Source organism: Ceratotherium simum, chromosome 6 (genome assembly GCF_057802395.1).
Source record: "Ceratotherium simum simum isolate JZ-2026a chromosome 6, ASM5780239v1, whole genome shotgun sequence".
In the NCBI taxonomy this organism is placed as follows: Eukaryota; Metazoa; Chordata; class Mammalia; order Perissodactyla; family Rhinocerotidae; genus Ceratotherium; species Ceratotherium simum.
In genome coordinates this window covers 10594294-10666382 of record NC_141905.1, presented here as the reverse complement: position 1 = coordinate 10666382, position 72089 = coordinate 10594294, and the positions used below count along the sequence as shown (strand labels likewise).

The window sequence follows — 72089 nt, the reverse complement described above, 5'->3', positions numbered from 1 at the left end:
GACCTACACCACTCGTCTCAGTAGCCATGCTGTGGTGGCGGCTCACATACAAAATAGAAGAATATTGGCAATAGATGTTAGCTCAGGGCTAATCTTCCTCAGCAAAAAAAAAATAAAATACATATATTCTACTTTATTAGCCATCAAGAAAATGCAATTAAAACCACAAGGCAGTACTACACATCCACCATAATGGCTAGAATGAAAAGGCAGACAATACCTGCATTAGTGAGGATGTGGAGAGACTGCAACTCTCACACACCGCTGCTGAGAATATAAATTGAAGCAACCATTTTGGAAAATACTGACATAATCTACTAAAGCTGAACATACGCATACCAAATAACCCAGCAATTTTATTCTTGGTATATGTCCAACAAAAATGGGTTCATACGTTCATCTAAAGGCATGCACTGGAATGTTAATAGCAGCACCATTTGTCAGAGTCAAGAACTGAAAATTCTCCAATGCTCATCAACAGCAGAATGGGTAGTGTGGTATATTGACACAGAGGAATAGTAGGCTGCATTAATAATAAGCAGCCCACAATTACATGCAACTATAGGGATGAATCTCACAAACAAAATGTGAAATGAAAGAAGCTAGACATGAAAGAAGATGTATATTGTGATTTTATTTATATCAAATGAGTCCAAGATTGAAAGTAAAAAACTCAGCCCTGTTACTTGTGATATCCATTATCTGATACCAGACATAGGTAAAACGAGCAGCAAAGTTAACAGAAAATATTTCTCCCAGGGTCACGCTGCAGATGTAAGTGTCATAATGACCCCCTTCTTCAAGTTACTACTGCCTTCTTACTAATGATGCCCCAGTCCTGCCTTGCTGTTCCCACCTGCTGAACAAACATTACTGAGATACCTAATTGCTATGCTGCCTTCACCTCATGACAGCTACCAAACTAGAGCTGATGCCCACTCCCCCCAGCTTCTCAGAATTATTCAACCCAAGTCCAGCTTTTTCCTCCTCCCTCTTCTTACCAAGATGTACTCCAGTTGCTGAGGTGCCCTCCCTTGTTGCAGTAAGCTAATAAGCCTACATGTGTTGGACTAAAGTGTTGTTCTTGGTGGCATTTGGCTGTTGGGCATTAAAAATATATTAAAAATAGGAAAAAATAATGCATGGGGTTAGAAGTCAGGTTAACACTGGAGGGGTAAGCAATGGGAGGCAGCATGAGGGTGACACTGGAAGTATTTGTAATATTGAACTTCTTAAACCAAGTGGTGGTTATGTTACCAAACCAAAGTGGGTCTGCTGCTTGGTGAGTTGAAATCAGAGCCTTCACCAAAAGTAGTTGTCACACAAAGTAAAATTTATTTGCAGTAAATAAGGAGACCATGTGGAATCATTTCCAAAGCTGTGGCTCCCCAAGCAAGGGAAAGCAGAGGCCTTTTATTTCAGATGGGGAATGAATATTCAAAAGAGAAGTTTCATTATCAGGCACAGGCATACTTCCTTATACAGGATGTATGTTTGAAAGCATACTTCCACGTACATAACATGTTATGGTAATAAGGCCTAAGCTCCCCCGGGGCAGAGATCTTAACATTAAAATGAAGCACAGGTGTGGCTGGCCTCATGGCGTAGTGGTTAAGTTCAGCACACTGCACTTAGGCAGCCCAGGGTTTGTGGATTCGGATCCCAGGCGCGGACCTACACCACTCATCAAAGCCATGCTGTGGCAGTGACCCACATACAAAATAGGGGAAGACTGACACAGATGTCAGCTCAGGGCCAGTCTTCCTGAAGCAAAAAGAGGAGGATTGGCAACAGGTGTTAGGTCAGAGCCAATCTTCCTCACCAAAAAAAAGAAGCAGCAAAGATAATCTCTTGAGCACTTCTCGGCCTGTCTGTGCAGGCATCGCTCTTGAGGTGGGGTTTGGACCAGTTCACCGTGGGTTGGTGATTGCATCTCTTAACATAACTAAAAAAATAATTTGTAAAAACAGTTAAGTGCTTCTGAAAACTCCTTTAGTTACTTGAGGCAATTAATCAGTGAAAGTTATACAGGTGTATTCACTTGTGAATATTATTTGAGCTGTATACTTATAATTGGGCACTTTTTTCTGTTATACTTCAATAAAAAATTTAATTTAAAAAAAAAAAAACAATCTCTCCATTTCTGTGTCCATCAAGTCTGTTCAGAGGCTGTCCAGTCACAGTCGGCCCTTTACTTCCTTGCACCTATTTATCATCTAATTATAGTTAGTTGGGTCACTAGAGGCTTCATCTCCTATGATCTAGGGGGTCTAGTTTTTGCAGTACACTCCCCTCTTGGAACTTTTGGGAACATACTGTCTGGAAACACATGGTTGGACTTTATTTTATGCCTGGTATTGTGTGTCCACTTGTGCTAACAATTCTTCTGCTTTTGGTACTAACGGATCTTAATTTTTCTAGAGCAGTTTAAGTTAGCTTCCAGTGCCTACCCTTCCTGACTTACACAAACAGAAATTTATCAATAATTTTAAGCAACTATATTTAATAGAAGAAAGAGAACACAAAGAAATATACATATTCCATAGACTTGTAATATCCAATATAAGAAACAGAACCCTCATATATATCCATAGCTGAAAATAGGTTCTATGGGTTTCAACTAAGAAAATGAGTCATTAGGCTTAGTGTTTTTAGAGGACAAAGATAACCCCAGCTGAAGGGAAGTCATGAGCAAAGGCATGGATGAAGAATAGTGACAGCTCTGCTCAAGACTGAGCCATCAGATCATTACATCATTAGCTGAATGTAAAGAAAGGGAGACAAGTCTTGGAAAGTAAGTTGGCGAGGGGGAAGAGGGCCCCCAACGACAAGCTGAAGAGGGCCTGGTTCTGAAACCTAATATGGTGGAGGACATGGAGCAGCAGGGAATGCAGTGACGCAGAAAAAGAACACATGACAATTCTATTGATCCGTTAGAAAAAACAAAAGCTGCAATGTAACTCACATCCTCCCCCTCGGCTAACCCCTCAGCATAGACTATGGTTCTTAAGAACTTGGTCTCCTCAATAGTCATGGTTAACTTTTATCAATGATTGCTCCTGGAAATAAGATTTAAAATCATGCTTTTTGTGGCAGTCACCTTTCCTGGCCTTGCTTACCACCCTGGGATGGAGGACGATGAGTTTGCAGCCTCCCAGGACTGCTGGCCTTCTGAGCTAAGCTGCTCAAATGTGGGCATATAGGCCTGCAGCATCTGTGGCTGCTGCCCGTCCGATTCAAGCTGCTGCTGCTGCTGCTCCTGTGACAGACCAGGCTGCTGGCCCCGGCGCTGCTGCTGCTTCTGGGACGTGGGCAGACCGGCCTATAGCATCTGCCTCTGTTCTCTCTGGCCAGGCTGCTGGCCCAGCAGCTGCTGTGATACTGGAATGTGGGCAGATAGGGCTGCGACATCTGCCTCTGCTGTTCTTTCTGGCCAGGATGCCGGCCCAGCAGCTGCTGCTGATACTGGGCCGTGGGCACATAGGGCTGTAGCAGCTGCCCCTGCTGTTCTCCCAGCCAGCCTGCTGGCCCTGGGATGAAAGATATTGCTGAAGTAGCCTCTTGAGGCTCTGATCTAAGAGCAACTGCCAAGAAGGAAAATCCTGAAGCATGACCTGGAGCAGCCTTCTCATGTCTGATTGTGGATCTCTCAGATCAAGAAATATCTTCTGGGGGAGCTGGCCCCATGGCCTAGTGGTTAAGTTCAGCACGCTCTGCTTCAGCAGCCCAGGTTCAGCTCCCAGGCGCAGACATACACCACTCGTCGGCAGTCATGCTGTGGTGGCGACCTACATACAGGGCAAATCTTCCTCAAGCAAAGAAGAGGAAGATTGGCAACAGATGTTAGCTCAGGGTAAATCTTCCTCAGCAAAAAAAACAAAGAAAGAAATAACTCCTGGGGATTCTTTGGGTGCTGGGATTTTAGAAAAGTCTGTGGAAGCACCTCGAGCATTGGACTCAACAGTTCTTCCCATTCAGGGCATTCCTGCAACAGTTGCTGCAGGAGTTTGTGGTCAAGTTGCTGAGATAGCCCCCGGTCTTCCCTATAGGAGGCAGTCAGTGCTCTAAGAGGGGCCTGGCCTGGGGTGGGGTTTTGTGTCTGACTCCCTCATTCTCTAGACTTTTCACTGGGAGAATATGTAAAAGGTGAGAGAGTGGTTTGAGGCCAGATTATTGGCTGTCTGTGGAAGAGGGGGAACTGTGCAGTGCCCTAGAAGGTCTTGAGCTTGCCCTGAACATCACAGGGTGATCTGGGGCCACACCCGAGCTTGTCCTGAACATCATAGGGAGATCTGGGGCCACACCTGTGCTCCTGCCTCCAAGGTTCCTGGAGCTGGACTCTTGTCCAGGAACATGTTCTGTCTCCTTAGCATTGCTAGGGGCAACAAGCTTGTCACCAGGCCCCTCTTGTTGCCTGGGGTCTGGTTCTGTCCCCAGGAGGCCATTGCTTCTCTCCTTGCTGTGTCTAGCTCTTCAATCTAAGGCCAAAATCAAGTGGAATAACAGAAAGCGAGAGTGTTAATTTACTTACCCACTTCAGTTTCATCAATGCCTTATCATGAAATAAGGAGTATTTTCTTACTGAGCTCAGTCTTAGCGTCATGGTCACCTCGCCTGTCACCTGTACTGCTAAGGAGTACAAACACAGCCCAGATCCTTAGCCCAACATTCAGGGATCTTGGTGGTCAGGCCCCATTCCGGCTTTCTATGATCTTGTCTTGGTATTCTCTTCCTTTCAGGCTCCTGGAATCCTACCCTGCTTACCATATTCTCACACCTACATGCCCTGGCCAAGCCCTTCCATGGCATAGAGAGCCCTTCGTGCACTATCTTCCCTATCTTGAAAACCCTTTTCATCTCCCAGGACACATGGGAAGGACAATCTTGTGTTTGCTGAAATAATGACTTCTCTGATGACATGACTGCCTTCATCAAGACTTGATCCGTGGGAGCTAAGAGATAAGGTTGTGGGCAAAGGCTGAATCTACAGCAGGGCTTCTCAAACTTGGCTTCTTATCAGAGTCACCGGAAGGCCGAGGCTCCCTGACATCAGAGGGGACCTGGGCTCTGCGTTTTTACTAAGCTCCCCAGGTGACTCGGATGAAAATCGAAGTTGGAGAACAGCCCATCTAAAGGCTCAAGAGAGAGCTTAAAGTCCTGCTTTAACATTTGTCAGCTGTGTGGCCCTGGAGATGTCTAGAATCTCCCTGAACTGCACTTTCCTTGAGGAAAAAGTGGGGATAGCAAAACCTGTCCTACATTTCTTACAGGCTTTCAAAGTTGAACTGAGGGGCTTTCTGGCCTGAATGATACTGTGCAAACGTGTCCTCATCCTGGTCTGAGAGGTTGGCAAGCGTGACAGCTGCAGTTGAGCCTGATGACAATGCTCTCACCCCACATCAGCAATGTTCTCCTCTTCCCCCTCCCAATACGTGATGTTCAGAAGGACTTTGCTAGGACAGCTTTTAGGACCAGAAAGAATTTGATCCACATACATTGGTAAAGCTTCTAAAATGGCATTTAAGCCAGATGTACGATATGCCACATAATTTCAAGCTTAAATTCTTATAATAATCCAGAGATGGAGCGTATCTTGCTAAGTATCTGATAGGTTAATTCACGTGTCCAAGTCCCACAGCAGTGGAAAAATGGAGAAAATAGCCCCTCATAATCTGAGAGCTGAGTGAATATCTAGTGTCCCTAGAGAGAAGGACAAGGAAGCTACAGAACAGGCTACGTGACGAAAGAAATAAATACACAAAACAGTACTCCCATGATGTGTCCCTTCCTCCTCTCAAGGAGAACAGAGCAGTGTGAACCTTACACATCAATCCCACATGGGAACCAGCACTCTGCGATTCTGATCTCCGGGAATCCCAGCCTAGGAATTATCTGTAACTAGGCAACCAAGATGCCATGCTTTCTGGGGTTTTCACACCTCTTTCAAAGCTGCTAAGATCAACCATTGTGTCTGGCAGCCTCCTTCCTAGATACTTCATGAATCACTATGTCTGCTTTCCTTCTTGTAAATTTTGTGGATTTTATTTATAGAGCACACGTGTTTAAGCCCAATCATCTTTGCATCAAATAGAAGCCCTACATTCTCGATGCCTGCCACAGACCCACCCAGGGCTGGACCAGGGCCATGCTGTGGAACTCGTCTGGCTTGGAGATGCCACCACAGACCCAGCAACACCTCGTAGGGCCTTCATCTCTTCACCAGCCAGGGCTCCTCATTCCTGCTTCCTACTAGAATCACCTGAAGAACTCTTTAAAAACTGAATCTGAACTTCTAGAGATGAGTCTGATGTAACGTAAAGATTAAGGACACTAGATGGCAATTACCCACTCTAACCGCACCCTTCCTGCAGGTGCCAAATGAAGCAGGGCAGAAATGTTTCCCAGGAAACACTGATCTTCAACAAGAGAGCGTCTTCTTTCCTCCCTACCACCAACTCCTATCTCCATGGCAGAGCCCTAGTGTTTTATAGCTTGAGCTTTAACAATTAACTAAATCACCTGATACTGACCCTGGTGCATGAGGTGAAACTCCAAATTAAACTGTTTTCCAAATAACGTTTCCCATCTATAAAATCAGAAAAACTAAAACGGCAACTATAATAAAAATAATTAGTGGTAAAAGTGAAAGCTAGTATAGCTATCCATTGCTAATGGAATTATAAATTGGTGCACCTTATCCCAAAAACAATTTGATTAAGGTCATTTGTGAGAAAAACAGACATTTATTACTCTCTGCCTTTTAAATCTCTTCCAGGCAGTCTATCTTAAAGGAATCATTCTCTACAATGCAGTGGTTCTCAAAGTAGGGTCCCCAGAACACCAGCACCAGCCTCACCTGCAAACTTGCTAAAAATGCACCTCCTCGAGCCCACTCCAGACCTCCAGAATCAGAAGCTCTGGGGCTGGACGCCAGCCTTTGCTTTAACAAGCCCTCCAAATGACTCCAATGCCCATTCAAGTTTGAGAAGCACCACTATAAAGCGATAGTTCCCATACTTGGCTGCGCTTTGGGATCACAGCTTAAGAAAATCCCACCTGAGAGATTTTGATTTAATTGGTCTAAGGCGGGGCCTGGGCAAAGCTCCTAAGTGATTCTAATGTGCAGTCATGTTTAAGAAGTAACCCAATAAATAAACCCATTACAAGCCTTCGATGCTATATTTTTGTTTCATTTTGTCAAGTGGGGAAAATTTGGATGTGACCTAAATGTTCATATTTTTAAATCCCATGTATACTCAAAGTGGAAATTACAAAAATTATATATTTTTTAAAAGGATAGTGGCTGGCCCGGTGGTGTAGTGGTTAAGTTCACACGCTCCGCTTCGGCAGCCCAGGGTTCAAAGGTTCTGATCCTAGGCACAGACCTATGCACCGCTCATCAAGCCATGCTGTGGTGGCATCCCACATACAAAATGGAGGAAGATGGGCACAATGGTAGCTCAGGGCCAATCTTCCTCAGCAAAAAGAGGAAGACTGGCAACGGATGTTAGCTCGTGGTCAATCTCCCTTATCAAAAAGCAAACAAAAAAAAGGCTAATTCCTGGGATATAATTTACATAGCAATTAATTATGCACATTAAATATTACCTATAGAGTATTACCTATAAATAATACCTATAAAGAGAGAAAAACAGACTGAAAGGAAATATATGAAAACGTTAAATGTGTTTCTGTGTTGTGAATGAATTTTTTCTATTGATCACCACTTCTCAAATTCATTTACATGTGAAAGTGTTTTATAGAAGATCTTTTTATAATTTTTTAAATAGTACTTTTTTAAAAAGTATTTGATCAGTGTTTTGTTGAAGTAGCATGCCCTAAAATATAGGCAATAAATGAATGAGCGAAGAGATTTAAGGACAATGAAACTCCATTAATTTTTTAAGATGTAATTTCAAGAGAGTAAACTGATATCAATATATCATAGCACACAACTTAATTAAGCTTTTTCCTAATTGGGTATATTAATCTCAATGAACTGAAACCTACATAACTATTAGTTCTCAAAGAGAACAGAGATGATCTGATTGAGAAGAAAATATAAAGAACAGTTATTTGATAAGGTAAGAACCTCTGAATCAAGAAGGAGAGTCTTTCAGACCTGGGAGAAGAAAGGGAAGAAGGAGAAAAGAGAGCAACAGAGATAGAGGTGGAGATTTTTTATTTAACTTTTGGAAAACTTCCATTGACCATTCTCTTTCAAATTCTTACCCAGAACCACAAACTGACTTTAAGCTGTATTTTGATATCTGTAACTCAGCCTACAAAATGTGATCAAAACAGGCAACTTCTTGAATGCTTTCAAAGAATCAACTAACAGAGGCAGATAGGTAGGATTAAATTAAAAATATATTTTGAACACTTAAAAGGATTGTGTCAGCAATGGAAGCACATAACCACTTTGAGACAGAAGACTCCCACTTACATGGGAGGGAATTTCATTTCTCCAATTATTTCAGAGCCTAATAATGTGACAAACACATGAAGTTATTTTACTTTACTCTTATACATACAGTGGAATAGTATTAAGTCATGAAAAGATACTCTATATCTCTTGCAACCTAAACTCAGGTTTTCTGTATTTCTACTACTCAAGGATCAGTTTCAGCAAACTGTACAGAGCCTCTGCATTCAAGCAGTCTTATGTCAGAATTCTCTCCAAATACTCAGATTTTTAAAATAACAGCCTTATTGAGCTACAATTCACATATCATAAAATTCACCCTTTGAAAGTGTACAAATTAGTGGGTTTTAGTATATTCACACAGTTGTACAACCACCACCACTATCTAATTTTAGAACATTTTCATCACCCCAAAAAGAAGCCTGATACCCATTAGCAATCACTCCCCATTGTCCTCTCCTCCATACCCTGACAACCGCTAATCTACTTTCTGTCTCTATAGATTTGCCTATTCTGGACATTTCACATAAATGGAATCATACAACATGTGGCTTTCGGTGTAGCTTTCGTCACTTAGTATAATGTTTGCAAGGTTCATCCATGTTGTAGCACACATCAGTACTTCATTCCTTTCACGACTTAATAATATTCCACTGTATGTATATACCACACTTTGTTTATCCAGTCATCAGTTGATGGACATTTAGGTTGTTTCCACTTTTGGGCTATTATAACATATGTTTTTGTCCAACATATGGACATATAGTGGCATATTTTATCAATTCTCTTGGGTATATACCTAGGAGTGGAATTGCTGGGCCATGTGGTTACTCTATGTTTAACTTTTGAGGAACTGCCAGACTGTTTCCAAAGCATTTTGTATTCCCACTAGCAGTGTATGAGGGTTCCAATTTCTCCACATCCTCGCCCACATTTATTGTCCACCTTTTTCTTATAGCCATCCTCAAGCGTATCAAGTGGTATCCTAGAGATTTCATTCTTTCTGGGGTACTAATAGTTCATTAGACTTCAACATAACTGGTATGGGAAAAAATATCCTACCCTACCAATTCCCCCAAGTGAATACTAAATCAAAAAATAAAACCCTGCCAAGAATACAGACCTCCTTTTAATAGTAGATTTCTGCTCACCAAACAACTATGGCACCCCAACTACATTAAACAAGGAAAACGAGAAAGAGTGTCTGTGACTAGCAGTCAGGTAGAGACCTAGTATTCAGGTCTCTGGAGAAGTATATTCTCTCAGAAGAAATCAATAAATAGAACATATCAACACTAGGATAGCCTGATTATCCTAAATGAGACTACACATATGAGTTTGATGAACTCTGGGAGTAGTGGAAAATCTGTTGTTGATCTGTTTGTTTTAGTGGGGTAATTAGTGTCATTTAACTTAATTTTTATTGTTCACGGATATGTGGGGGACAGGGAGAGAAGCTGCCAGCAGCTACTTTAACAAGATGGACACAGAAAGTCACTTTGGAGAAGAAATTCACTGACCCTTCCCTGAACATCTCATGATTCTTCTCAGATGTCCATTCTAGAGTGAAAGGGGGAGGTGCATGTGTGTGTTGTGTGTGCATGAATGTGCATGTGTGTTTTCTGATAGGGTTGACTTTCTCAGGAGTTTTCTTTGATCCCTAAGGACATAGGGCTGGGCAAACTTGCATAACGGCCAAGGGTCCTCACAGAATTTTGGTATTATACAGTAGAGATGAGATTAGATTAGTGGTCAAGCAGGAGAAAATACACCTACATTCCAAAGCAGGCATGGGGGGGATTAGCATCAGATCGATATGTCATTACCTCCCAGCATTTCTAAAGTCATGGCACCCATGAAAAATAGTAATATTTTTATGGTGTTTGTTGGAAGGGATTTGAAGCTGTCTATATTGGACTTGGTGAAAAAAATTATCCTTTTTCCTATACATAATAAAGTACCAATATAATAATAAAATACAAAGTATTAGGGAAGAAAATAGATATTGAATTTATATAAAATTTCTAAATAAAATATTTAGACATTTTTAATAAGACACTGAAGCTTGATTCCACGAATATACATTTTTAAGTATTAGGTTTAACTCCTGAAACTAGCTACCCGCAATTTTTTTTTTTTTTGGGTGAGGAAGATTAGCCCTGAGCTAACATCCATTGCCAATCCTCCTCTCCTTGCCGAGAAAGATTGGCCATGGGACAACATCTGTGCCCATCTTCCTCCACTTTATATGTGGGACGCCTGCCACAGCATGGCTTGATAAATGGTGAATATGTCCATGCCCAGGATCCGAACCCATGAACCCTGGGCCACCAAAGCGGAGCGCACAAACCCAACCACTACTCCACCGGGCCGCCCCATAGCTACCTGCAATTTTTGATCAAAATTTTTAAATTATTTTTAATGATGCTCTCTTCAAATTACAGATAGTCACCACAGTGAACTTTAAACATTTTACAACTGTCTTAAGATTGTAGCAGTTAAGTTTTATATCTTGCATATCGTACTTTTATTCACAAATATAGCATTAAAATTTCATGTCATGATGCAAATGGACTTCAAATACAATCAAACTTTTTATCAGATATTAAAAAATAATGATGTTCTAATTTGTAGAACATGCAAAGCAGTGTAGTATAATGGGTAAGAGCATAGACGATGGAGACAAACTTCCTGTGTACAAATCCTGGTTCCACCATTTACTAACTGGAATTTGGAAAAATCCATCAAAAAAAGCACGGGGTCAAGAAGCTTTCACAGAGGTTTCTATTAAACCTTTAAATAACACATAAATTCAACACCATTTAAACTGTTTCAGAGCGTAAAGAAAAACTTTCTAATTATTTTAAAGAAATTATTTTATTTTGTATCAATACTGTTGATATAAAAACATGACAAATATTGCATCACAAAGGAAAACTGAAATTCAATATTACTAGTAAATATTCATTTTAAAAAGTCTTTAATAAATGAAATATTAACAAACAGAATCCAAGAACAAATTAAAAGAAAAACAAGACATCCAACGGGAGTTTACCTCAGGAAAGAAAGGATGGTTCAACATTAGGAGAAATGTAATTATCTTCTTCACAGACACTGAAAATGCATTTGCAAAAAACTTGTCTTTTCTTGACTTCGATGTAAACATTTCTAGTATTTTCCTGTTAATCATAACATTGTCTTTTGGGCTTATCATGTTAAGGAAGTATGCATCTCAATATTTTACAAAGGTTTTTATAAATCAAGTTTCTAGCATGGAAAAGTGTATGAAAACTTACAGAAATGTTACATAAGCAGGACACAACACAATGTTCTTTTAGATCAGATATGCCTTCCAAAGTCTCTCAGGTGACTTTGCTTCTCAGGCTACATCCTACTGAATCAACAAGAGATTTTAAAATTCGGGAATTTTGAACTAAAACTGTTTTTCACTTAAGCCAAACCACGTGGAAGGAGACAGAGAGTGGAAATCCTCTGTTGAAACAAATCTTTCCCCATTTTCCAATTGCAAAAGTTATATGGTCCTATGTCAAGGATAGTCTGTCCACCATCTTGGAATTCTGGAATAATCTCCTTCACCTTCACTTTATCCACCTCCCTGAAATCATCAGGGCCTACCAGGATCTGGGGACTTTGCATCAATACCATTTCTGACTCCAATCTGCATTGTCATGTCAGTGCAGTGATGTTATCAAGAAGGTCACGAGATTTACAGAAATATACCAAGTTACAGAGAATGTAAAGATTCTTTATTGGCAATGTATATGGTAACTTATAAAGATAGTTATACAAATCAGGAAATAACAAAGCATTCCTTTAGAAGAATTTCCTAAAACCCCCAAGGTTCCAGTGGGAGAAGAGTATGAAGCTGTGAATGATACCACCTGTGTGAAGCAAGAATTCTTTCCAGTGCAGAAGCTCCCCTTGACATTCTTATTGGGTTTTACACCACCTTGTCCTTCCAGCCCACTCCTGACTGTTTTGCAGATTTGGCTACATGTAAACATATCAGGAGCAAATAACAAGTGTAAAGCAACTACAACTCATTTCTAAATATTTACTGTAAAATTGATTAAAATGAGGCTCAATTTCCCAGTAGCATCCCAGAGCAGGCATAGGCCTAGAACTTTGTCCAAGGTCTTGGCCTGCAGGAGAGTTTTGTGAAATTTGACAAGATGATTCTAAAATTCACGTATAAGAGAAAAGGGCAAGAGTAGTTAGTTGGATTTGAAAAACAAGAATAATTAAAGATAGCTGTGTTATACTGACATTTATTTAAAAGTTATAGTCATAAAATGGTCTGGTATTAGCACTGGGATAGAGAAGACAAATAAACCAGCAGAAAGAAATACAGAACCTAAAAGCAAACCATCAAATAAATGGGAATTTGGAATATAACAAAGATGGCATTAAAATAACTAGAGAAAAGATAAGTAATTTAATAAATGCTGTCGGGGCAACTGGCTCTCCATTTGGAAGAAAAATAACATTTCCTTCCATAAGCGAAACAGAAAAAATAAGTTTTACATGAATTTAAGACCTAAATATGAAATGCAAAATATACTTTTAGGGGAAAATATGGAATTGTTTATAACAAGCATTGGAAAGAATTTTATTTTTTATAAAAAGATTGAAGAGGCAACAACTCTAAGAAAAAAAATACACATTTTAATACTTTACAATTAAAATTCTTTCAGTGACAAAATAACCCATAAATGAAATTAAATAGATTAGGCACAGATTGGAAAAGTGTATTTGCAAAGCATATAGCAAACAAAAGATTTTTATTCAGAACATTCCTGAAGAACTCCTACAATTCTTAAAGAGAAAGCAATTTACGGAAGAAGAAAACAAAGTGGCCTATAAACATCCAATAAGATGCACAACATCAGTACTAGTCAGAAGAAGGCAAATTAAAACAGCAAAAGTGAGATTTTCTTTCACGAACATCATGTTCGTGAAAATCATAAGCCCAATAATTTCAAGTTTTGGCCCTGATGCATGAAAACGAGAATTCTCATATACTGCTGCTAGGAATGTAAAATGTGTACAACCCCTTTAGAAAGCGTTTTGGCATTATCCCGGCAATCTAGCTATTCCATTCCTAAGTGTGCTCCCTGGAGAAACTGTCCACCATAGGCAAACAGAACATGCACAAGGATGTTCATTACAGCCCTTTCTGAAATGGAGAAACATTGGAAAACAACATAAATCTTCATCAATCTTGAACTGGATAAAATATTATGGTATATACATACATCGAAATATCACAAATGAACTATATCTGCATGTATCAATGTGGATGAATCATAAAACACAATTTTAAGTTTAAAAAAACAAACTGCTTAAAGGTAGATACAGTTTAACAGCATTTATATAAACTTTTAAAACAGAAAATCTATGTATTATTTGACACATATCATTTTCCGGAGTGAACTTTTTATCAATATAAAATGTCCCTCTTTGTCTCTAGTAACATTTTTGTCTTAAAATCTATTTTGTCTAAGATTAGTATAGCCACTCCAGCCCTCTTACGATTATTGTTTGTATGGTATACACACTTCCATCTGTTTACTTTCAAGCTATTTGTGTCTTTGATTCTAAAGTTTGTTTTTTGTAGACAATGTCTAGTTGGATATTGTTGGGGTTTTTTAAACCCTTTTAAAAATTATTTTTAAAATTTAAAAGTTTTGGCCTTTTAAAAACTATTACATAGATACTTTCTAGTGTACCATTTTAATTCTGAAGATTTTTTACTGTGTTTTTTCTTAATGGTTGCTCTAGGGATTACAATATGCATCATAATTTATCACAATCTACTTCAGATTATGCTAATTTAATTCCAGTAAAATATAGGAACTCCTTTACTCCTCTGTGCTATTATTGTCATACATATTACATCTATTTGCGCTATAAACTGACTGATACAGTGTTATAATTATTGCTTTATACAATCTTAGGACTTTTAAAGAAGTCAAGGAAAGAAAAGAAAAATATATTTATAGACTCACATTAGATTACATGTGATAAACCCAACAATACAATTGTATTTTAAATCATTTAAGAAAATAGAAAAAATATTTATACTGTCTTTTATATGTACCTATGTAATGACCTTCACTGGTGCTCCTAATTTTGGGGGCTGGATTTAAGTTATCATCTGATGTCACTTGCTTTCAATCTGAAGGACTTCCTTTAGTATTTTTTGTAACACAGATCCGCTAGCAACAAGTTCTCTCAGTTTTTGTTCATCTAGGAATGTTATCTTGCCTTCATTTTTTTAAATACACTTTATTTTTTAGATAAGCTTTAGGTTCACGGCAAAATTGAGCAGAAAGTACAGAAAGTTCCCATATACCCCCTGCCCCCCAACACATGCACAGCCTCCCCCACTATCAACATCCTGCACTAGAGTAGTACGTTTGTTACAACTGAACCTACATTGACATATCATTATCACCCAAAGTCCATTTGGGTTTATATTAGGGTTCACTCTTGGTGTTATACATTCTATGCATTTTGACAAATGTATAATGACATGTATCCACCACTATACTATCATACAGGATAGTTTCACTGCTCTAAAAATCCTCTGTGCCCCATCTATTCATCCCTCCCCACCCCCCAACCCCTGGCAACCACTGAACTTGTTATGTCTCCATAGTTTTGCCTTTTCTAGAATGTCGTGAAATTGGAATCATATCCTATTTAGCCTTATCAGATTGGCTTCTTTCAGTCAGTAATATGCACCTAAGTAAGGTACCTCCATGTCTTTTCATGGTGTGAAATGCCCATGATTTCTTTTTAGCACTGAGTAATATTCCATTGACTAGATGCACCACAGTTTATTTATCCTACCAAAAGACATCATGGTTGCTTCCAAGTTTTTGCAATTATGGATAAAGCCACTATAAACATCCATATGCAGATTTTTGTGCGGACATAGTCTTCAACTCCTTTGGGTAAACACCTAAGGAATGCAATTGCTGCATTGCATACTAAGAGTATGTTTAGTGTTTTTTCCCAGTTTTACTGAGATATAATTGACATATATTGCTGTGTGAGTTTCAGGTGTACAGCATAAAGGTTTGACCTACGTATTGTGAAATGATTACTACAATAAGTTTAGTTAACATCCATCATCTAATATAGATACAATAAAATGAAATGAAAAAAAGAAAAAAATTTTCTCCTTGTAATGAGAACTCTTAGAATTTACTGTCTTAACAACTTTCATATATACCACACAGCAGTGGTAACTATAGTCATCATGTTATGTATTACATCCCTTGTATTTATTTATCTTGTACCTGGAAGTTTGTACCTTTTGACCGCCTTCCTCCAATTCCCCGTCCCTCCACCCCCTGCCTCTGGTAAGCACAAATCTGATCTCTCTTTCCATGAGTTTGTTATTTTTGTTACTGTTGTTTTTTCGATTCCACATATAAGTGAGATCATATAGTATTTGTCTTCCTTTGTCTGACTTACTTCACTTAGCATAATGCCCTCAAGGTCCATCTCTGTTGTTGCAAATGGCAAGATTTCCTCATTTTTTATAAGTATGTTTAGTTTTGCAAGAAACTGACAAACTGTCATCCAAACTGGTTGTACCGTTTTGCATTCTACCAGCTATGAATGCGAGTTCCTGTTGCTCCACAAGCTTGCCAGCATTTGGTGTTGTAGTGATTTGGATTTTCACTATTCTAATAGGCGTGTAGTGGAATCTTATTTTATCACCTTCATTTTTTTAACAATAATTTTACTAGCTAGAGAATTCTTGGTTTACAGGGTGGGGTTTTTTCTGCTTTCAGCACTCTATTATTTTTTTTCTTTTTCTTCTTGAGATATAATTGACAAATAACATTGTGTAAGTTTAAGGTGTATAATGTGTTGATTTGATACATTTATATATTGCAATATGATTACCACCATAGTGTAGGCTTTCTTTGCTCTTTTTCATTCTTTTTTCTTTGCTCTGCTCTGACTGGGTTATTTCAAAATCCCTGTCCTCTACCTCACTTATTCTGCCTTCCATTTGCTCTACTCTGATGCAGGCGCTCTCTATTGCATTTCTCATTTCACTCATTGAATTCTTCTGCTTTGGAGTTTCTGTTTGGTTCTTTTTTATTATTTCTGTCTCTTTGATAAATATCGCATCTTGTTCAGGTATTTTTTTCCTGATTTTGTTGAACTGTCTTTTTGAGTTTCCTTGTAGCTTGTTGAGTTTCTTCAAAACAGCTATTTTGAAGTCTTTACCAGCTAGATCACTAAATTCCATGCCTTTAAGTTCAGTTATTAGAGGACTGTTGTTATTGATTCTTTCATGTTCCTTGTAGTTTTGTATTGCTGCTTTCACATTTGAAGGAGCAGACACCTCAAATCATTACTAGTTGCCTTCAGATGGGGTATATTATTCATTAGTCCTGCTATATGTGGGGTTTTCTCTACCTTTGTATGGAAATGCCTGCTCCACACTTCTTGCTCCCTCTTGTGGCAGAATTCTTAAACTTTTATGTCTTCTCTGGTTCTTATGATTCACCAAAGTGGCTGCTGGCAACCTCTCTTGTTTTCCAGAAGGTGGTGCTATAGCTCAAGTACCAGGATTCTCTCATGCTCACAGATCCTGGTCTGTTTTTCTGATAGCACTCTGTTTACTGTTTACTGGACTCACTCTCATGCCATACTCAGGAGTGTGCACAATGGGAGGAGAGGTGGGTTTAGCACTTGAGGCATTCAGGGTGCCCTCAGACCTGGTGAAAGATGTTTGGGTGAGGTTGTCCCACAGGCTCATGGACAGACTTCCTGCTAAAGTCCTGAGGGTAGTCAGCAGGAACTGTGTCCCTTTAACACCCTTTGGTATTCTTATCTGCCTCTTTCCCAGTCTTCTCCCTCCCCCCAGTCATGGAGGTTGTATCTCATGGAGGTTGTGCTGGGAGATAAACAGGTTTCTCCAGAAGCATCTTGCACAACTGGGGTAGTTGGGCACTCACTGCTCTCCTTTTCCCCTGTGGGAGAGGTCACCAGCAGATAGTTCAGGCCCACTACATTGCCTTAGGGGATGGGCAGCACTAGCAAAGCTACTCTTACCCTCTCCTCTGTGTTCAATCTCATAATTCTTTTTCTCCAATGGCATGCTAGAATTTCTCCTTAGGAAAGCCGGACTTCTACAAAGTTTCTCTTGTCCATGGGTATCTGCCCAGATCAGCACTCTCCATGTTTTCCCCAACCACAGCTGAGAGGGGTTGAGGCAGGTTTTCTGGCTTTGCTAGTTCCATAGCCCCTACCAAGATGCGTCCACCTATCACCAGATGCATGGGGGGGTGAGACTCCTCCCAGCTTCCTTGGCATATGGTCCTGGATCTCACAGCTCCCACAGAGGCACTTTTATTCATGGATGGATGCTTGATTAAGTGTTAAAGGAGACAAAAAGGAGGGATGTCTTACACCACCATGATGCAGACTCTCCCTTCAGCACCTGTAATACATCATTCTACTACCTTTGGCTTCCACTGTTTCTGATGAGAAATCAGCTGTTAATATTATTGTATATGGTGAATTGTTTTTCTCTTGCTGCTTTCAAAATTTTCTTTGTTTCTGGCTTGACTATGATGTATCTAGCAGTGAATCTGTTTATACTATTTTGTGTTTGTTGAGCTTCATAAACGTGTAGATTAACATTTTTCATCAAATTTGGGAAGTTTTAGGACATTATTTATTATATTTTATGTGTTTTTCTCTCTTCTCCTTCTGGGACTCCCATTATTATTGTGTTGGTATGTCTAGTGTTCCACAGGTCTCTGAGGCTCTGTTCACTTTTCTTCATTCTTTTTGCTCTTTCTGTTCTCTAGATTGGAAAATCCCTATTGATTTATCTTCAAGTTCACCAATTCTTTCCCTTTCCAGCTCAACTCTGATGTTAAAAATCCTTCTACTGATTTTTTTCATTTCATTTACTGTACTTTGCAAGTCCATTTCCATTTGCACAATTTCCACTTGGTTCTTTTAACAATTTCTATCTCTTTATTGACATTCTCTATTTGATGAGCCAGTGTCATCAAACTTTCCTTTAAATCTTTAAGCATTGTTTCCTTTACTTCTTTGAACATATTTATAATAGCTTCTTTGAACACTTTTCCTGTGAAGTCCAGAATCTGGACCCCCTGGGAGTTAATTTCTATTGACTTAATAGATCTCTATTGATCTATCTTCAAACTCACTGGTTCTTACTTATGCTAGATCAATCCTTTTAAATATACTTAGACTTGTTTTATGGCCCAGAATATGATCTATCTTGGTGACTATCCCATGTGTACAGATTCAATTTACTTAATAGATATAGAGATCTTCTGCCTTTTCTATTTATTTTTGTGTTGGATTTAGTATGTCATGTTTTTCAATATATTTGTCCACTTCCTCTAAGTTATGAAATTTACTAGCATAAAGTTTTTCATAATATCCTCTTCTCTATAATATCTGTAGAGCTTGTAGTGGCATCTCCTTTCATACTTAACATTGGTTATTTATGTATACCTTTTTTTTTTCCTTTATTGGTCTTCAAAAGAAACTTCCAGCTTTGATTTTATTTTTGTACAAATCCTTCATATTTAATAGATTTCAACTCTGATCTTCATTTTCTTCCTTCTATGTTTATTTATACGGCAGCTAGGTAACTGATTTTAGTCTTTCTTTTCTAACCTATTTAGAATTATAAATATCTCTATAAGCACTATTTTATGCTCATCTCATAAGTTTTAGTACATAAAACTCATTATCATTTAGTGCAAAACAGGTCTTCAATTTCAAGTGTGATTAATTCTTTGGGCCATCAGTTAATTAGAAGTTTGTAGCTCAACTTGCAAACATTTGGTCATTTTTTACTTAACTTTATGTTTATTTCTAGCTCAATTTTACCTTGGTTTGATAATATACTCTATATGTGTTCACTCCTTTGAAATTTATTAGGACTTGTTTGGTGCAGCCTATGACCTATATTGGTAAATTTTCTATGTTCACCTGAGAAGATTCTGTATTCTTCATTTGTTGCGTATAGCGTTTTATGCTTATCAATTGGATCAATTTGCTTAATATTGTTCACATCTTCTGTACTCTTACTGAATTTCTGCTACTGTTCTTTCACTTACTGAGTCAGGTATATCACAATCTACAACTACAGGTGTCAACTTACCTATATTTCTCCTTTCAGATCTATCAATTTTTGCTTGACATATTTTGAGGCTTTTTATGCAAACAAATTTAGTATTATGATATCTTCCTATTGAATGAACTTTATTCATTAAGACAAGGCTTGGGGGGGTGCAATGGGAGGGAAGGAAAGAAAGGAAGAGAGTGGTCCTGTCTGGCCGGTGGGCCAAGGTCACGTGACAGGGCACTGGGGCAGAGGGAGTTGGGTTGGGAGTTGACATTTTTGACCTCAGTCTTGGCAATGATTTCTTGGATTTGACACTAAAAGCAAAAGTAACAAAAGCAAAACTAAATAAGTGGGACTACATCCAACTAAAAAGCTTCTGTACAACAAAGGAAACCACCAACAAAATGAAAAGGCAACCCATGGGAGAAAATATTTGCAAATCATATATATGATAAAGGTTAATATCAAAAATATATAAAGAACTCATACAATTCAATAGCAAAAATACAATCTGATTAAAAAATGGGCAGAGGATCTGAATAAACATTATTCTAAAGAAGACATACAGATGGCCAACAGGTACATGAACAGGTGCTCAGCATTACTAATCGTCAGAGAAATGCAAATCAAAACCACAATAAGCTATCACCTCACACCTGTTAGAATGGCTATTATCAAAAAGACAAGAAATAACAAGCGTTGGTGAGGATGTGGAGAAAAGGGAACCCTTGTGCACTGTTGGGAATGTAAATTGGTGCAGTCACTATGGAAAACAGTATGGAGGTTCCTCAAAAAATTAAAAATAGAACTACCATATTATCCAGCAATTCTACTTCTGGATATTTATGTGAAGGAAATGAAAACACTAACTCAAAAAGATATCTGCACCTCCACATTCACTGCAGCATTATTTACAATACCCAACACATGGAAGCAACCTAAGTGTCCATCAATAGATGAACAGATAAAGAAATATGGTGTGTTTATGTACATATACATATCTATATGAATGAATATTATTCAGCCATAAAAAAGAAGGAAATCCTGCCATTTGCAACAACATGAGAGGACCCAGAAGGCATTATGCTAAGAGAAATAAGTCAGATAGAGAAAGACAAATACCATATGATCTCACTTATATGCGCAATCTAAAAACAAGAAGACCAAACTCTTAGATTCAGAGAACAGATTAGTGGTTGCCAGATGCAGGGGATGGAGGTGGGCAAAATTGGTGAAGGTCATCAAAAGATACAAACTTCCAGTTATAAAATGAGTAAGTCATGGAAATGTAATGTACAGCATGGTGACTATAGTTAATAATACTGTATTGCATATGTGAATATTAAAAAAAGAGTAAATCTTAAAACTTCTCATCACAAGAAAAAAATCTGTAACCGTGTGGTGATGGATGTTAACTGGACTTCTTGTGGTGATCACTTCACAATACATTCATATGTCAAATCATTATGTTGTATGCCTGAAACTAATACAATATTATATCAATTATATCTCAATAAAAAATCTCAATAAAAAATAAATGCGAATTCAAAAAAAGAGGACTGACAACACCAAATATGAGTGACAATATAGAGCAAGCAGTGCTCTCATACACTGATGGTATGAGTATAAAATGCTAAACCACTTTAGAAAAAGATCTGGCAGTTTCTTACAAAAATAAACATATACCCTACAACCCAGAAATTCCACTCCTAAGTATTTACCCAAGAGACATGAAAATATATATCTACAAGAAGACTTGGAGGGACTAGCCTGGTAGCATAGTGGTTAAGTTCACATGCTCTGCTTCAGCAGCCCAAGGTTTGCAGGTTCAGATCCCAGGCACAGACTTACACACCACTCATCAAGGCATGCTGTGGCAGCTTCCCACATACAAAATAGAGGAAGATTGGCACAGATGTTAGCTCAGGGCCAATCTTCCTCACCAAAAAAACAAAGACTTGGAGCACAAGGTTCACAGCTTTATTCATAATAGCCAAAAACTAGAAACAACTCAGGTATCCATCAATAAGAGAATGGATGTATTCGTCTTTTATTGTTGCTGTATCAAATTACCACAAACTTAGAGACTTAAAAACAACACTCCTTTATTATCTCACATTTTCCATGGGTTAGAAATACAGACACAGCATGGCTCATCTTGGTTCTCTTCTTTGGGTCTCACAAGGCTGAAATCAAGCTGCTGCCTGGACATCAGGTCTCATCTGAGGCTCGGGGTCCTCTTCCAAGCTAACTGGTTGTTGGCAGAATTCGTGTTTTGCAGGTGGCCTCCTATCATCTTCAAGCCAGCAACAGAAGGTCAAATCTTTGTCACACTTTGAATCTCTCTGCCTCCTTCTTCTGCTTTTAAGGGTTCATGTGATTATACTGGACCCACCTGGATAATTCAGGATAATCTCCCTATTTTAAGGTTAACTGCTTAGTAACCTTAATCACATCTGCAAGGTCCCTTTTACCATGTAATGTAACATATTCATGGGTGTAACATCAGGGGCAAGAGTCATAGGGGCCAAAATTCTGTCTACCATAATGGATAAAGACTATGGTATATTTGTACAGTAGAATATTACTCAGCAAATGGAAGGAAGGAAACATACTACAATATAGATGAATATCAAGCATTATGCTAAGTGAAAGAAACCTTACACAAAATAGTATATATAATGTGATTCCATTTATGTCAAGTTCTAGAACAGGCAAAATTATCTTATGTGGATAAAAATCAGAATTGTGGTTGCTAATAGGGGGATAGGGAGTATTCTAAGGCAATGGTAATTTCTTGAAAAGTACAAAACAAAAGTAACCTAATATGAAATAAATAACCTGAACAGACCTATAACTATTAATGAAATTGAATTTGTAGTTACAAATATCCCTAGAAAGAAAATTCTATGCCCAGATATTTTCACTGGAGAATTCTACCAAATGTTTGAAGAATTTATATCAACATTTACATCAATTCTACACAATCACTTCCAGAAAGCAGAAGATGAGGGAATACTTCCCAACTCATTTTACGCCAGTGTTATCCTAATACCAAAACTGATAAAGATAGTACAAAGAAAGAAAACTAAAGACTAATATCTTTCATGAACATAGACATACACACAAAAATAATCCTCAAAAAATATTAAATCCAGAAATATATAAACGGAGTCATGCACAATTACCAAGTGAAGCTTATTCCAGGAATACAAGGCCGGTTCAATATAGTAATCCACCATATCCATAGGCTAACGAAGAAAAAAATCACATGATTGTATCAAATAATGCAGAAAAAGCATTTAACAAAATTCAATACCCATTTATAATAAACTCTCAGCAAGCTAGGAATAGAGGGGAACCTCCTCAACTTGACAAAAGAGCACCCAAAAATACCTACAGTTACTACCATCCTTAATGGTGAAAGACTGAGTGCTTTCTTCATAAGACTGGGAACGAGGCAAAGATTTCACTCTTACAACTCTTATTCAATATAGAACAGGAAGTCCTAGTCAGTGCAATAACACAATAAATAGGAAATCAAATACGCACAGATTGAAAAAAAACTGGCTCCATTTACAAATGACGTGATTGTCTACATAGAAAATTCAAAGGAATACACACAAACACACACAAAATAAAACTGCTAAAATAAGTGAGTTTACCAAGGTCACAGGATACAAGATCAATATACCAATATCAACTGCATTTCTATATACTAGCAATGATTGTGTAAAAACTGAAGATGCACTACCATTTACAATCACTCAACAACAACCAGAAAAGAAATACTTAGATATAAATCTAACAAAACACATACAGGACTTGTATGCTGAAAATTACAAAACACTAATAAAAGAAACCAAAGAACATCTAGATAAATGGAGACACTACCATATTCGTGTATATTAAAGATGTCAATTCTCCTCAAATTGATATATAGGATTAACACAATAAATATCAAAATCTCAGCACAATTTTGTTGTAGGTATAGACAAGCTTATTCTAAAAATTCATAGAAAGGCAAAGGCACTAAAACAGCTAAATCAGTTTTGAAAAAGAATAAAGAGGGAGAAATCACTCCAACCAACTTTAAGACTTTCTTATAGTTACAGCAATCAAAACAGTGTAGAATTGGCAAAGAGAAGACACATAGTTCAGTGGAAGAGGAGAATCTAGAAATAGACTCATACAAGTACAGACAGCTAATTTTTGAAAAAGGTACAAAAGCAAATCAATGAAAGCAGAATAATTTTTTAAATAAGTAGTACTCGGGCAACTAGATATCCACAGGCAAAAAAATTAACTTCAACCTAAACCCCACATCTTATACAAAAATCAATTCAAAATAGATCATGGTTTTAAATGTAAAACTATAAAATTTGTAGAAGAAAGCACTGGAGAAAATCTTCAGTACTGAGGCTAGGCAAAAAGTTCTTAGACATGATACCAAAAGCATTATGCATAAAAAAATAAATGGAAAAACTGAATTTTATTGAAATTTAAAACTTTTACATTGTGAAAGACTCCGTTAAGAAGATGAAAAGACAAGCTACATACTTGGAGAAAATATTTGTAAACCACATATCTGACAAAAGGGTTTGTATCATAAGAACTCTCAAAACTCAAGAAAACAAACAATCCAATTAGAGAATGAGCAAAAGATGCAAAGAGACAGTTCACCAAAGTGGAGATGGGGATGGTGAGTAAGCATATGGAGAGATGTTCAACATCATTAGCCATTAGAGAAATATAAATTCAATCCAGAATGAGATATCACTACACACATATTAAAACAGTTATAATAAATAATAGTGAAAATAACAAATGCTGGCAAGGATATGGAGAAAATGCTTCTCTCACACATTGCTAGTGGGACTATAGAATGGAAATTAGTTTAACATTTTCTTTAAAAACTAAACATACACTTAGCAGCAATGGTACTCTTATGCATTTATCCCAGATAAATTAAAATTAAAACTTATGTTCACAGAAAAACCTATGCATAAATGTTCATAGCACCTTTATTCATAATCATCCCAAATGGAGACCACCCAAATGTCCTTCAACAAGTATATGGTTAAATAAACTGTGGTACATCCATAAACAGACTACATAGGTGAATCTTAAAAGCATTATAGTAACTGAAAGAAGCCATATGGAAAAGAATGCATACTTCATGATTATAATTCCATTTTTATGAAACCATAGAAAAGGCAGAACTATAGTGACTGCCAGAGAATGTGAAAAAGGGACTGATTGCAAAGTGGCATGAGGACATTTTTGGGGTGATGGAAATGTTCCATATCAAATGTTGGCAAACTACAGTCCATGGACCAAATCCAACCTGCCACACCTGTTTTATAAATAAAACTTTACTGGAACACAGCCTTGTCCATTCGTTTACATACTGTCTGTGGCCACTCCTGCACTGTAATGGCAGAGCTAAGTAGTTGCAACAAAGACCACAGGTCCTGCAAAGCTTAAAGTATTTACTGTCTGGCCCTTTATAGAAAAAGTGTGCCAACCCCTGTAATATATCATGTTTATGGTGGTAGTTACACAAATGTATATATTTGTCCAAAACTCCTAAAATTGTACACTTAAAATTGATAAGTAATATTGTACATAAATTTTAATTCAATAAAGCTGATTTTTTAAATGCCTGGTACTTACATGACACTTTTATTTTTTATTCTTTTAGCCTGAATAAAACTTTGCAGAGAAAAAAATCAGCCTATGTTTAACAAACTATACATTTTTGTCAAAATCTTTTTAGGTATCAGATTTTTGTTCATACTATTAGACTTTTTTTAATCTTTAAATAAATAAAAACTGAACTGAAAAAATGGACCAGCTCTGCTGAGGAGGTAACACCCTTCATCCCATCCTTGCAAGCAACCTCAATAGATTTGTCTGGTAAAGAAATACTTTGGAAATTTGCTTGTTAAAGCCCTTTGGACCAATATTCTCCCCTAAGAATGCCCATTCAGAATTACCTTTCTAATTGCTCTTGAGGGTTCACAGATGAGCTTGGATTATTCAACTATACAACGCTTCACATTTTGGACCTTAGACACAGATAGCCTCTCTCAGAAACACACAATTTCCTTTAATCTCTGCATGCATTATGTCTGGATGTAGTACTAGTTTATCTCTACTACTAGAACTTTGCTGAATGCAGAAAAACAAAAACACAGTGCATGTCAATATTCACAATGTTTCCTACCATTTCTCAGTGGCAAATTTGTCCAAATTTTCTAGAACGCACTATCTGTATCCTTCCTGCCCAAAGTTCCAACTCCAACAATAAGCCAATTATTTGGAAGACCTCATTTCTTAGAACAAAATTTATTTTCAGGGACTGCACCTAATAAAAATCCACAAGGGACCTGCTGGTAAATACGAAAGTTCTTTGCAACAAGGATTGAAACTGGCATGTTCACTTGTTTCGCTTGAGGCTAATGAAGTTCCTGGAATGAAGAAAGCATACAATAATTCTGCTGAATAAATAAAAACAAAACCTCTTATGAGTCCAACTCCAGACACACCTTCACATCCTCATTGAATCTTCTCAGTAGAAAGAAAATGGAAAACATGAAAGAACCAGATACATACTAGTTGACGAACAGGGTCTGCAGTGATAATTCTCAAAGGAAAAAATAAATATTTGCAGAAGGATGGGGCAGAGTTGCTGCATGTAATAACATCCTGATGACCTTTAACATATCACACCTCATCTATGTGATTTACAATTCCCCACTGCCATTAGTGTCTACTCTGAGATGGAACTTGGATATCCTGCCTAGGAAATATTCTTGCAAACACTCACTCATTGATGATTCTTTTACTCCAAAAACAAACCGCAGTTATTTGCAATTTTTAGAAGCTCTGTTTATGTAAATGTTTATAAAAATAAAAGGATAGCAATCATTAAACTATTCCTTCAGAGATTCACTTAAAGAATACATAGCATATTGCAAAAATCGTTCTTTGTGCTGTGAAAACTATGGTGAGCAAAACACATCACTCCTGCTTTTACAGTATAGTAAAATAAACAGATTAATCAAATAATAAATAATCCAGCAACGGAATTATAAATGGACATAGGATCCATGAAGATCATTTGACGTCTCTCTTGTGACACTGCCATTTAGATTCAAGGATGACTGAAACATTTAGAAATGCAAACATTGTCATTAGAATTACACCAACACTGATGAATTTGCTTTGAGAGAGGATTTTCTGCAGCAAATCAGTGAAGCCTCTTTTATTAAGCAAATTTTCTATTTGCACAATATTAATTTCTAATATTGGAAAATTTTCCAATTTTCCCGTATTACCTTTGCAGAAATTATGGTAATCTAGTCAATTCCTTAATATACATTTCACAAACACAATGTGACCCATCGATCAATTGTTTATTTTTATTTTAATGCAACAAATTTAAGATATTCTAGGTATTTTGTGTATCCAGATAAATTCTGCTGGTATATAGCCTGTCAAAAATTATGTCTTTAAGGGCCAGCCCAGCGGTGTAGTGGTCGGGTTTGTGCATTCCCCGCTTCGGCGGCCCGGGGTTCGCTGGCTCGGATCCTGGGCGCAGACCTACTCACCGCTCGTCAAGCCATGCTGAGGCAGCATCCCATACAGAAGAGCTACAACTCTACAACTATGATGTACAGCTATGTACTGGGACTTTGGGGAGAAAAAAAGAAAAAAAGCAAGATTGGCAACAGATGTTAGCCAAGGGCCAATCTTTCTCAAAAAAAAATTATGTCTTTAATTTCTAATAAATGATCATTTTGCAGTTTTATCTTTCATTGATTTTCTTCATCTTGTCAAATTGAAACTGAGGATGAAGAAGTTAAAATTTCTCTGGATTAGGGTGAAACTATGCCTTGTACCCACAACATTAACATGGGAAACAAAATAACCAGTTTCTGAGCTCGCCTTGCAGAAGCGAGGAGGACCCCCGATAAGAGAGGAACTTGCTGACAGCCCCCTGCCTGACTAAGCATCTGTTGCAGGAACATTGAGAAGATAAAATGACTGATCCTAAACTTTAGACGTCAAAAACTAAAAGTCCACAGCACGCAACACATAGAACAGACAGTCACGCCTGTGTGGAGGACTCTTAGAACTTCAGCCCCTAAGGCCACATGCTCCCCCTCCCCTACCTAAAAACCCTTGCTTGTAGCTTTTCCAGGAGTTTGAGATTACAGCGTTAGCTGCCCGTTCTCCTTGCTCAGCGCTTTGCAATAAAATTCCTAGTTTCTTCCACTACACCCAGTGTCAGAGATTGGCTTGCTGCATGACTGGTGAGCGAACTCACTTCAGGTTTGATATCAAAATTACTTCCATGAAGCCTAATTTCTTCCAGATAATGCAAGTTAAAAATTTATCAAAAAGATAAAATTCTTTGCTTATACCTTTTATTGTGAAATACATATACAGTACCGAGTACTACCTGAAACATAAATATACACTCAGGTAAAAATTAGAATATTGCCAGCACCCAGAAGTTCTCCAAGTAACTGTCCCCAATCACACATACTCCTTTGAATGTAACCAATATCCTAAGTTTTATGGTAAGTGTTTCTATGATTTTCTTTATGTACCAGAATGATCACCTTTATGACTGGCTTCCTGTGCTCAACTTGTGTGTCAGGCTCATCCAAGTTTTCACGTATCAGTATAGTTCATTCATCTTTGTTGCTATCCACTATTACACTGCATGAATATATATATATAGACCACATTCACTGCAGTCATTCCTTCCTTAACCTAGGTCATTCCATCTGGGACTTTGTTTCCTTTTTTTCCTTGAGGATTTTATCTATGTGTGTTTTTAAAGTAATGGTGCAATTCTCCCAACAACGATGAGCAAGAAGCTGCTGGATTAAGACAGCGCGAAAACTGAACTGTGTCGACCTAAAAGAAGCAAATACAAAGAAATGCTTTTGACTCCAAAGTCCAATGCTAAACAAAATGGTGAAAAAAAATATGAGGAGAGGGGAAACTTACAAGAGAGTTTAAAAAGACAGACTACCCTCCTATTGCCATTGAATTAAACAAAATGGGGCAAGAATGCCTCTTTTCTTTGAAGAATACCCTTTTGATATTCTTTGAGCCCAAATCTTCAGAGAGAAAACTCTCATTTTGTCTTCTTAAAATATCTTTATTTGGTTCCCATTCTTAAAAGTCATTTTTGCTTGAAATATAATTCTATTGCCTTGTAATTGAAAAAGTATTTTTAAAAATATACTGAACCCTAAGATGAAGTTTTTTCCTCCAGTGGAATTTTTCTTGCTTCTGACAGGAAACTTGAGGATACAAACACTCCTTGAAATCTCTAATAGAATTTCAGGTCTAAGAATGTTCTAGACCTCCGAAACATCTTGAAGTCTGGCTACAATTTGTGGGATTTACTTCCTGGTCATCCTACATGTACAAAAGTCCTCCATGGACCCAGTCAAGGCAGAGGTATTTTATCACAGTCTGTCTCACTCACGAGCCACAAATGTCTCTTTTTGTCACATCATCCTACAACATTCTTTTATAAAGGAAACCTCAGCCTGTCACCTCTCTCAGACCAACCTGTGTCTCCAGGGCTAAAGCAGCCTCATATGTTGAGCTGACATCTTAGGAATTACTGTTCTCTCCATACCACATCCCAGTAACCACTGTCTTATTGGTTATTTGTAGCATATAGGAAGATTTTTTTAAAATATTTTCTTCAGCTTTGTCAATTTCCTTCAGTGCACAGATTGGTCAAAATTATCTTGTCTACGTTTAACGGAAGAAGTCTCCTTCAGGAGCAAAAGTAGAAGCTATCTAAATGTCCCAAAATAGAATATGGGTAAAATCGAATGTAGTTTTGAAAAGTGGGGAAACTATTCAGCCATTAAGGATATTATCAAGATAAAACAGGAACATGAAAGAATTCACAGCACATCATAAAATTTAAAATGCAAGTTACACAAGAATATGTAAGGTATGATCTCATTTTTTTAAAAATAGTACACATATCCTAAAATCTAAACACTGAAATACAAGAAACAAAGAAAAAATTCAACCCATACAAAACAATCTACCTGCACATAGCAATCCAGAACAGTCTACACCAGAGATGTTATCCTAAAGACCTTTAAAAAAAATTTTAATGACATGATTACATTTCAATTTTCCCACTGGGACTAAATGAAACTGTGAAGATGCATTCGCGTAGAGCATAAATCTACACCACTTCAGCCTATTTTTTTTATGCTGCTTTATATTTTCTAAGCATTATTCAATAAACCAGTGGAACTACATATCATGGTGTTACTGAAAATTTCTTCTCAGCCCCTCTGGCGGTGATTCAATAAGTCTTCTACATGACCTTATGAACACCTGGATGACATTTTTATGAGATTTTAAACTTACACTGAATATTAAATAAAAGCCAAAGTCAATAAATCAACTCCCAATCCTCCAAAGCACGGAAATAACAGCATAGTTCATTCTTAGGATACTGACACATGACAGTTCTTCTCTCTACTGGCTAAAATGCCACTACCATACAGCAATAAGCACAATTTATAATTGACTAAGCATGATAGCTTTAAACTTTGTGATACCAGATAATTATAATTTGGGAACTGTATCGGTTAAAATTTTACATACAATTTGATAGTATTAATTTTTTAAGGCAGATTTCAAATTTGCATGATTCAAATTCCCATAAAATGTCACTATTGTATTTACATTTGGTATTTGTACTTATATATGAATTTAAATGCATAGAAAATGATCAGGAACCGTGAGCACTAACCTAATAAAACTGGTTCCCCCAGTGGCAAGGAGTATTGGAGTCACTGCATTATGGGAGACCTTACCTTTACTTGTTAATTTATTTAGAAAAAGTGTTATATAGTACTTTGAAATGAAAATTAATTTTTAAAAGATGCAATCAGATATCCCACGTACAACTCTATATATTTTTATATTCCTATTTTAGATGGGTAGGTGAACCTAACCTTTCTTCCTGTGGACCACTGTAAAAGTCAGTTCCTATCTCTGATCCTCATTCTATTCATCTTTATCATAGAGACACCAGTATTTACCATGAACAGCTCAGTAAAATGTGAATTTGAGCATTCCTAGCACAGATCTGGTGCATAGAAGGTATTCAAGAAAGGCACATAAGTACTTACCACCATAGAGAGAGGGATGGAAGCACCGAAATGTGAAGTGAGTTGCCTAAGGTCCTCTGAGACTGTAGAGCATGACTATATCCAGGCACTAAGTTGGAACTGTGCAGCCATGAGGTCTGCATCCCCTCTCTTGTACTCCCTGGGTAGTAGGCAGAAGGATACCTTCTTAGACAGTGTATTAATGCAGCTTTGTTCAGGGATTAGTTCCTCTCCTCCAGATATGTATAATTCTACCCATTTACAGATGAGGAGATGGTGGCTCCAATGGAGGGGAGGGGGGTTAGGAGGGAAGTAATTGGACATTCCAGAGCCAGGAAGGCTGATTTCAGGCAACTGTTATGGACCAAATGTTTGTGTTCCCCTCAAATTATTCAACATATGAATATTGAAGCCCTACTCACAGTATGGCTATATTTGGAGATGGGGCCTCTAAGGAAGTAATTAAGGTTAAATGAGGTCATCAAGGTGGGGCCCTGATCTGACAGGATTAGTACCCCTACAAGAAAAGACAACAGAGATCTCTCTCCATCTCTCTCTCCCTCAATCTCTCTCTCTCTCTCTCTCCTTTCCTCTATCCCTACACCCCAACCTCCCAGCAAGCACACACCAAGGAAAGCCATGTGAGGACACAGTGAGAAGGTGGCCACCTGCAAGCCAGAAACAGTCCACACTAAAAACCATATCTTTCGGCATCTCAATCTGGGACATGTAGGCTTCACCACTGTGAGAAAATAAATTTCTGTAGTTTAAGCCACCCATTCTGTGGTATTTTGTTATCGCAGCCCAAGCAAGCTAATATAGATTTTGGTACTACGAAGTGGGGTGCTGCTATAACAAATACCTAAAAATGTGGATGCGGCTTTTGAACTGAGTGATGGGCAGAGGCCAGAAGAGTTTTGAGGTGCATGCTAGCAAAAAGCCTAAATTGCCTTGAAGGGACCACTGGTAGAAATACGGACATTAAAGGCAATTCTGGCAAGGACTCAGAAAGAAAAGAGGAAAGCTATAGGAGAAAGCCTCTATTATCTTAGAGAATACATATATCATCATGAACAGAATGCTAGTAGAAATAGGGACATTAAACGCCATTCTAGTCAGGTCTCAGACAGAAAAGAACAAGTTATTGGAAACTGGAGGAAGGAGATTCTTGTTATAAAGTGGGAAAGAACTTGGCTAAACTGTGTTCTAGTGTTTTGTGGAACGTAGAATTTGCAAGAGATGAAACTGGATCTTTAGCCAAGGAGATTTCTAACCAAAATGTTGAAGATGCAGCCTGGTCCTCCTAACTGCTTACAGTAAAATGTGCGAGGAAAAAGATGAATTGAAGAAGTAATTGTTAAGCAAAAAGGAACCAGAGCTTAAACATTTGGAGAATTCTGAGTGTCTATACTGCAAAAAATGAGAAAACGTGTTCTGAAGAGAACACCAAGGGTGTGGCCGGACTATCACTCCATAAAGAGATTATTCCACTTAACTGATGAGCAGAAACACTGTCAGTTTGAACTGAAGGGGATGGAAATGGGATGAAATGAAGGAAGTCTGTCAGACTTCTTGGATTCTACAGGACAGGACAATAGAGCTATTATTCAACAAAAGGGAAGAATGACCCAGAAGGCAATTCACAGATCATCAGGGCTGTCTCTTCAATTTCCACAGGACAGGCTGCCGATGCCCAGAGCCCCGGGAAGAGGACCATCAAGCACAGCTACAGAGGTGAGACTGCCACCTAGGGCCATGGGGGCAGGTCTGCTGCCCCAAATGGGTCCAGAAGGCCAATCAAGCCAATAAGGATTATTCTCGAGCCTTAGAGTTTACAGAATTTGCCTCAATAGGTTTTAGAGCTGCTTGGGACCCATCACCCCTTTCTTCTTTCTGCTTTTTCCTTTTGGAATGGGAATATCTATCCCATGCCTGTCCCACCATTGTATTTTGGAAGCAGAGAACTTGTCAGGTTTCACAGGTTCACAGCTGGAGAGGAATTTTGCCTCAAAATAAACTGTACCTTGAGTCTCAGTGTACATGATTTAGATGATATCTAAAAGTCATCTAATTTGGACTTCAGAGTTTAGAGTTGATGGGGGAATGAGTTAAGACTTTTGGGGGTACTGGTATGAAATGAACATGTTCTGAATACAAGAAAGACATGAATTTTGAGGAGCCAGGAGCAGAATTTTATGAACTGAATGTCTGTAGATCCTCTCAAATTCATATGTGGAAGCCCTGACCCCTGAGTGTGGCTGTATTTGGAGACAGGGCCTCTAAGAAAATAATTAAGGTTAAATGAGGTCATAAGGGTGGGGCCCTGGTCTGATAGGAAAAGTGTCCTCATAAGAAGAGACAGCAGAGGGGCCGGCCTGGTGGCATGTCGTTAAGTTTGCGGGCTCCCCTTCGGTGGCCCAGGGTTCACAGGTTCGGATCCCAGATGTGGATCTACACACCGCTTTCAGGCCATGCTGTGGCGGTGACCCACATATAAAATAGAGGAAGACTGGCACAGATGTTAGCTCAGGGACAATCTTCCTCAAGCAAAAAAAAAAAAAAAAAAGAGGAAGCCTGGCAGCAGATGTTAGCTGAGGGCCAACCTTCCTCACCAAAAAAAAAAAAAGAGAGAGCGAGAGACAGCAAAGGGCTCACTCTCTCTCTCTCCCCCACGTGCACACACCAAGGAAAGGTCATATGAGGATAGAGAGCCCTCACCAGAAATGGAACTTGCCAGCACCTTCATCATGGATTTCTAGGCTCCAGAACTCTAAGAAAATAAATGTCTTTGTTTATGCCACCCAGGTTGTGCTGCTTTGTTATAGCAGCCCAAGAAGACTAATACAGCACCACAAACATCCTCAACTCTTATCCACTGCCAATATGTCCATGGGGTCCTCAAAAACCATACCAAAAGGGAAACAGACTGTGATCTTAGGATCTGAAGCAAGAGGGGTCTTAGCTAATGGGAACTTGAATAATTCCCACCTCTGTATTGAGCTCTGGGAATTGTCTTAGAGTTCCCCAATAATTGTTCCATTGTCGACAGCTGGTTTTTGCCAAGTGTCAAAGAGCCTCACCCTCTGCATGTGCAGCTAGTACTCAGATTACTCAAGCTCTTTCTCTGCTAGCCCCCTCTCCAGCATTCTATTCCACACAGTAAGCTGCCTTAAGCTCACTGAACTCTGAAATTTTGTTGTTAGTGCCATGGAGTCAATTCTGACTCCTGGTGAACCTGTGTACAGCAGAGTGGAACCCTGCTCGGCCTTTTTGCACCATCCGCTCACCTTCTGGGACTGTCAGAAAATGCTCCGCTCCTATTCATAGGCTTTTCATGGCCAAATTTCTGAGGAAGTGGGTGGCCAGGTCTTTCTTCCTAGTCTGTCCAGTCTACAAGCTCTGCTGAATCCTGTCCACCATGGGTGACCCTGCTGGTATTTGAAATACCAGTGGCATAGCTTTCAGCATCACAGCAACATGCAGCCACCATATGTGACAAGCAACAGACGGGTGGTATGACTCCCTGCCCAGGAAATGAACCTGGGCCGTGGCGGTGAGAGCACTAAATCTTAACCACTAGACCACCAGGGCCAGCTGAATTCTGAAATATCTCGCCTTTATTGAGTAAAAGTATGTTTGGAGTTATCCCTACCTTTGCTATGCTTGGTCTGGGAATTTCCTCCTGACAGTACGTTGGAGCAAGTGCAGGGATGATAATATGTGCTTCCTTTCTCTCAGGAATCATGGTCGTGCAATCCCTAATGTCCAGAAGCTTAGAACAGCTGTTTCATGTTTTCCAGTCTTCTGGTTACTTCATGTATCTTGCCCAATTTTCCAGTTGTTTACAGTGAGACAGCAAGTCCCGCAGATGTTCATGCATGGGAGTGAAAGTCCTTTAAGTAATTTTGCACTTAACTGTTGCACAGTTTATTATTCTGCTTAGCTGATTCTGAATTAGATGAAAAATTTACAAACACACTGTTTGGATTCTTTATTGGGAAGTTAGTTTAATAACAATGCCCATACTTATTTATATATGCTAAAAGCATAGCAAGAAAGATATGAGTACATCAGTTTACATTCCACAGATATTTTATTTAAAATGTATATTTTGTTCTTATGGCTGAAAAAGAAAAATATTAAGTATAGAAAACTTTAAACACATTATAATAATTACTAAGCTAAGAGTATATTTTACCTAGGATTATGATAGGTTCCAGTAAGCAAACCAACACATGCAATATTTCTCTTATAAAGCATAATTCAGTAACTCTTCACATTTGTGTTTAATGTAGTACTTATGATTATTCAAATTAATTGTGCTTTTTCAAAGTTAGATTCCTACTGCACAGTGAACAGGTCTATAACTGAATATTTTCAATAGCAATTTTAGTATCACATCAGAAACAAGAGTTTTCATATAATATTGCTACAGGAAGTTTTTTATTCTCAATTTCCAAATTGGTATATTTCCAGTCAATGAAAACCTCTGATACATGATCAAGAATGAATGATTTTGAAAGCTGCAACTTATTCAAAATATTCATAAGATGTTCCAAATTATCAAACATCTGCTGCTCAATGAGATGTCACTTTATTTCTGAGTAAAAGATTTTCCATATTTATTAAGTTTCTCCTCTTCACTACTTCTGATGTATACTGAGTAAGTCAAGTAAGAAAAGGCTTCTGGACTTTCAGGATACTGACAAGAATTTCTTCTCTGTGTAATTTCTTTGATTAGTGAACTCTGAATTCTAGTAAAAGGCTTTCCCACATCTGTAGATTCACAGGATTTCTGCTTTGTGTGTGTTTTCTGATGTGCTGTGAGAGATGACCTCTGGTAGAAGGTTTTCCCACATTTATTACATTTGTAGGGTTTCTCCCCTGTGTGAGTTCTCTGGTGTACTGCGAGGGATGACTTGTGACAAAAAGTCTTACCACATTCGTTACATTTATGAAGTTTCTCTCCTGTGTGAGTTCTCTGATGTTTACTGAGAGTTAAACATTTCTGATAAAATGTTTTCCTACATTGAATACACTCAAATGGTTTCTCCTCTTTGTGTGTTTTCTGATGTAGTGTCAGGGATGACTTCTGGGAAAAAGTTTTTCCATATTCATTACATTTATAAGGTTTCTCCCCTGTGTGTATTCTCTGATGTACTATGAGAGATGACTTCTGGAAGAAGGTTTTTCCACATTCACTACATTCATTTGGTTTTTCCCCTGTGTGAGCTCTCCGATGAACACTAAGTTTTGACTTTACAGAGAAGGATTTCCCACATTCATTACATTCATAGGGTTTCTCCCCAGTATGAGTTCTCCGATGATTAACAAAATCTGGCTTTTGGGAGAAGGTTTTCCCACATTCATTACATTCATAGGGTCTTACACCTGTGTGTATCCTTTGATGTACCACCAGGAATGAATTGTAGAGAAAAGTTTTTCCACATTCATTACACTCATAGGGTTTCTCCCCTGTGTGTGTTCTCTGATGTACATGAAGACTTGACTTCTCACAGAATTTTTTTCCACATTCATTACATTCATAGGGTTTCTCCCCTGTGTGTGTTCTCTGATGTACTGTGAGGCCTGACCTATATCTAAAGGCTTTTCTACAGTCAATGCATTCATAGGGTTTCTGCCCTGTGTGTAACCTCTGATGAACTGTGAGGCGTGACCTATTTGTGAAAGTTTTCCCACAATCAGTACATTCATAAAGTTTCTCCCCTCTGTGTATCCTATTATGCATTATGAGACATGACTTGTGGCTGAGCGTTTTTCCACACTCACTACATTCATAGAGTTTTTCTCCTATGCATGTTTGCTGATGTTTAGGAAGAACTGACATATGCCAAAAGGATCTCCCATACTATTTTCAAAAGTTTTCTTTTCTGTGTATGTTTGCTCATGTTGAGAGAGATTTGGTTTCTTGAATATTCCCCCTCCCTCATTACATTCAAAGGTTGTTTCTCCATTGTGAGTTCTCTCAATGTTAGTGGAGAGTGACTTGTTGCCAAAATTATTCCCACACTCATAGTATTTCTTCCCCATGACAACTCTATGGTGTTTACTTAGAGTTGACCTCTCACCAACAGACCTCCTCCCACAGTTATTAAAGTCACAGTGGTTCTCCCTTGTGAGAGTTCTCTGAAGGACAAGAAGGTTTGAAACATCAGAAAAGGTTTTCATATGTTCATTATATCCACAGGGCTTCTCCCATGAGCATGCTCTCTTATGGGTAATGAAGGCTTCCTCCTCACAGAAGGCTTTCCCACATTCATTATATTAAAAATATTGCTTCTGAGTTTGAATATCCTGATGTTGAAATAGGTCTTCACTTTGACTGATGGCTTTCCCATTTCTATCATATTTAAAAGGTTTATCTCTGGCATGAGAATTCTCATACTTTGTACAGAGAAGCAATTTCCTATATGCATTAAATTTATCAAACTTCCTTACAAAGGAGTTTCTATTACTAATAATTAATTCTGAAATATAATTCAAATTCATTACATGTGATTCATATTTATCAGGTACTTTTCTCACTGGAACAGGGTTTGTGTCCACATTAAATATTTTTCCTAATACACCATTTCTCTCCTTAGTCAGTGTTTTATTGTTGACAAAATCAACTTTCCACAAATGCTGGTCTTGGTTTTCCAGGCTCTTCTCCATCAGGTCATCAACCTCCCAGAATTCTAGAAATGAGAATGATTTATCATACTTTATAAATATTAACACATTTCATCTGGAAATGGGATGTAATGTAAAAATGCCCTAGCATAGCCCAGTCTTCTGGTCTGAAAGTAATCCCAAGGGCATACTTATCTCGCTCCCATAGGATTGGACAAAACAAATAACTTGCAGTAGTGGAAAAGAGAAGAGTAATCTTCCAATAAAAACACAGTAATTTGGCACTTTAGAAATGTGACCTTCGGGCCGGCCCCGTGGCTTGGTGGTTAGGTACGCGCGCTCCGCTGCTGGCGGCCCGGGTTTGGATCCTGGGTGCGCACCGACGTACCGCTTCTCTGGCCATGCTGAGGTCGCGTCCCATGTACAGCAACTAGAAAAATGTGCAACTATGACATACAACTATCTACTGGGGCTTTGGGGGAAAAAAAGGAGGAGGATTGGCAATAGATGTTAGCTGAGAGCCGGTCTTCCTCAGCAAAAAGAGGAGGATTAGCATCGGTGTTAGCTCAGGGCTGATCTTCCTCACAAAAAAAAAAAAAAAGAGAGACATCTAGGAGACTTTATCAAATGGAGTTGAGCCAGAATTTTGGGCAAGAGAGAAAAATTAGGTAATACATGGTAATATTTGATGCTCATTAAAGAAGAATTTACATTTCAGGTGTTAGATAATAGGAGGCAATCATAGGCTTAAGATAAGCCTAGCTACAAGGGCTAGTAACATCAGGCTAGTAACAAGGTAAATTTACCAAGCTAAATTTTTTAAATTTAAAAAAGTCTAATTCATCAAAGCATGAACATAAGTATATGGATCTGCTTGGTGGGTGATATCAGTGGAAAGTAAGAATATGAGGATATTTAGAAGACAATTTAAAAAGGTGAAACAGGAACTGCAAGAGAACGTTAAGAGTATGATAGAGCTGGAGGACTTAAAGGGATCTCATTTTTGTCAGTTATAGTAGACCAAGTGAATAAAGAAAATAATAAATGAATGGGAAGTGAGAATATAAGACCTGTGATATATAATTTTACATTTTAGCTTTTGCTATATTGAGAAAGTAAGGATCACAATCCAAGAGGGATTTACTATAGGAGGCTCTAGAGCAAATGGGACCAATGAGATAGTGATATAACTTGAGAGTCACAAGGTTCAAGTCTCGTGAATCTGTACGGCATTGAGAATCACTTTAAGGGAGAACAGAAGATACATGAGAGAATTTTTAAGGATGCATAGAAGGAGAAGAAAGAGTCCTGGAAAACACCATCCATCCATCTAACAGATATTATGTTATTATGGGCCAATTAGGTGCCAGGCTTCACTCAAAGCACAGAGTATAGAGGTCTGGCATGGCAGACAAGATGTAAATAAGCACTTAAAGGAGGTTAAATTGACATCAATTTAAACCTTGGTGATGACTAAGACTTATAGGGACTAGAAGTGCCTCCCTAGGAAGCGAAGTAGGCCCTTGACCAGGAGGGAAAGGGTCATATGGTGAAGTAGTCATCAAAAACATGAACTTTAGAGGTATCCTCCTTTACAGCCAATCAAGACAATCAAGAAACCTGTATGGCATTGATGTAAGGAATACGTGTAACCAGGGGGCATAAATTTAATCTAACCAAAGCTTGTGGCAATAGTGACACTCAGCAGGGGGTCCATTTGCTACTTTGTAGCTACAGTCAGAGGTCTTTGAAGAGCCCATAATACCTCCCAATTAAACCAGTTGCCTAGGTCCTATAATGGAGATGGAAGTTCCACTGAATGCCTTTTCAAAAGCTCAGCAAAATGTATTCTGAGAAGTGCCTTGGTCACTATCAGTAATATCTGGTCAGTAAGGTGTGTCCTGGTGAGGCCTTGTGTTGTGGCCTTAGATCAATGTAGAGATGTCTGTTACTGATTTATATTTTGGGTATCTGTGAGGCAAGAGATTCCCGGAGGTCATTACCCCAAAGGAAAATGGGCCAATGAGTTTGTAAAAATGTACAGACGGAGCCACTTGCTGGCCAGGGCATCCAGTGCTAGGATGACCGCCTGAAGTTTGGTCACTTATGCTGACCCCTCATGTCCTGTGTTTGATCAGGAACATCCTGGTTAAAGGGTGGAAAGCAGCAACATTCCACTGAGCTCCATTATATATAATGGTGACAATGTCATTCAAAAATCTAGAAACACCCATTTCTGTTCACTCATTTAATCTCAAGGGCCTCCCCAGGTAGCCAAGGAGTCTGGGAGAGGGGTGACTTCTCCATATCATGGCATCTGGCAAGAGACCAAGGACAGTGAAAGCCATCCCCTTCCTGCAGGTGGGGTATGCCAGAGGGCTCAGGTTTGGCCCCATCCTGCATCAGGGAGGCCTTACTAGGGTGTATTGAGCTTGTGGGGCACTGCTTCCACGACACAAGGCATAATGGGCAGCTGGGTTTGGAGGGTCACAAGCTCAGGACCTATAAGAGCCTCTACTTCCCAGAGAACCCAGTACGTGGCCAGCAATTGCTGCTCTAATGGTATATGGTGCAATGCCAAAGAAGGCACTTCTTGCATCAGAAGCTCATGGGCAATTTATGGCCATCACAAGACATGAGAGGAGGTTGCCAAAGTCCCTGTAGTAAAGGAGTCTCTGAGGGCACTAATGGGATGCCCATTGTATTCCATTTTGGACAGATTCTGGAGCCTTTTGTTGAAGGGAACTGCACTCAAAGTGGGCTGATTTGCAAGTAATAGCATCAGTGAAATTAAGTAAATCAGGAATACATTGCCTCCAGATCCCAAAGACTACTAAAAGATTCTGGATTTAACAACGTTAACATAGCAGGTACGAGGAAGGTCGATAGTTGTTTCTTGACAGTGTCAGGATGGAATGGCCCTTAGTTTACTAAGTAATTTTCAAGAATTTAACAGAGGTGGCAGGGTCTTGCACTGTGTGTGGTGGCCTTTTTGCGAGCCCTTTTCCCATATTTGCATGTCCTTAATTAAGGAGTATGTCAAATGTATCTTCCCAGAGAAGGGTGTCATCAACGTAATGTCATACCTGTGCTCTTGGAGAAATCTGGATGCAGTTAAGATCTTACCTACAAAGATTTGCGTGACAACAAGGCTACTGAGGTATCCCATGGATAGCTTGGTAGAGGTGTACTGTGTCCCTTCGGAAGTGAAGGCAAACTACAGCTGAGAGGCTGTTGAAATAGGCACTGAACAGAACATATTAGCGAAATACACAATAGCAAATTATTTACCAGTTGCTGATTGGATAAAGTCAGTAATTTCAATAACATTGGATATTGGGTATGGTGGCCTCCAGGGGTGGGACCAGGGCATTAAGGTTTCAGTAATCCACCACGAGGCACCCTTCATTCTTTCCAAGTATTTTGTGTGTGTGAGTGAGGAATAGTGGCCCTGAGCTAACATCTGTTGCCAATCTTCCTCTATTTTGTACGTAGGATGCCATCACAGCATGGCTTGATGAGCAGTGTGCAGGTCTGCACCCAGGATCCGAACCTGCAAACCCCAGGCCGCCGAAGTAGAGCACGCAAACTTAACCACCATGCCACCGGCTCCTCTTTCCAGGTTTAAGAAGAGGCCAACTTGGGTTGTTAAATGGAGATGCAGTGGTGAGAATCACTCCTTCAGTTTATGTTTTACAGAAGAAATTTCAGTTCTTAAAGGCCCTGCTTTCATTTACATTGGCTCCATTAACCATTTTAATTGGGGGGGGTCCACGGGGTCCCATTTTGTCAAGCCAAGTTGTAAGCGCCAAAGACTGATTTAATTTTATTACTCATTGATTCAGAGCATCCATGCCCACTATGGGATATTTCAAGACAATGGGTACTATGACCATGGGGAATTTAGGCAAGCCAATAGTTCTTTTTTTTTTTTTTTTTCTGTTAACCATGTTAATTTATTTTCACTCCTAAATGGGTAAAAACTATAAACACGAGGAAGGTAGCTATTAGAAATCATATTCTATTGATAAAATATCATTAATTAATTTTTTTTAACTTTTTATTGCAGTAACCTTGGTTTATAACATTGTATAAATTTCAGGTGTACATCATTTTACTTCTATTTCTGCATAGATTACATCACGTTCACCACCCAAATACTAATTAGAACCCATCACCACACACATGTGCCGAATTATCCCTTTTGACCTCCTCCCTCCCCGCTTCCCCTCTGGTAACCACCAATCCAACCTCTGTCTCTATGTGTTGTTTATTGTTGTTATTATCTACTACTTAATGAGGGAAATCATACGGTATTTGACCTTCTCCCTCTGACTTATTTCATTTTGCATAATACCCTCACATGGCAAGCCAATAGTTCTGAGGGTTAAAGTGAAGCATACCTATTTGGCCTCTATTTTACATTCAGTAACTCCAATATTATACAAAGTACCATGTTTAAATTTAGTGGAATCTTCAGATATAAGTATAATTTGAGCCCTACTATTGATTAAGGTCATCAAGGTTTACCAACTAGGGCATTTCAGCAGATGTTCAAGTTAATTCAGAATCTATATTGTAGAGGCACAAAAGCCAATCAGCACCCTTTTATCTTTTTATTATATAAATTCTTTTAGCAAATTATGAATTTCCAATTGGGTTAAATTCTGGATCTTTGCTTTAGGGTTTTTTGTGGTTGTTTTCTCCCCGTGTCCATTATAAATTTCTTACTCTAGAGAGCCTCCAATCACTATCAGCAGGGTTAGAGGCCTCCCTCAATGATTGCTTTATATGGTTTAAGGACCCCAGGCTTAAGTCAGGTTTGAAATAATCCCCTCTCTGTGCCACAGGGTGCCATGTGGCAGTTTTTTTCCCTATGACTCTGAAGATCAAGATTTTTGTTGTGACAGAGGCACAGGCAGCAGAGTAATGCAGTGGAAACACGCTGGGCCCAGAGCCCAGAGGTAAATGGAGTGAAACCATCCTCTGCTACAGTCCAGTCTTTTCCACCACATGGGCTTCTTTTTTTTTCTCACTGTACAAATTCTCTAAGAATATTTTGGGTTTCTAGCCAAATAAAGCTGCAATTTTCAGTTTCACTCTCTGTCTGCTCACCATGCAGACCTGCTGAGTGGTTACAGGGAAAGGTTCTGGAGTCTGGTGATCCACTTGTAGGCAGCTGCCTCTTCCAACAGGGAGGGCCAGTCAATCTCTCCATGGTCAAGGTCCATCCAGGAAGGTCATTTTGTCTATGGCCCAGGTGGGGGCCAATAAGCCCTATGATCACAAAAGTAGTCCTTTAGCATGTTGGTAAGCAACATGCTAAGCAAAGCCCAAGTGCACTGCCTAGGGGTTTTGCTTGGGGAGAGCAATTGTGTTACCTCTTCGAGTGTTTGGACTAGTACCAAATGCTCCTTCCCATTTTCTTTCTTCATCAGCCCCTTGGCCACAGGGACCGTGAATATGCACCTGATACCCTTGGGGATCAGGAGAGCATGCACAACATGCAGCATGGAAAGCAGCAGCACAGGAAATGTGGCAAGGCCACTACTCTAGCCTGAACAACAAGAAGTCTGGGTAGGCAATCAGGGTGCCATTTTATTCTCCCTGGAGTGGTGGTCTCCTTCCTTTCCACAAACCTCACAAAGGACCAGACCCATCCCGGGGATGCAAAATCATAAACAATATCTGCATGGTGTCCCCAACCAGCCAATGACAGTCACTAGACTAGACACAGTAGAGAGATATAGCCCTACTTTTGGTAAGCCAAACTCAAGCACTAACTGGTTAAGGTGCTGTGTTATTGCTGCCTTTCTAAGAGGGAGTCTCAGAGACCACATGCCAAACCCAACAGCACAGGAGCAATGGTAAAGTCGAATAACAGCAATTCTCATGTTGGAGACAAGAGCCTTTTAGATTGGGAAAAGATAATAACAACCAACGAAGACAACACAGTGCCGTGCAGATCGAAGAACAAGCCCACCAGCAATTGGTAGTTCAGTCCCAGGCAACCTTCACTGTTATCATAGAACAGTTAATTAAAGCTGACCAGGTGTCTTTGGTCCTTACTGAGCTACCCTGTTCACGATGCCAGTTGTTTTAATCACCTCTGCTTTGCCACATTTGCGAGGCAGAGATTCCTGCCCTAGGGTTATGGGATAGCTGAATACACTTAACACTGAATAGATGAGATCAATGGCAGTTTATTAGTCACATATATGCAAAGCCTGTGAAAGGACAACACGCCAGGCAAGGCCAGATGGGTGTTGCACTTGGGAACAGAGTGAACAACCAGGGGCTGTGGGAGGCATGTTTTGAACTACCAAGAGAATGGGATGCCCGCTGGATCCCAACGGAGGATGTGACTGCTTGTTTGAACAATTCCAAGGGCTGGCAGGGAACTGTAATGCACCACTCACAGATAAGCAGGAACTGTCCTGGTCCTTTTGATAAGGATTGTTTGACTAGGGGCCCTTATCCACAGGAGCAGAAGGGGAAAGGGAACATGTAGTCACTCCATCACTAATGGATGTGCCCAACAAGAAATGCTACAGGGAATCCTTCAAGATGAAGTGAAAGTATGCTAGACAGTAACTCAAATCCAAAGGAAGAAATAAAGAACACTGGTAAAGGGAACTACATAGGTAAATATAAAAGTCAGCATTAATGTGTTTTTGGTCACTAACTCCTCTTTTTTTCCTATACATTTTAAAGAATATACAACAATAATTATAAGTCAATATTGATAGGCACACAATGTATAAAAGTGTAATTTATGACATTAACAACATAAGGGAGGACAGAGCTATACAGAAGCAGAGTTTCTGTACATTATTGATATTAATTTAGTAATAATTCAAACTAGACTGTTATAAATTAAAATGTTACCTGTAATCCCCATGGCAACCACTAAGAAAATAACTTAAAAATATATAGTAAAAGAAATGAAAAGGGATTCAAAATGGTACATAAGAAAACATGTATCTAAAATAAAAGAAGGCAGTAATGGAGGAATTTAAGGACAAAAAAGATATAAGACATACAGAAAACAAAGAACTCAATGGCAGAAGTCCTTCATTTATCTGAATCAATTTAAATGTAATCAATTAAACTCATCAATTAAAAGACATACTTAGCAGAATGGATAAAATGAACAAACAAAAAACATGATCCAACTACATGCTACTTACAAGACACTCATTTTAGACCCAAAGATGCAACGAGGTTAAAAGTGAATGGATAGAAAAAGATATTCCATGAAAATAGTAACAAAAAGAGAGCTGGGGTGCCTATACTAATATCAAATTTTAAGTCAAAATTTCTTACAAGAGACAAAGAAGGACATTTTATAATGATAAAAGAGTCAATTCATCAAGAAGATATAACAATTATAAACACATGCACACCCAATGACAGAGCTCCCAAAACGAATGAATCATACACTGACAGAATTGAAAAGAGAAATACACAGGTCTACAATACAGTTGGAAACTTTTAATACCTCACTTCAACAATGGATAGCACATCTAGACAGAAGATCAATAAGGAAACAGAGAACTTGAACAACACTATAAACCAACTAAATCTAACAGACATACAAAACACTCCACCAAACAATAGTAGAATATATATTCTTTTAAAGTGCACATGGAACATTCTCCAGGATAAACCACATTAGACCATAAAACAATTCTCAAAAAGTTTAAAAAGATCAAATAACACAAAGTATCTTCTCCCACCACAATGGAATGAAACTAGAAAAGAAAAAAAAGAATGAAAGCTAGAAAAATCATAGATATGTGGAAATTAAACAACACATTCTTATACAACTGATGGGTGAAAGAAGTCAAAAGGGAAATTAAAAAATACAGGCACACCCCAGAGATACTGCAGTTTCAGTTCCAGATGGCCATAATAAAGCAAATATCACAATAAAGTGAGTCACACGAATTTTTGGGTTTCCCAGTGCATATAAAAGTTATGTTCACACTATACTGCGGCCTATTAAGTGTGCAATAGCATTATGTCTAAAAAAACAATGTACATACCTTAATTTAAAAATACTTTACTGCTAAAAAATGCTAACCATCATCTGAGCCTTCAAGCACCTCATAATCTTTTTGCTGGTGGAGAGTCTTCTAAAAAATTCAGTATCTGTGAAGCATGATAAAGCAAAGCACAATAAAATGAGGTATGCCTGTACCCAAGACAAACGAAAATGAAAACACAACATACGAAAATTTATGAAAGGCAGCAAAAGCAGTAATCAAGAGGGAAATTTATAGCTGTGAACACCAAAACTAAAAAAAGATCTCAAATCAACAACCACCTTAAGCATTTAGAAAAAGAAGAGCAAACTAAACCCAAAGCCAGAAGAAGGAAGGAAATAACAAGAAATGGAGCAGAGATAAATGAAATTGAGAATAAAAAACAATGGAGAGAATCAATGAAACCAAAAGTTGGTTCTCTGAATAGATAACAAAATTGACAAACCATTAGCTAGACAGACCAAGAAAAAGAGAGAGAAGACTCAAATCACTAAAATCAGAAAAGGAAATGGAGACATTATAAGTAAATACTATGAATAATTGTGTGCCAACAAATTACATAATCTAAATAAAATTTCAAAAATTTCTAGAAAGAAACAAACTACCAAACTGACTTAAGAAGAAATAGAAAATAAGAATAGACTCATTATAAGATATTGACTCACTAAGCAACAAACTTCCAACAAAGGTCAGCTTAAGACCAGATGACTTCACTGGTAAATTATGCCAAACAAAGAAGAATTAACACCAATCCTTCCCAACCTCTTCCAAAAATCAGAGAAAAGAACACTTCCTAACTCATTATAATAGGTCAACATTACTCTGACACTAAAGTCACACAAAGACATCACAAGAAAACTATACACCAATATCCCCTATAAACATAGATGCAAAATCCTCAACAAAATACTAACAAACCCAATTCAGCAGCAAAGGATTATATACCATGACTACATGGGATTTCTCTCAGGAATTAAAAAGGTGGTTCAATGTTAAAAAAAAAAATCAATCAATGTAATATGCTGTATTAATAGAATAAGGGGGAAACACCATGATCATCTCAACTGATACAGAAAAAGTATCCGACAAAATCCAACGTCCTTTTATGATAAAAACACTGAACAAACTGGGAATAGAACAGAACTTCCTCAACATGGTAAAGAAAATCTAGGAAAAATCCACAGTCAATATCATACTAATGGCAAAAGATTGAAAGCTTTCTCCCTTACCTCAGGAACAAGACAAAAATGTCTGCTCTCACCACTTCTGTTTGGACGCTGTAATGGAAGTTCTAGACAGGGCAATTTAGCAAGAAAAAATAATAATAAAAGGGATTCAGATAGGAAAGGAAAAAGTAAAACTATCTCTATTTACAGATGACATGATCTTATATATAGAAAATCCTAAAGAATCCAAAATAAAAACTATAAGAGCTAATAAATTCAGCAAAGTTGCAGGATACACACAAGACCAACAAACAAAAACCAACTGTCTTTCTATATACTAGCAACGAATAATCCAAAAATTAAATTAAGAATTATATTTATGATAACATCAAACAAATAAGATATTTAGGAGTAAATTTAACCAAAATGGTATAAGACTTGTACACTGGAAACTACAAAACATTGGTGAAAGAAACTAAATATCTAAATAAATGAAAAGATATCCTGTGTTCATGGATTGGAAGACTTAATATTGTTAAGATAGCAATACTCCCTCAAAGGGATCTACACATTCAATGCAATCCTTATCAAAATTCTAAATATGCCTTTTTTGCAGAAATGAACAAGCTGATTCTAAAATTCATATGAAATTGCAATGGATACAGAAGAGCTAAAATAATATTGAAAATAAGAGGACGGTGTCAAGATGGCAGCATAGGTGGACTCTGAACTCACCTCCTCCCACAGACATGACAAATTTACAACTACTCTTGGAACAATTACCCCTAAGAGAGAACTGAAAAAGATCCCCCACAACAACGGACAGTGCTGACTGAGATGGAAGAGGCAGAAATTCCTTTCTGTAGAGAAAAAAGCCACCTCCTAGCTGCGGGGCTTCATGGCCAGCCAGGAGCAATCTTAAGGTACAAAGCTTTTCCTGGAGGAGTAGGGGATCTGAGCAGGGGAGCGTTACTACTATAAGAAGCTTTTGGACCCAGCACAATCGAGACAAGTGTCATAATTTCCGGCTTTGCCGCCTATTAACAACAACGGGGAATATCCCGCTTCTGATAGAAAAGCTATCAGATATAAGGGGGAAAAAAGCCTGCTCTTAAAGGGCCCACACACAAATTCACCCATTTTGGAAAGCAACCTAAAATCACCAGAAAGAAAGGTGCACAGTCCTTTGGTGAAAAGAGACTCACTTGATAGGCTCTGAGCACATCTCGGTGAGAAGTGAGACCCCCTCCAGGCTGGGACCACCTCCCCAGGGTCTGAGACATTGGCGGCAGCCATTATTGTGACCTAGTACAGGTGTGCTGACACAGACACTGGCAGATGCCATTGGAGCACTTCCCCTGGCCTTTTGGCGCAGGGGTCTGCCCCACCTACTAGAGCACTGATTTAATGCAGCTTAGCCAGGGCAGGCAGCCTGCCCTAGGGAATGGCCCCACCCAAGAGCAAGCCCTCGGGCAACTTATGGGCCCGCACAGATGGGGTGCCTGGAACTTCTGCAGACACGCAAGTGGGTCTGCCTCTGTGGGGCAGGGCGTGCACGAGGGGCAGGCCTGCGTTGGTGGAGTGTGTGGGGCCTCTGCAGTGTGGTGAATGGATCTGCTTCAGTGAGCTGGGGCATGTGCACATGGCAGGACTATGTTGACGGGGTGTGTGGGCCTGCGGGCAGTGGGGCTTGTCAGCTGCAGAAGACTTGTGCTTCTCAAACAGCCACATAGGGGATTGGCCCCACCTTCCAAAGCTTGAGACAATTGGGTGCTCACATGCCTGGGGCTGGTCCAACATAGCTGCAATCCTGAGAGAGCTGAAAACAGCCTTCCAGGCTGGAGGCCTATAGCAATTGTAAGCCCCTGAGCCTAGCAACCAGCCACGGTAGGGGCCTATGCACTTAACAGAAAAACTCCAAAAGGAATGTGCTATTAGACCTTGGAGGCAACTGTGCTGGGGCTCTCCATGCCCAATAAAGCAACCGAAGGGACCATAGCAGCCACATGCGGCTGAGCATTACAACCAGCAGGACAGGGGGACAGCCTAGCCTCCCCGGACACCTGCAGTAAAAGCAATGCTGCCATTATAGAAGGACACACATAGTGCACACAGGGCTGGAACATTTGGAACTGGCGATGAGAGGGAAGCACACTGCTGGGCCTCTAGGCATCACTTACATAAGGCCGCCTCTCCAACACTGGGAGACGTAGCTGATCTACCTAATACATAGACACAAGCACAGAGAAAGAGGCAAAGCGAGGAGACAAAGGAATACGTTCCAAATAAGGGAACAGGACAAAAACAGAAAAAAAACAAACAAAACAGAGATAAACAACCTACCTGACAAAGAGTTCAAACACAGAGTCATAAGGATGCTCACTGATCTTGGGAGAAGAATGGATGAACTCAGTCAGAACTTCAACAAAGAACTGGAAAATATAAAAAAAAAAAAAACCAATTAGAAATGAAAAACACAATACTGGAAATGAAAAATTCACTAGAAGGACTCACTAGCAGAGTAGATGATACAGAAGAACGGATCAGTACGCTGGACGAAAGATTACAGGAAATCACCTAAGCTGAACAGATAAAAGAAAAAAGAATCAAAAAGAATGAGGACAGTCTAAGGGACCTCTGGGACAACATCAAGTGCACTAACATCGTGTGATGGGTATCCCAGAAGGAGAAAAGAGAGACAAAGGGGCAGAGAATCTATTTGAAGAAATAATAGCTGAAAACTTTCCTAACCTAAGGAAGGAAATGGACATCAAGGTACAGGAAGCACAGAGACCACCAAACAACATAAACCCAAAGAAGCCCACACCAAGACACATTATAATTAAAATGTCAAGAATTAAAGATAAAGAGAGAATCCTAAAAGCTGCAAGGCAATGGCAACAAGTTACATACAAAGGAAACCCCATAAGGCTATCAGCTGACTTCTCAGCAGAAACCTTACAGGCTAGAAGGGAGTGACACAATATATTTAAAGTGCTGAAAAGAAAAAATCTATAGCCAAGAATACTCTACCCAGCAAGGTTATCATTCAGAATGGAAGGAGAGGTAAAGAGTTTCCCAGACAAGCAAAAACTAAAGGAGTTTATCACCAAGAAACCAGCCTTACAGGAAATGCTAAAGTGACTTATGTAAGTGGGAAAGAGAAGACCACAAATAGGAATAAGAAAATTATCCAAAAAATTAATAAATAAAATAAATCACAGGTAAAGGCAACTAAACAGCAAAGGTAGCAGATCAACCACCTACGAAGCTAATATGAAGGTCAAAAGACAAAAGTACTAAAATTATCTATTTCCATGATAAGAGGGTAACGGATACACAGGCACAAAAAGAGTTTAGATAGGATATCAAAAACCTAAAATGTGGGAGGAGGGGAATAAAAGAGTAGAGCTTTTAGAAAGAGATCAAACTAAAGAGACCATCAACTTAATATAGATTGCTATAACATACATTATTATATATGAACCTCATGGTAGTCAAAAACCAGAAACCTATAATAAATACACAACAAATTAAGAGAAAGGAACTCAAACATAATACTAAAGAAAGCCATCAAACCACAAGGGAAGAGAGCAAGAGAAGAAGAAAGGAACAGAGAAGAACTACTAAAAGAAAAAAGTAACAAAATGGCAATAAGTACATTCTTATCAATAGCTACTTTAAATGTCAGTGGACTAAATCCTCCAATCAAAAGGCACAGGGTGGCTGACTGGACAAAAGAGCATGACCCATTTATAAGCTGAATACAAGAGACAATCTTCAGACCTAAAGACACACACAAACTGAAAGTGAACGGATGGAAAGAGATACTCCATGCAAATGGCAGTGAAAAGAAAGCTGGAGTAGCAATAGTTATCTCAGACAAAATAAACTTTAAAATAAAAACTGCAACAAGAGACAAAGAAGGGCACTCCATAACGATCAAGGGAACAATCCAACAAGAGGAGATAACACTTGTAAATATCTAGGCACCCAACATAGCAGCACCTAAATACGTAAAGCATTTATTAACAGATATAAAAGGAGAAATAGACAGTAACACAATAATAGTAGGGGACTTGAACACTCCACTTATATCAATGTATAGATCATCCAAACAGAGTATCAATAAAGAAACATTGACCTTAAATGACATATTTGACCAGCCGTACTTAGTAGATATATACAGAACATTCCATCCAAAAACCGAAGAATGCACATTCTTTTCAAATGCACATGGAACATTCTCCAGGATAGCGCACATATTAGGCCACAAAACAAGTCTCCATAAATTTAAGAAGACTGAAATAATACCAAGCATCTTTTCTGACCACGATGGTATGAAACTAGAAAACTGGAAAAGCCACAAATATGTGGTGATTAAACAAAATGCTACTGAACAACTATTGGGTCCATGGAGAAATCAAAGGAGAAATCAAAAAATACCTGGAGACAAATGAAAATACAACATGCCAAAATTTATGGGATACAACAAAAGGAGTACTAAGAGAGAAGTTTATAGCAATACAGGCATACCTCAACAAACAAGAAAAATCTGAAATAAACAATCTAAGAGTGCACCTAATGGAACCAGAAAAGAAGAACAAACAAAGCCCAAAATCAGTAGAAGGAAGGAAATAATAAAAATTAGAGGGGAAATAAATGAAATAGAGACTAAAAAAACAAGAGAAAATACCAATGAAACTAAGAGCAGGTTCTTTGAAAAGACAAACAAAATTGACAAACTTTTAGCTAGACTCACCAAGAAAAAAAGGGAGAAGACTCAAATAAACAAAATCAGAAACAAACGAGGAGAAATTTCAAGGGATACCTCAGACACACAGAAGATTATAAGAGAATATTATGAAAAGCTATATGCCAACAAATTGGATAATCTAAAAGAAATGGATAAATTCTTAGAATCATACAACCTTCCAAAACTGAATCAAGAAGAAATAGAGACTCTGAATAGATCCAGTACCAGTAAGCAGATCGAAACAATAATCAAAAACCTCCCCAAAAATAAAAGTCCAGGACCAGATGGCTTCCCTGGTGAATTCTACCAAACGTTTGAAGAAGACTGAATACCTATGCTTCTCAAACTCTTCCAAAAAACTGAAGAGGTGGGGAAGCTTCCTAACTCATTCTACGAAGTACGAAGCCAACGTTACCCTGATACCAAGACAAGCAACACAAAAAAAGAAAATTACAGGCCAATATCACTGATGAACATCAATGCAAAAATCCTCAACAAAATACTAGGAAATCAAATGCAACAATACATTAAAAAAGATCATACACCATGATCAAGTGGGATTTATTCCAGAGATGCAAGGATGGTTCAACATCCACAAATCAATCAACATGATACACCACATTAATAAAATGAAGAATAAAAATCACATGATCATCTCAACAGATGCAGAGAAAGCATTTGACAAGATACAGCATCCATTTATGATAAAAACCCTGAATAAAACGTATAGAAGCAAAGTATCGCAACATAATAAAGTCCATATATGATAAACCCACAGCTAATATCATTCTCAATGGAGAAAAACTGAAAGCTATCCCTTCAAGAACAGGAACCAGACAAAGATGCCCACTTTCACCACTCTTATTTAACATAGTATTAGGAGTCATAGCCAGAGCAATGAGGCAAGAAAAAGAAACAAAGGGATCCAAATTGGAAAGGAAGAACTGAAACTGTCACTATTTGCTGATGACATGATTTTATATATAGAAAACCACAAAGAATCCACCAAAAACCTGTAGAAATAATAAATGACTATGGTAAAGTTGCAGGATACAAAATCAACATACAAAAATCAGCTGCATTTCTATACACTAACAACGAAGTAGCAGAAAGAGAAATTAAGGATACAATCCCATTTACAACTGCAACAAAAAGAATAAAATACCTAGGAATAAATTTAACCAAAGAGGTGAAAGAGCTGTACACAGAAAACTACAAAACACTGTTGAAAGAAATTGAAGACACAAAGAAATGGAAAGACATTCTGTGCTCTTAGATTGGAAGAATTAACATAGTTAAAATGTCCAAACTTCCTAAAGCAATCTACAGATTCAGTGCAATCCCTATCAAAGTCTCAATGACATTTTTCACAGAAATAGAACAAAGAATCATAAAATTTATATGGAACAACAAAAGAATCAGAATAGCCAAAGGAATCCTGAGAAAAAAGAACAAAGCTGGAGGTATCACACTCCCTGATATCAAAATATACTACAAAGCTATAGAAACAAAACAGCATAGTACTGGCACAAAAACAGAGACACAGATCAATGGAACAGAATCAAGAGCCCAGAAATAAACCCACACATCTATGGACAGATAATTTTCGACAAGGGAGCCAAGAACATACAATGGAGAAAGGAAAGTCTCTTCAATAAGCAGTAGTAGCCTCTACAACTATGATACACAACTATGTACCAGGTCCTTGGGGAGAAAAAAGAAAAAAAGAAGAAGAAGATCGGCAACAGATATTAGCACAAGGCCAATCTTCCCAAAAGAAAAAAAAAATAGTGCTAGGAAAACTGGACAGCCACGTGCAAAAGAATGAAAGTAGACCATTATCTTACACCATGCACAAAAATTAACTCAAAATGGATTAAAAACTTGAATGTGAGACCTGAAACCATGAAAATTCTAGAAGAAAACACAGGCAATACGCCTTTCAACATCAGTCTTAGCAGCATATTTTCAAGTACCATGTCTGACCGGGCAAGGGAAACAGAAATAAAAATAAACAAATGGGACTACATCAAACTGAAAAGCTTCTGCACGCAAAGGAAACCATCAACAAAATGAAAAGACAACCTAACAATTGGGAGAAGATATTTGCAAACCATATATCTGATAAGGGGTTAAAATCCAAAATATATAAAGAACTCATGCACCTCAACAACAGAAAAACTAACAACCCAATTAAAAAATGGGCAAAATATCTGAATGGACACTTCTCCAAAGAAGATATACAGATGGCCAACAGGCACATGAAAAGATGTTTAACATCACTAATTATCAGGGAAATGCAAATCAAAACTACAATGAGATATCACCTCACGCCCATCAGAATGGCTATAATTAACAAGACAGGAAATAACAAGTGTTGCAGAGGATGTGGAGAAAAGGGAACTCTCATACACTGCTGGTGGGAGTGCAAACTGGTGCAGCCACTATGGAAAACAGTATGGAGATTCCTCAAAAAATAAAGAATAGAACTACCATACGATGCAGCTATTCCACTGCTGGGTATTTATCCAAAGAACATGAAAACACAAATGCGTAAAGACATATGCACCCCTATGTTCACTGCAGCATTATTCACAATAGCCAAGACTTGGAAGCAACCTAGGTGCCCATCAAGGGACGAATGGATAAAGATGTGGTAAGCTACTCAGCCATAAGAAACGATGAAATCTGGCCATCTGTGACAACATGGATGGACCTTGAGGGTATTATGCTAAGCAAAATAAGTCAGAGGGAGAAAGTCAAATACCATATGATCTCACTCATAAATAGAAGATAAAAATAACAACAAACAAACACATAGAGACAGAGATTCGAGTGGTGATTACCAGAGGGGAAGGGGGGAGGAGGTGGGTGAAAGGGGTGACTAGGCACATGTGCATGGTGATGGATTTTAATCAGTCTTTGGGTGGTGAACATGATGTAATCTACACAGAAATCAAAATAAAATGATGTACACCTGAAATTTATATAATGTTATAAACCAATGTTACCACAATAAAAATAAATAAATAAAAAATAAGAACAAAGTTGGAGTACTCACACTTCTCAATTGCAAAACTTACTACAAAGCCACATTAATTAAAACGGCATGGTACTGGTACAAGGATAGACATATAGATCAACGGAATAGAGCATTACAATAAATTATAACATCAAGGAGACAAGAAATAAGCCCACACATCTATGGCCAATCAATTTTCAACAATGGTGCCAAGATCATTCAATGGGGAAAGAACAATCTCTTCAACAAATGGTAGTGGGATAACTGGATATCCACATGCAAAAGAATGAAGCTAGATCTCTCCCTTATATCGTATACAAAAATTAACTCAAAATGGATCAAAGATCTAGATATAAAAGTTAAAATTATAAAACTCTTAGAAGAAAACATATTGGTAAACCTTTATGACCATGGATTTGGCAAAGGATTCTTAGATTTACACCAAAAGCACAAGCAACAAGAGAAAACACGTTAAGTTGGACTTCACAAAAATTAAAAGCTTTTATGCATCAAAAGACTATCTGAAAAGTGAAAACATAACCCAAAAAATGGGAAAAATATCTACAAATCATATATCTGATAAGAGTCTAGTATTCAGAATATATAAAGACCACTTACAACTCAATAACAAAAAGACAAATAACCCAATTGAAAAATAGGCAAAAGACTTGATTAGACATTTCTCCCAACAGATATGCTAATGGTCAATAAGCACATGAAAGATGCTAAACATCATTAGTCATTAAGGAAATGCACACCAAAACCATAATGTGATATAACTTCACACCCACTAGAATGGCTACACAGTTGGCTCTCCTTATCCACAGGTTTTGCATCCATGTATTCGACCAACTGCAGATTGGTTCAATTTATGGTTGGTTGAATCCATGGATGTGAAACTTGAGGATACAGCGGTCCAACTGTATTCATTGTACTACCCATTGTACTACTCATACATGGGGTAGTACTACCCCACATGGGACTTGAGCATTTGCGAATATTGGTATCCACTGGGGTTCCTGGAACCATTTCTCCAAGGATACCAAGGGATGACTGAAATCAAAAAAAAGAAAGTTACAAGTGTGTCAAAAGTGGAACCCTCATACATTAGTGGCTGGAGTGTAAAACGGTGCAGCCACTACAGAAAACAATTTGGTAGTTGTTCCTATAACAGTTAAACATAAAATTTCCATATGACCCAATAATTCCACTCCTAAATATATAGCCAAGAGAAGTGAACATAAGTGTTAAACCAAAGACTTGTACATTGATATTCACAGCAGCAGCATTATTGATAACAGCCAAAAAGTGGAAACAACCCAAACGTCTATCAACTGATGAATGGATAAACAAAATGCGGTATATCCATACAATTGCATATTATTAAGCCATAAAAAGGAAGTACTGATATAAGCTACAGCATGGATAAAACTTGAAAACATTATGCTAAGTGAAAGAAGCCAGACATAAAAGACCACATAGTGTATGATTCTACTTATATGAAATGTCCAGCATAAGCAAATCTATAGAGAGAAAAAGCAGATTAGTGATTGCCAGGGGCTGATGGGAGGGGAAAGTGAACAGTGATTGCTTATTGGGTACAGGGTTTCTTTTGGGGTGATGAAAATATTCCAGAGTTACACAGCAGTGATGATTAAACAACACTGTGAGTGTACTAGAAGTAACTAAATTATATACTTCAAAATGGTTAAAACTGTAAATTTTATGTTATATGAATTTTGATTCAATAAAAAAAATTTACAGTCTTAATTACAGAAGCATTACAATAAATTTTAACATCTAGGAGACCTAGTTCCCCTTCCTGTCTCTTTTTCTTATTCTTGTTATTCCATACCAAATTTTAGAATTATGACATTAAATGCTAAAAACAACAACCAAATGAAATCTCAAAAAAAACTAAACTAAAATGGTGAGGACTTGGATTGGAATACATGGAATCTACAGGTAACTTTAGAGGAGGGCTTGACAACTTGATGATATTATTGAATGTTCCCTATCCCCATATTTAGGTTTCCTTTAATATCTTTCAATACATTTTTCTTATCTTCCGCATTAAAGGTCTTGCTATTGTAAATCGTTTAAATTCTTTGAAATGTGTTTTCTAAAGATTATTGCCACTCAGAAATGTAATAGATTGTATACAATGATCTTATATTCAGCCAACCTGCTATATACTCAAATTATTTTTAATCATCTGTCTGCAGAAGCCTTTATTTTTTCAACAGGACAACCATAGCATCTGTAAATGAGTTTGGTTTTCCAATGTCTGTAACTTTTATTAATTTCACGTTTTGTCTCATTACTCTGGTTAAGGTTCTCAGAACAATATTAAATTAAGTGATGAGAGTGGAAATCTGATTTTTCTCCAATTTGACAACAGAAGCTCCTGTCTGTTCCTTTTGAAGACTAAAGAAGTTTTCTTCTATCTTATTTTAGTAGACATTTTTATCAAAAACGGGTGTTGATTTTTATCGGTTTTTTTTCATCTATTAAGATGACATGGATTTATTTTTTATTAATGATACTTTGTTTAGGATTCCTAATTTTGGAATTATCCATTTTTGCTTTTACCTTGTAAGATCTTTGTCTCAATATTATATCAGTTTCACAGTAAATTCTGGGGAGTGCTTCTTCTCTTATTCTAAACTCTGAAATAATTTATAGGATATTAAAATGATCTGATTCTTAAACATTTGTTAGAACCTGCCTAAAAAACAATCTTATAATTTGTATTCTTTCTGGAAAGATTTTAAGAACTGACTCAATTCCTATAATGGTTTTGAAATTATTAGGGCTTTGTATTGCTTTTTTTCAGTTTTGGCAAATTCTATTTTTCTAGGAATTTTTCCACTCTAAATTTTCAAATTTATTAAGATGAAGTTGTTCATAATAGTCTCATATAAACTTTTAAATATCTACTGATACTATAGTGTGTTCCTGTTTCTATTCCTAGTACTTTATAATCTGTTATTAAATATTTTTAAATATAAACCAAAATAAATAGTCTAAAGAACTCCCATGTATCCCTCATCTATTTTCAACAATTATCCACATTTTGTTACTTGTATTTCATCTATCAATTACATACACACACGCACACAAACACACTTGGTAGGGGAAACACATTAAAGCAAATTTCACACAATTCAACAATTCATCATAAATATCCCAACATACATGAGAGAATGCAGGCTGAGTAGCACAGAATCATTATTTATTAAAATTCAAATAAATAAATTTAAATTTAAAATATTACCTTATTAAAATTATACAGTTTACAATGCATTTAATGCTACTGAATGCAGGGTTCTATACACTTTCATGGTTCTAAGATTATTAGTTTGTTTCAAATTTTCTAGCTTTTTATTAAAGAATTTTATGTTTATCAATGATTTACAAGAATGTTATTGCAGTCTCCATTAACAATGGCATATTTGACGATTTCTCTTCATAGTTCTATCAAATGTTCTTTGAAGCTATTGTTTTAAGTCTAATTATTATCTCTTCCTTTGGTGGTAAAACGTTTATCATTGTGTAGTGAGCATTTTTATCCCAATAGGGATTCTTGTCTTAAACCAATTTTGTCTGATACCAATTTAGATACCTCAATTCTATTTCTCTAGTATTTGATTCTGCATGCTTATTCCTTTTATATTCCAGTGTTTCATGTTTAAATGCCTTACATGTAACTCACAAAATGCCTATAGCTAGCTTTTTAAAAATCTAAATTGATTATCTCTGTCTTTTATCAGGAGAATTTAGTCCATTTTTATTTACTGTGATTATTTAAATATCTGGATTTGTTTCCTCTTTTTCTTTTTTTTGGTAGCTTTTATTTGTTCTACATCTTACCATCCTTTATTACCCTTTTTTGGTCTGATTCAATTTTTTTTTTACAATGGCTGGGTTTTAGTTTCCATTTTCTTCACAGGTTTGAAAGTTATGGCTATTGTTTTACTTATGTTAGCATTTATCCATTAAATTTTACCATGTGTATTTAACATGTCTTCAAAAAAATAAAATGATTTTAGAGCAGATTAACAGCTACTTGACTTAAATGCTATTCTCCAGTATTTTGTTTTTGTCCTTTTTATGCTCGACAGATATTATTTTATATAGACAATGTCTTTTTAGATTTACCTATATTCTTATCAATTTTCTCCTAACACTATTTCTCCCCATTGTTTCCCAACTCAATAAATTATATCTCTACGTATCAAGTGCCATTTCTTATACTCCAAAACCAATCTAACAAATTTTGAGTGCGCCTTCAAAATATATCCAGAAACCAAACACTTCACGTGACCTCCATTACTCCCAAGCTAGTGTACGCCATCATATCCATTATGGACTACTGTAGATTTTATTGCTGCTTTCTCCCCACCCAGCCACATCCCCTCAGCTGGCATTTTATCTGCACAGCAGCCAAAGAGATAGATGAATCAGATCATGTTACTTTTCTAAAAATCCTCCAGTACCTAGAATATTCAGAAACCACATGGCTCACATACTCCCTCACTTCATTAAAATTTGTGTTCTGATTTTGACCCCAAAGGGGTTTTTCTGAAAACATTTGCTAAAATAACACACCACATTTTAATCTCCTCCAAAGCAAAAACATAGACTCCATAACAGCAGGATCATTATATTGTCCACAGGTCTATTTCCAGCACAGAGACATAACTAGCATATAAATAAATTAATATTTATTGAATGAATAAATGATACACAACTAAAATGACACACAAAAGAAGATCACTAATAGGGAGGGAATAAATTTTAAAAAGATCTAAAATGAGATAGGCAAGAATTGGATTGTAAGCACTAAAAATGGTAAATCTGCCTAAAATATTCAAGCAAAAAACCAAGAACGTTCACCTATGAGAGCATTACCTGCAAGTGTGTTTATTCTCAGCCAACTTAAAAAACGGTGCTTCTAAAAAAAAAAATTCCAAAAAGAAAATCTCAAAGAGGCCAACAACTGAACTGACTGGGTTCTAACATCACTAACTCACCAGGGTGGCTTTGGCTTGAGGATTCTTCTTCTAATATCCATGGCTCCTCTCCTTGCTCCAACTTGAAGACCACTTCTGGCTTGGCAATGCAATATTCTGTGAACAGGAAATGACACAGGACTTGGGCCAGGCTCATGGACTTCAGGGCCTCTGAAGGAGAAAGGTACAGCTTAAGAAGCTGTACAACAAAAGGACCATTTAAACTTTTCACTGAGAAGAGGGGGAAAAATGTTTTTTCTATCAGCCAAAAGAGATCAAGCGGGGCTGGCCCAGTGGCGCAAGCGGCTGGGTGCGCGCACTCCGCTGCGGGGGCCCGGGGTTTGCTGGTTCCGATCCCGGGCGTGCACCGACGCACCGCTTGTCAGGCCATGCTGTGGCAGCATCCCATATAAAGTGGAGGAAGATGGGCATGGATGTTAGCCCAGGGCCAGTCTTCCTCGGCAAAAAGAGGAGGATTAGCAGATGTTAGCTCAGGGTCGATCTTCCTCACGAACAAAAAAAAAAAAAGAGATCAATCACTTTATACCCACAGCCCAGGGGTGACCTTTGAACCCTAAATTTCAACTCTATAAATCATTAAAATCTACGAAGGTCATGTATATCAGCAACTTAAAAAAAAAAATGAATGCTATTTGGAATTATATAAAACACAATCCCTACCCACTGAGACAAGGTGCTTTAGTTCTCCAGCATCACATCCCTGTACAAGGTCCTCTGAGCAGGGTCCAGGTGCTGCCACTCCTCCTGGGTGAAACCCACAGTCATATCCTTGAATGACACAGACCCCTGTAACAGCACATTTGTGGTCAATCTACAGTGCCCAGAACTGGATAGCATGCAATATGTTTAGGATCTAACACCTTATCACGTTCACTGTTGATAGATAAAGAGAAAATATCAAACAGTAAATATCAAAAAGTATAGTTCTATACTTTATTTGGCATTATATGTTGTGGGAGAACAAAAAGTCATAGAAGTACCCTAACCATATATTAATTTCTTGATTCATGGGGAAGAAAAAAAAAAAAACTGAGGCTCCCCACTGTGCCTAGAACTGTCTCACATTCTGGGGATGTAAAAATGAATTTTTAAAAATCTTGCTTTCAGGGAGCTCTTCATATGATTCAGAGACATATTCAAAAATGTATACCTGCAATAAAGTGTTGCAGAATAAACGCTAGACGTATCTAAAAGATGGTGGTTGCACAGGAAGAAAAGTGTTAAGTTCTATTTGTATATGGGATTGGGCTACCTTACTACCTTAGGGAAGTAAAACTTTGAGTCCTCACAAATCAATCATGTGTTCTTATGGTTATGGGCCAAAAACAAAGCAAAGGCCTGGAGGCACTGAAAACACTAGGCAAGTTAATGGAACTACAAAGAGTACAATTTGTTGGTGGAAGGATTTGAGAAGTATTAAAATAAAGATCCATAAGCAAAATCAGGAATAAGACTATCACTAATTTGGTGGTAATTCCTATTGCCCAGGGGTCTTCAAAATATTTTATCATAGATTACATACATGTAGTATGAAATATCATTTTTCAATACAAATATATGTAAACAGATGTGCTAGTATTTTCCTCTGACATGCTGATTTTCCTTAAGTGCTCCCTAAGGTATATACCTCCACTCCACTTCAAGATCACAACTGTGGGTGATGAGGAGCCAATGAAAAGGTACAGTAAGTACTGTAGTTATACATCCAGACTTGCATTTCAGAAGCAATGATTTAAACGAGAGTGGAGAATGACAAGAGAAAATACAAGACAAAGACAAGAGGGAGAGATGAACCCACATTCAGGTGGTAAGAATGGGCAGGAGTTGGCGAACTATGACTCATGAGCCAAAAATGTCCAGCCCCATTTTTTACGACCTGCAAACTAAGAACAGTTTTCACATTTTTTAAATGGTTGGGGGGAAAAAGCAAAGGAATACTTTTTGACACATGAAAATTGTATAAAATTCAAATTTCAGTGTTTATAAATAAAATTTTATTAGAATACAACAATGCTTATTTGATTATGTATTGTCTATAGCTACTTTCACACTATAGAAACAAGCGGAGTTGAGTAATCACAAGAGAGACTATATGTGGCACCCTCACTGCTGTGCATTGCTGCTTGGCACACTACAAATCACAGGGATGCAGCTATAACTTCACTGCATTTTGAGTGCCTGGCTTATTGCCATGTTATGTCATTTTATTTTAGTTTTATTATTACCAGTACATATTGTGTCAAAACAAGAAAAGTAGACTTTGAATGTCACATCTTTAAGGCACAGCAGAGTATGTATTAATTTCTTAGCAAATTAAATGGCAAAGCATTATGTTTATTACACAATGACATCATAGCTGTGCTAAAAAGAACACCATATAGGTTGACGTTACCAGACTAAGCATTCAACAACTGTATTTCCAACTCACAGGAAAGTACCAGTCAGAAAAATTTGATCATTTAAAACAGAATATCTCATCACAGGAGAATTTCTTCACAAAAATTAAAAATGAAAATGAAGTTGCAATCAAAATTTCTGAGTAGCTCATTTCTTATCCAAGCAAGGAAACTACTTACCAATGGTGAGTTAACTAAATCTTATTTGATAAAAATAGCTAAAGAAATGTATCCAGAGAAAATAAACCTGTTTTGACTATTAATCTCTTGGTGAGAAAAGTTGCTCACAGAGTTGAGGACACTGGAAGCAACATCAATAGTCAATTAAAAAATAAGACAAATGATCAAGTGGTTTTCCTTGCTCTTGATGAGTCAAAAGATGTTACCAATACTGCTCAGTTGTTATTGTTTCTTCAGAATGTCAATATTAAGTTTGAAGTAACTAGAGAATTAGTTCCTAACTCCTAATTAGTTCCTAAACAGTCTGTGCGGAAACACAGGAGAGAATATTTTCAAACAGGTTGAGAAAACACTAATTCAATACAACCTGAAGTAGAATCTGCTAAGATGTGTTACAACTGATGATAATGTAAACATATGTAGAGCAGAAAAAGGCTTAGTGGGACAAATTTACAAAGACTATGAAAATGTAAGGTGTCTACAGCCTATGGTTATTCATGGTATTTATTCATCATTAAGCACCTGACAGAAAAATTTTGAACCTATAATGTGTAATTGAACCACCAATGGCAATGATGAACTTCATTCACTCTCATGGACATAACCATTGTCACTTCCATGAATTACAGTCAGAACTGGAAGCTGAATATCTTGACTTGCCTTTCCACACAGTATTTCAATGGCTTAGCAATGATAAAATTTTGTGATTTTTTTGAGCTCAAGGCTGAAACTGAAATGTTTCTGAATGAGAAGAATATCCCTCAACATCTATTGTATCAAACACTGAACAGCTTTGGAAATTAGCTCTTCCTGAAGACCTGATAATGTCTCTTAATGAATTCGACTTAATTACAGAGTAAAACAGCTCTTATGCAAATCTTATACTATGATAGTCATTTCAATAACTGATATTATTAGAATCACAAGTAATGTCAATCAGCACATTCCGTGCTGTCAAAAGTTAAAGCGAGACATGGGCTCTCCATTTCCAAAGTTGCAGTGCATATATTTTCTCAGCTCAAACTACACTTCCAGTGGCATTTTTTGGACCTTAATGCAAATCATGATACTTCTATATTTCAAAATCCATTTAACTGTACAATTAAGGAGCTCCCGCTCCCACCTAACCCTCAGTTGGAAGTGATTAATCTGCAATGTAATGACAAGCTATAAGGCAAATACCAAGAGAAGAATCTAAAATAATTCTATAAATGGCTTACAAATGAGGAATATGCTGATAAATTAAAATCATATATTGTGGACTGATATCAGTAATCGACAGTACCTATCTGTGTGAAAGACATTTTCAAAGATTAAATATGTAAAAGCTCATTACAGTTCAGCATTAACAGATGAAGATTTGCAATAGATTCTGATGATATTCGGAAACACTAACAAAGACTCTCAATTAAGCAAAATGTTATCCACCCCAAAAGAACTCCATTTTTCTCATTACTAGATCTTTACTACAAAATACTACACACAATCATTATCATATTTTGAATTTCATCAACAAAAAATTGGTGGAAATTTGTTTACTCTCTTGTTCAATAAGTACCTACACAATACTCTTGATTTTATCTCTTGGCCCACAAAGCCTAAAATATTGGCTGTGTGGTTCTTTACAAAAAATGTTTCCCAACTCCTGGAAAGAACTGATTCTAAAAAATAAGACATTAAGAGATTTTGGTCCCACATTCATGATGCAAGAAGAAAACTGGGGAAACTGCCTCCCAGGGTATCTTTACAAGCAACCTAGTAAACTCAGGTGCCATTTGCAAAGGCTGGGAAGCATGAGAAAGAGGTTGGGCAGAAATAACAGTTAGAGAGGTCCTGGACATGTTGTACTTGAAGTGTCTGTGGAACAGGCAGACAGAGATCTCCAGGAGGCAGCTGGATGTGTGGTCCTGAATCTCAGGAGGGAAGACCAAGATGAAAGTGAGGATAGGGGAGTCAACGGCATTTTGGTGGTAACTGAAAACAGCAGTGAATCTGATGGCTCCCAAGGAAAGAGACTGAGGAGGTAAAAGTACAAGTACAGGATCTAATGGAACTCTACTCAGGCGCCTGGAAGAAAATGGGCCACGAAAATGAAAAAAATTACCTGAAAGGTAAAAACAAAACTAGCAACCTACATTAAACATATAGTTCTTCACTTATGGAAAATGAATAGAAAATGAAGAAGCAGAGATATTTTTTTAAAAACAAGGGCATAATGGTAAGAATTAAGATAATCAAAACAACTGAACTGAATAAAACAAAATCACAGCAAGATATGGAAGAAAATCTGCTTCTAATTCCAAATGGTACTGTTACATATTTGAGTAGAAAACTGCTTAAAGAACTGACTTCAATCACAAGGGGCCATCAGAGAACAAGAAATAATTCTCAAAAATTAAAAAACTTGACTACTGAATTGTGAAAATCAAAATCAAAACTCTCACCTGAAGGCCTGAAATAGAATGGATGGACATAAATGAAAAATTGTGCAAGTCTCCTAGAACATAGAAAAAAAGACAGACTGCCAAGTACACATGGGAGATCTTTCCTGAGCATATAACAAAGCAACAGCTTTCCAGCTTATTAGCCACTACAAAAGTAGAAACTGACTTGCCCTCTATCTGCTGGGTGACACTTGCTCCAGAGACCCTAACAGCCTGTCTGTCAAAGTACTCAGGAAATACACAACCTAGATCATGAAAAGGACAATGACTACGCCCATTTAGGAGTAACCAGAATCCTGAGAAAAGAAGTCCAAGTTAAGCAATTAGTACACAAAGACAATGATAGTGGATGACATATCCAGAAGAGCTAACATGTAAATAATAAGGTTCCAGTAAATTAACGGAACAGATGGAAGAGAATTAATCATGAAGTAAATAAGATACTTTCACTGAGTTGAAAGACTGAGCTTTCACATTGGAAGAGACATACTAAAAGAGTTCAAAATTAATTTATAAAAAAAAAAAAAAACTTTGCTTTTGGCTCTGACATACCAAGAGCTTAGAAGTCATCATTCCCATCCTTATAAGAGGAAAAAGCTAGACAAATTGAAAATCAATGACTTTCCTTGAATTCATCAGAGAAATGAGGTCCCAAGGCAAACTGCCACTCTGAAATCTGGAGAGAGGCATATCCAGAGAGTCACAGCCAAGATCTGCTTACTTGGAGCAGAAGCTGCCAGAGACATGAACTGGTAGGAACACTGAAATGGTAATTTTGAAAACTGCCGGAGGCTACGTAGAGAGAAGCATCAGAGTAAAACACTCCTAGGTACAGCAGTCTTAGCGCAGTCCACATGTTCATGGGCTTTCCCTTCAGAAACCTCACCAGGTTTTCGTGGAAAAGAACCGAGAACTATCCACTCTTAGACATGGCAAGAGGAGGGGAACAGTAACCATTGTGGAAATGTGTTCAGAGTCTTCTTCATAACAAAGGCCTACACTCTGAAATCTAATCCCAGCTGGAGGAAGGGAATTCTTCTCCACTCCATCCATCTCCAGCCTTCCTGTCTCACCTAAGGTGAGGGGAGGGGATATTTAATAAAGGTTAAGGTTTCAAGGAAATAGAGTGGGAACTCTCAGCCAAGAAAGGTGGGGGTGGGGAGTGGGGCGCTATACCACAAAGAAACACTAGTGAAAAATCACAGCCCAGGGACACATTATTAGTCTCAATAAAAGACTGAGATTTGATCTTGAGATTATAGAATGCTTTCCCTCCCCCACACTTTACCACCACACCGACATCAGTGCCAGCTAAATGAGCTGCAAGACACAGACTCTTACTGAGGCAGAGTTCTTAAGGAATCTCAAAGTGAAGAGGGCGGACAAAAATAAGGACACCAGAGGAAACCGAAGCCTCTGGAACCTACAGCTACAACAAACATTAAACACAGCCCAACTCCTAGCCAGAATAACGTAAGTCCTCACACTAAAAGCCTATTTACCTATATTTTTTATTTACTTCAGTTCCTATTACCAGATACTTGTCCAGCTTTCAACAAAAAACTACAAGGTATACCAATAAGCAACAAAAAAAATACACTGCAAAGAAAAGGAATCAGTACCAGGCTCAGCTATGACACAGACATTGGCATTATCATGCAGAGAATTTAAAATAACTATGACTAAAATGTTAAGGACTCTTCATCATAACCTTGTCAGAGGCAAACGGTTCTTTTAAAGACATAAAAAAACTCCACTGAGTACATCACAATTTAAAATTTTATTATTACCATAGAAATTCCCTTGTTAAAAACAAGAGACATAGTGGCGAAAAGTGTTTGCAACATAAATAAGAGAAAAAGGATTACTATCCAAATTACATAAAGGATTCTTACAAGGTCATAAAAAACAGAAAAAAATGGGCAAATATATAAACAAGGCAATCCACAGGAGAAACATAACATATCACAGTTGCTCAATAATTCACCGGTAAATAGTAGACCAGCCATGGTAGGTATTTAATGACAGAAATAGGAAATCACTGTGTCAGCAGCAGCCTTGCAGGTCACAGGATCTTGGACTCTACCCTGTCAACTGCTGGAAGCCAGTGAAGTGGAAGAAACATTGATGGACATTTTAGACAAATTATTGAAAACAAACTTGATATGCTAGAAAACATGCATACAGATTAGAACAAAGAAGAGAAAATGAAGCGATGGTGGGCTACAAAGGTGACTGAGACGACAGATTAAAGAAATATTACGAATTTAAAAGAAACAAGAATGGGATGGCTAACAGATGGACAGGAGAACTGAGATAGAGAGTGGTTTAGGACCTGCTTTTCATCATTTGGATGCCTGGCGGCTAAGCAGTGTTAACATTTGACAGAGAATAAAGGAACACGAGTACTTTCATTTTGGATCTGTTATGTTGAGATGCTTTTGGACAAGTTACACACAGGAGACTAGCAGCAAGGAGCACTGGAAAGACAGACTCTGGAACCCCACAGGTGCTCCCCAGCTACAAGCACAGAGAGGATGGAATCCATGGGAGACAACAAGAATAAGCAGAAGCAGAGGGACCAGGATAGGCACCTAAGGATAATAATGTTTAAGGGCAAAAGGATGAAGAAAGCACCACGAAATAGAAAATCCAGACAAAGGCACAAGCCAGTGGGGTGGTGTCACAGAAACTAACAGAAGACTCTCAGGAGAGAATGGTCAACAGTGTCCATGAGGCAGCAGGCACCAGAAAAACAACCATAATTTGATTATAATTAGTTCACTGTGACCTTTACCAAAAGAGATTAAGGTAAGTGGAAAGGAAGAAAGAAGAATGATCTGAAATGTGAAATAGAATTATGGACATAAGTGCCACAGAGCATAACTCTGAACTGTCTATGCTACCCAATAAATACAGCCTAATGAAAAAAAATTATTTACTGAAATAATCAGCAAAGAAGAGGCATTCGATTCCTTCCTCCAGATACTCGACATCTTATCTCTGGATCAGGAACATCAGAAAGTGGTCTAGAACAGTGATGTCCAATTCGGTAGTCACTAGTCACACGTGGCAACTAAGCATTTAAAATGCTGATATGTGACTTAGGAACTACATTTTAATTATTTTAAACTAAATGTCCACAGATAGCTAGCGGTTACTGTATTGGACAGCATATAGCACTGGACCACAATATTTCGATTGCCTGAAAACCTACATTCACTGAGTTCTCCCTTAGCTCTAGAGCCCTCTGTTCCCAGTGAAGAACTGCTCCATGAAAAAAGCTGCATTTCTTTTAGCGAAGTTATTGGAAGTTGTAACTTCATCATCCATACAGAGTGCAAGAAATTAACTGTTTTAGACTTTAATGCTGGGAAGTCTTCACACCCAGCAATATGGTTTGGTTACATATGGTTTCTCTTTATGGAAACTGTAAATCACATAACAGATGTCTGCATCTTACCATGACTATTGGAAAGACCAGGAACAAATTTGCAGCTCAACTTTAACTCTGTAAGATCATAAAATTTGTGCATATCTATATATTACATCATCCTGTTACTGATCTACTACTGTGTATTTTCCCTGTTGATCTGTATCTATTTCTATATTTCCATTCTCATCTACCAACCCTTAAAAACCTCATACAAGGCATTATAAATAAAGTAGGGAATAACAAATAAACAACTCACCTGGGATCTGTTCATTTTCTGCTGGTTTTGGAAAAGTATGGAGAAGTGTAAAGGTAGAGCTGGGGAAGAAGGAAGTAAGAATGAAGTCAGAAGAATGTGGCCTGCCTTGCAGCTCCTGGATTCACCTTCCTAAAATGCTCGACAGAGGGGGAGTTTGAATAATATGGAAACATATCAATGACCAGATCATGTTGAGCCTAGACAAGCAATTTTTCACTGGATGAAAGTAAAGATATGCATGCCACTGATTTTATTAATAATTTATGTCTCTTTCTCACTGAAGCACAAAGAAACTTAAAATACAACCAATTTATACATTACAGGATACTTATATAGAAACGGTGTTTTCTTTAAACTGATGTGGCTGGAAACACTGACAGTGCATTGTTTACCTGTTTTCCTACAAATGTAATACTGGAAATACTGCTGAAGTTGAACAATTCACAGAAACTCTGAAAAAGAGAACGAGTGCTTTAATATGAGTTTAAAATAATATCTGTCCTAACTTGATTGCAATTATAACTTTTTGATAAGAAACTTGTTTTAACTGTGCAAAGCAGACTATCTTGGGAATCAAGAAACTCTTACGTCTTGAACAGTAACAAAGGAGTGACCTGCCAGGCTCCACATGTTTTATCTTTCAAATGAGACAGAAATAGACAAACCATGTAAACCCTTCTGCACTACCATTAAGTGCTTCTAAGTTCAAAATAAAAGGAGAATAAAAATATCTGGATACTAAATACATGGATATACACCACATATAAGCTCAGGATCTGGAAAATGTGAGTAGAGGACAAAAGAAACGTCGGCTGTTTGGGAGTTAAATAAAACTTCCTCAGCTGTGGTGACCCCTCCCCCAAGCTAAGCACCCACAGAGAAGTGACATTTCCTGTGCAGCCTGCCCCTCACTCACCGCTCAGGGCAGCACACCTCTCTGCTGACATCTGGTCCTGACCTTCCTCCATCACAAAGCTGTGATGGTTTCAGATGTGACATCTGAAGACATGCTTATTTAGGGCAAGGGGATCAAAGACTGCTTCTGGCCTCAGAAATCTAGAATCTTTTCCTTTGGGGGTCTCGTCCACTTCTGCTCTGAAGCGCTGGTGACAGGTCTCAGGGTTGTTTTTTTCCAGGTGGGTCTGTGGTTCATGCAGTTCCTTCCCTCTTATCTTCCACGGACTGCTTTGTTCCAAGGGAAATGGAACTCAGGCCTAGAGGACAAAATCATTTAGTTGGAATCTTCATACAGGGCCCTTTGACTCTCTGGAAGGTCGCTCCCCAGTCTAGACCTTCTATAGGCTCAACGCAGGGCTACCGGGCACACAGGCTGGGAAGTTAGGAGGAGCCCATACTCTCGGTTATAGATCTGAACACAGGGCTCCTGAGAGTCGCCAGGAAGGCACCTGTGCCACTTAGGGGCTGTGAAGGGCCCTACGCTGGCTTTGGGGAGAAGGTCCTATTAGCAGCAACAGGAGATTTGGACAACACACGTGACCTTCAATCCAACTCCCTTGCCTGCTGGCTAGGTGAACTTGGGTAAATCATTCACCTCTCCAAGGCTGTTTTCCTAACTGCCAACACAGATGACCGTGAAAATGCAATAAGATACCAAGTGAAAACAACAGCTGCTTAACCGTTAACCACAGACCCTAGGCTCAACGCTTCACAAATGCCGTCCTTCGGAGCGCAGAGGAGCCGGTGAGGGGCCGAACTCGGCCCCCTCAGGGAAAGCCTCGGAGGCTCGGCTCACTGGCCCGCGCCGCGCCCCTCCGGCGTCGAACCCGGGCGGCTGGCAGCGGGGCCCCAGGGTCTGGGAGTCCGGCTGCGCTCTCTCCGCCGGCGGCCCGCCTTTCACCGCGCCCCGGCCTGGAGCAGCCCCCGGCCGCACCGGCTCCCCTCGACCTCGCTCCACCCTCCATGCACTCTCGCAGCCCTCACGGCCGCGTCCGACACGAGGCTCCACAGCGAGGCCAGAACGAGAAGCTCCCACTCTCCCCATGCAGCCCAGCTGGACCGCGAGCGCGCATGCGCACGGCGGAGGCCGCGCGCGCAACTTCCCATCAGCCCCTGCAGCGCAGGGCTGCCACCGGGAGACGCCAGGCTGCCTGGAGAGAAGAGAGGGGGGTCGCAACTCCGGGCGCAGAGACCCGCAGAAACGAACTCGCAAGGAGACACCAACGCTAGGAAGGAAATACGCCCGAACCGGCTTTTCCTAGCACAGGAAAATAATGATAAATGTTTCATTATCATACTTTTTGCAAAGCTAGCCTCCAAGAATTACAGGAATTACAGTAATATACGAAAATTTTAGGAAAATCAGAAAATACAAACCAAAAGAAACAATGGACACAGCTTCACCTCCTGCTCCCTGAGATTTATGTGCCTATTATACGTACAACCTTCTGACAGTTTGCAGAAATGTAGTCATATATGCATAATTTTTATCACTATCCTTGCAAAAAAACCATAAGACCATTTTTCCCAATGAGAATAAGAGAAAGTTCCATTCACAGTAGCATCAAAAATTGTACAAAATACTCATTATACAAGTTAAGAAAATCTGTAAAGAAAATGACATTTTGTGGTGTATGACATTTAAAAGATTTGACTAGCTAGCGATTCCTATTACTTTCCCTGGAAGAAGACTCAATCTTGAACAATATTCCAAACAGACTCTGAATAACTTTCTATGCCTGTTTTGCTTTTTATTTTGTATTGTCTTACTCAACAGGACACTGTAAGCTTACTCAAAGAGAAAAAATAAGAATTACTGTTTGAAAAAAAAAAAACCAGTAATGCTTAATATATATTAAAAGTATTCTATTGTTATAATTTTTTTAAGTTTGGAATTAGCACCAAAGAAAAGAATACTTAAGAATTTATTACATGGTTTAGTGGGAAAAGAACTGAATATTCAAGTAATCATATTGGACAAAAAGACACTTGAAATTAAATGAGCTTACATACCAGTTCACACATTGCATAAATGCATTTCAAATATGAAATCAAGATTACAATTTTATATGTAAATTATTATGTTCTTCTCACAATTGTTTTTTTAACAAAGTATTTCCTAGCTCTGGCCACTCAAAGAGCCTGGATGCAATTGTTTAAAAGAAACAACAGACCTAAGATGGAGTCACTTTTGCTAAGCCCACATCACCAAACCAAGACCTAATACCTAATCCAATTACAGTTTCAACCTTCTCTAGGAATGTTATCTTAACTGGTCAGTATGGAATTCCCTGGTCAGCAACAGTGAGATAATCCTCCTAATAGACTCCTTAGTCCTCCAAAGGAAGGGGACCTTGTCTGAAATAATCTTTTTTTCTGTTTATGACTTCCTTGTCCCATCCCCGTCTCTGCCGTTAAAAGCATTTCCCTTTCTGTAGCTCTTTGGTGCTCCTATCTGCTAGATGGGATGCTGCCCAATTAATAAATCATTGAATAAAGCCAATTACATCCTCAAATTTGCTCAGTTGAATTTTGGGGGTTTTTTCACAATTTTTTTTACAATGATCCTCCAGTAGCGACGAGCACAGCTAGTACTCAGAAATTATCCACGAAAACTAGACAGTGATCTTTGGTAAAGTGATTTATTGCAAATCTGGCCAAGAAAAGTACAAGATGAAACTGGGAAAACTTGTGCTAGAGAACAAAGAAGCACTTACAGATCAATGGGGTAAAATACACACAGGTGCAACCTTGAGGAGGCACACATTAGCAAAATTATGGGGTCAATTAAGGCACCTAAAAGAATAATTTTTTTAAATGGAAGGAGGAAAACTCCCACTTTGGAGAAGATAGAGTAGATGTACTTTTCCCTATTCTACCTCCTAAGTACAACTAAAACCCTGGACATTATATATAAAACAAATATAAGAAGACTCTGAAAGATAAAGAGAAGGCAAACCAGATAGGGAACCTCAGGATCCAAGGAACAA

General features: G+C 38.2%; 1 protein-coding gene across 1 annotated transcript; it reads right to left on the bottom strand.

The window, feature by feature from the left end:
- Positions 1–36580: 36580 nt before the first annotated feature.
- Positions 36581–70127, bottom strand: LOC101402801 (uncharacterized). The gene is given in 8 exon segments (XM_087432931.1): positions 36581–37467; positions 42518–42679; positions 48960–49048; positions 59431–59526; positions 60091–60216; positions 68143–68201; positions 68535–68594; positions 69059–70127. Coding segments are annotated over 3 exon segments (1077 nt in total). The 5' UTR covers positions 48988–49048; positions 59431–59526; positions 60091–60216; positions 68143–68201; positions 68535–68594; positions 69059–70127.
- Between the last annotated feature and the right edge of the window lie 1962 nt (positions 70128–72089).